This window comes from Mesoplodon mirus (genome assembly GCF_964341445.2).
Source record: "Mesoplodon mirus genome assembly, chromosome: 2".
In the NCBI taxonomy this organism is placed as follows: domain Eukaryota; kingdom Metazoa; phylum Chordata; class Mammalia; order Artiodactyla; family Ziphiidae; genus Mesoplodon; species Mesoplodon mirus.
The window spans coordinates 170,649,640-170,721,728 of NC_138977.1; positions in this window are offsets into that span (position 1 = coordinate 170,649,640).

The following is a 72,089-nucleotide window of genomic DNA, read 5'->3' on the forward strand; positions in this document are numbered from 1 at the left end:
CATTTTATGACAGATGCTTCAAAATCTTGACAAATAATTTCAACATGTTGCAACATTTGACCGAATCTTTGCCTTGGCCACTGCCCAAATTGTTAAGATACTTCCGCATACCAGGCACTGCATTCTTCCAACTACCACTTTTGATTTTATATGTGTATAACTTTTGACACACCATCCCCATTTCCCTGGCCCTGAACCAAGCATTTGAACCAAAGCAACATGATTTTCATTTTGGCCAGGCCTCAGTCAGGGGTCTATACTTAAGAGATGGGAGTTAAATCAACTTTACTTGAACAATATGGATTAGAGTTGGAGAGAAATTATTCCATCCTGCGTCACCCTCAAAATCAGCAAAAAATATGAAACCAGGAAAACAGGTGGTATGTAATTCTTACCCATTCTTTAGGAACCAAATCAATTTCTGTTTCTTTGTGATACACTTATCTATTCTTTCAGGCTTTATTTTTAGTTCTAAATAATATCTTTCATATCCAGAATTTTTGCCTGCTCCCACTAGAGTTTCATGAGGCTATGAACCCTATCTTATTCAATTTCATATCTCAACACCTAGGACAGTATATTAAAAGTAGTAAATATTGGCTATTTCACTAAATTAAATGAAATTATTCAGCAATGTTCTCTTTCTGAATGGAACATTAATATTGTTTTAATGGGCTTGATTTAATTTTAGGGTTTAACATCTGTCCACAGAAACACATTTCTGAAATTTCATTGAAAATAAATGGGAAAGTTTCTTTTAAAACAAATATTTTCTGTGCACACTGCTTTGAGGAACATGAAGAAAATAATACAACCATAATTCTTTGTGGCAACATGAGGGATACCTCTCCTGAAATTAGTAACACCATGAATTGCAGTTCACATTCAGGAATTAGAAACAACTATTTTACTAAGAAAAAAAAGTCAGTGTTTTTCTCAGGAAAATATGGCTTTATGTGCTACATATGTTTCATCCAAAAACATAACTCCAAATCATGCATCATGGGAAATATATAAGACCTTAACCGTGCCTTTTGCATAATTGAGAATTGAGAACAGTGAAGCTAATCTGAAATCCCATTGACAGATCTGCTGTCCATATAACTAACTAACTCTTGCACCTAACAGAGCAAAGAGGAATCAAGTATTTAGCATATGTTGTAAAGATAATAAACACCTTAGTGTTCAATAAAACCTCCAGAGAGTCATCAGTTTACATAAAGAAAACTTGGAAATGCAAGAGACGTTGCCAGAGGAAGTTCCAAATATATTATTCCTATAATTGCACTGGATTTGTTAACAAGCTTCTGTGTTAATTCACAAGACTGCAAGCTCTTCTTAGGATACCATCTGCCTACAATATTTGTTCAGGAACTTCTATCTTGAAGTGCCCTTAAACACTTTTAAAGCCTTCTTTTATATATGTACACACATAAAATATCTTTTTTTAAGTTATGTTAACAATAAAAGTTTGTATTACTTTCACAGAATGATTCTCCTTATTGCAAAATGTTAGGATATCAGGGATGTTAATTTTGAAGAATTTTAATGTAGGACATGTGATTGAGTGTGTGTGTGTGTGTGTGTGTGTGTGTGTGTGTGTGTGTGACAAATTCATTTACTTGGCTAATGATGAGAGAAGGTTTTGAATGAGATTGTATAAGCATTTATTTCTTTTGGAGTTCAAGCTTTGTAATTATGAGTACCAATCCCTTATGTTTATAAGGGTCACACAAAACCTCTTAAATATGTACCCGTCATACAGTATTACCTAGAGCTGTAGATCTAGGTAATACAATGCATTGGAATTCTATGCGGAGCTTCTTGAAAATTAGTGGTCTCACACAGGAATCCCTGAATCAGAACCTCGGGGTGAAAAGAAGGGAAAAAACAGGATTCCAAGTTTGAGGACCAATCTACCAAGTTCCCTTTCAAACTCTATCAGGGACTATGAGGTGTCTAAGTTAAAACTCTCCAAGCTAACATAAAATTTAATTCAAACTGGATTAAAAAATAAGTGGATGTAGTGGTTGAAATTACTGAAAACCTTAGGACACAGAACAGGATTCGGACATGAAGAGCTATGATTCTCCATAGTCCTGTTCACTCTGACTGTTCTCTCAGACTCTTCCTCACTTATGCAAAAATATATGCAGAAAATTCATACTTCACATCATTCAGAAACATAAGAGTTTCTAAGTCCCGTGTTACCTATCAGGTATTCTGACATTTTGCTGATTTTGACTTAGTGCATTGATGGCTCAGTTCTGCCCTCTCCCTATATCTTCATTTTTCTCCCAATGATCTTGCAGGGTTTTTTTGTTTTTTGTTTTTTTAATTAAGACTACTTCCAGGGCTTCCCTGGTGGTGCAGTGGTTGGGAGTCCGCCTGCCCATGCAGGGGACATGGGTTCGTGCCCCGGTCCGGGAAGATCCCACATGCCACCGAGTGGCGGGGCCGTGAGCCATGGCCACTGAGCCTGCGCGTCCGGAGCCTGTGCTCCACAATGGGAGAGGCCACAGCAATGAGAGGCCCACGTACAAAAAAAAAAAGACTACTTCTATATCCTTGGGGTCATATGACTTGCTTGGACCAATAGGGTTTTAGTAGATTTGACTCGTGCAGAGTCTTGACAAAGCACTTGTGTCTGTCACTTCCTTTCTGTCTTTTCTGTGCTTGCTAAAAGAACATGCCCCAGCTAGTCTCTGAAGTTGCCTGGGGCTATGTGAGAGATACTGAGAGGAAAGCAGAGTCATCCCAGCCAAGGCTATGCTAAAAGAGCCAATAGCCAGTTGACTCTCAAACTTGCAGAAGATCCCAGACAAGATCAGCTGAGATGAGCCTACCTGACCCATAGCTGATGGAAGATGTACAAATGAGTCCAGCTGAGGCCAGAACCTGATTTAAAGCTGACCCTTAATTTTGTGAGCTATTATAAATGGCTTTTAAGCCACTGAGTTTTGAAGTAGTTTATTCACCCCATTATTGGGGCAAGAGAATTGATACAACCATAGTCAAGGCAGCTGCACTAAGCTAAGCTCAGCACAGTAATAAGGGGGAACCTGAACTAGTAGCTGGGACAGTATCCTGGGCCAATTGGCTTAAGGCCAGTTACTTGAAGGAAACAATGTGTTAATGGAAATAAGAAAACTGAAGCCCATCAGGATCTCTGGAATTGGGGTGTTCCAAAATGAGAGAGGGTAGAAAGAGTCCTGGCAGGGCTCTTCGGTGATTCAAAAGAAGTGAAAGGCATGAAAGAACTATGAAAGAACTATCAATCCAGTTGTAAGAGTACACCAACATATGTGGAAAATAATCATAGAATGATAGCATAAGAAATTAGATTGTGGTAAAATTGTACCACATAAACTGTTAATATAGTAGAAGTTCAAAAGTAAAGAAAGAAATAAGAACTGGAAACATCAAGGCAGGATTTATGGGGAAGGTAGAGTTATAGAGGGATGCTTTGAAAAATAAACTAGTCTTGATAAAGGAGGGACAAAGATTCTAGGGAAGATTTTCAAATAAAGAAGGAGATTTATTAGACACTATTAATGTTAAATTGCTGTTTTATTTGAGGTAATTGAACACAGAAAAGATTATTTATGGTTACTACAATTTTAAAATTAATATTTAATTTACTAAAGATGCTTAGGTTGTTTTTTTTTAACAAAACATTTAGATTTAATTTACAAACTTGTGATGTTATTTATAAATCCATTAAATTTAAGTATGATTCTTAAAGGGGATTTTACATCTTAGTTAATTAAATCCCCTTAAATATTTTAAACAGCATTTATGCATTTAATATATTTGCTTTCTTTTATATGCAATTCAATAATCTCAATAACAGGGGCTTCCCTGGTGGCGCGGTGGTTGGGAGTCCACCTGCCGATGCAGGGGACATGGGTTCGTGCCCCGGTCCGGGAGGATCCCACATGACGCGGAGTGGCTGGGCCCATGAGCCATGGCCGCTGAGCCTGCGCGTCCGGAGCCTGTGCTCTGCAACGGGAGAGGCCACAACAGTGAGAGGCCCACGTACTGAAAAAAAAAAATAACAAATAAATAAAAATAATCTCAATAACAAAAAAAAGCTCCCCCAGAACTTAACCAATTTTTATAAACCTAATAAATTACGGACATAAATACAGTAAATCTGAAATTATAGTAAACATTACAATATGATTTGCAAAACCTGGTAGAATTATCTTGTTTCTTTTAACTTAAAATTATAAGTCAATTACTTAGGTATACATATTTAAACTAGAATTAAATAAATTAACTGGTAGATCTGTGATTTTCAAATGTGATTAGTATTACTGCTCCCTGGGGGGACATTTGGAGGTATGAGCAGGTGCTTTGGTTGTCACAATGTCTGGGGACAACTACAGGCAATTTGTGGGTGGCCACCAGTGACACTGAACCTCCTAGAGTAAGTGAGAGCAAAAAGCATGCCCCTTGAGTGCATTAGATAATGTAATTTGGGTTCTTCCAGAAGCTGACTCTGACAGACAATTCAAGTTCAAGTAATTTATTTGGGAGTGAAGGAAACACTGTTAGGTAAGTCAGAAGTGAGATAAGAGAGGAAATAAAGCAATAAAGGGTGCCTTATCAAACTAGCTACAACTGAGGGTAACTCGAGCATAATTCAACTGAGGAAACTCTGGGCACCAATGTACAGCATGGCTCCCTGGGGTATCTTACCATGGGGGTGATAGGGCTGGGTTCTGACACACCAGCTCCACTGCTATTGATTGAGGGCTGCTTCAACATGTGTGAAGTCTCCTGCACTTCAGGCAAAGCAAAGAGGACCCTGGCCACCAGAGAGCACTCCTAAGGGCAAAAACAAAAGCCAGATGCTCTGTACTTGTTTCTGTTTGTTTCTTTGTTTGTTTGTTTGATTCTTCAGATTGCAACACACTGAATACAAACCAAATGAGTTTAAATATAGGGATTTTATAAATTGACTCTTTAACTTTCCTTTGATTAGAGATGAGTCAACTGAAAGAAGGCTGCTAATCCAGGCTTTGAGTCATCAGAGGATCTGATCATCTAGAGTTTGATCCTCATTTGCTTCCTGGAGGTAAACAATGGTGGCTTTGAACAAGTGAGCCCCAGAAAAATTAACAAGGCCTTGGAAGAGAAAGGCAACACTGATCTCAGTTCCCAAGTAGTCATTTCTGCTCATTGGCACCTGCTGTACTGTATATGCTGGTGGATGGTGATAGATGTCACACTTCTAACCTCCAACATCCCTTGGAAAAGGCTCTGAGACTTGAATCCCATGGTAGAGTGCATAAGAGGAAAAATGGAACTGAGCTGAGCTTATAAATGTAAAGCAACCTTTATTAAGGACTAAGCCCTTGGAAATGTTTCATAGGGACCCATGAATTGTCTAAAATTATATGTCAACTTTTGCCAAAGTCTGCATCATTTCCCTGGAGAGAGAGAGTCCATAGCTTTCATTAGCCTCTCTAAGGAGACCATGTCCTTCACACAAGAAAAAGAAGTATTTATTTAAAATAAAAGAAATCCAGTAGCAGAAGAGGAAACAAGAGAAAAGTAGAGGAAGGTAACTGTTACCTACAATTATCAAATATTAATTTTGTCATGACCCTCATAAGAACCCTGTTATTCTGATCAAGAAAAAAAAAAAAAAACAAAACTAAGACTTAGATGAATTAGGGGATTTACAAGCTCAAGGACACAGCAGATGAGTGGTGCAACTGGCAATCCAACTTTGATGCTTTTCTGACTCCAAAGCATATGCCATCCTCACCGTGCTGCCCTGTTATCTCCAGAGGGTCCTGGAGTGAAGCCCTTGACCATGTATTTTCCAAATATTCTTAACAGTCTAGGGAGAAAATGAACTAATTTCACAGACACTGAAATGATCCAAAAGAAACAATAAAGTGCAGAGTATTTTAATATGACCATTCTTTCTAGGACCCACAGAGTTTAGCCCCCATGGCTATGATGACTCTGAGCCTGTACCTGGAACTGTGGATACTGACATTGCCACCTCATTCCACAGTGAAAGAGGGTAAGCATTATATCCATTCCCTAGGCAATTAAATGAAACTCATTTGGCAACCAATTAGAATGATCCTAAATTTATCAACATATTGTAATATTTCAATTTAAATTGGAGTTCATCTCAGCAGGGTAAGAAGTTTTAAAAGTTCCAAATGTTTAAGTGGTAAGCTTAGAATCCTTGCCTCCTAGCAATTTTTTTCCTTCACTATTCCCCTAAAATTTTCCTGGAGGGACACTAGGGACCTCTTCACTGCCAAATCTAATAATTCATATTCTAAATAATTTAACTATTTTTCCCTACATGAAAGATTACATTTTCCTTTTGAGGAATTTAGAAAATACAAACAAAATGAAAATCATACAAATAACGCAAAATCTGAGCTCATAAAATATTAACTGTGAAAAATTTGGTACCTAGCATACCTTAAATATAGATGATAGATAGACACATGTATTTTTAATAAATAGAACAGAGACCAAAATATTCATGTATGGAGAGTCACAAAGTTCCACAGCAGGAAGTTTCCCTGTTCATTCACGGTGTTGTCTCCTTGAGATAATGTGAAAAGAGAGGTAAGAATTAGAGAAGGCAGAAATGAGACTGATTTCCATTAGAAAGGGCAAGACACAAGTGGTGGGGGGAAAAAAAGACTGATTCTTGGAAGGAAGAAAGGCGGAAAGCTGAGGCTCGATCAGGAGAACATTTTTACTGGGCTTTGTAAGGTAGACTAGAGATTATGAGAGTTTGTTTATGCTTTCTGTCATTTGTTGTGCTTTCAACAAATATTTATTATGAATCTAGTCTGAGCAGTGCAGGGTGCCATGGAAACAGAAATGGGAAAGTCCTGCTCTCAGGATGCTTATCGATTAAGGAGAAGACTATATACAAATCAACGAGCAATTCCAAAGAAGTATGATAGATGCCCAGACAAAGACGAGCAAGAGAGATAGAAAAGTAGAAGCATCTAATCCACATTGGGCTGTGAAAGAGAAAACTCTCTAGAGGTGCTAATATTTGTCCAGGAACTGAAGGACAAGTATAATTTAGCCAGATAAGGGGTATAATGAAAGTCTTCTCAGCAGAAGAGATTTTTGTTAACAACAATGTTGCATTAGAAAGAATGGCAAGCCAATGGGCTCTTGTGTACAGAGTGTAGAAGGGTCTAAAGGATACAGAAACTTAGTAGTAAGTTTCTTGCCCCCTCATGGATTTGGACATAATCATTAGCTACAGGATACACACAAGTAGTGTGAGTATATATTACACGTGGTTATGTCCAAGTTGTTATTCTCGATAGCAACATTTGTTTCATCAACAAATACATCCAAATATAATTAAGGCAAAAAGAAGCAAAAAGTTAGAAGGAGACGGGTTTCAGGGTGCACAAAAAGAAGGTCTGTTCTAATGTAACAGCTATCAGGAAAAAATTGAAAGAAAGGAAGAAGAGAGGAAAGGGAGGAAAGGAGGGACAGTGCTTGGAAAAAGCACTTGGAAAAAGAAAGGAAGGACAAGGCTTGGAAAAGCAGTGGGTTCCCCGTCACTGATCATGTGAGGTAAACATAGTTTTCTCTCCCAGCATTTCATTTATGATTCTATAATTTGGAGTTGAACAAATGATAACAATATGTCTGGGATGCAACTATATTTGCTCTTTCTGCATGTTTGCTTAGAAAAAAGACAAAGATTCACATCGAGAGGTTAAATGTATCTATTTCTGGATGATTGGATTGCAGGTCAAATTTCTATCTTAATAGATATCCTGATTCTTAATTTATAATCAGAAAATGCAATAACTATTTAAAGCCTTTCTGCCTCCTGGTCAAACTTTTACAAGCACGTAAGTATAGAATGTATATTCAAATGGGATATGTTTAGAAACTCAAGGGATTACTCTTTTTATATAAATTACTGTCCTTCATTTACTATTTTTGATATATTAGTTTGCATAGAATAGGTCTTGTATAAATCTATGCACAATTGCTCTCTGCACAATAGGCTATCTTTCTTATATAAAAAGTAGCCACATCCATTTTGGTAACTATTTTAAAGTAAAAAACCCCATTTGACAAAACCAAAACATAACATAAAAATGACTACAAGCAAAGGTAAAGAGAAAGTGGCAATTTGGAAAAAAAATTGTCTAATATTCAAAAGAAATGGGATTGGTTTCTAGAAAGTATTAAAACCTTATATAGATTAATGTTTCAAAACAGAAATTTGGGCAAAGAATATAAACAGAAATATAAAAATACAATAATAACAAGAAGCAGCTCCTTTTCACTAATAAGCATGGAAAAGCAAATAACAGCAATGAGACAGCATATTTTTGGCCCTCAGATTGGCAACATTTTAAACATTCCCATAATACAGAGAACTGTGTAGTATATCCTGCAGCTTTTTGGAGATTTTTGACAATTTCTGCTAAATTGTTTAACTATGCATTCTTTATTATTCAACAATTTCACCTGTCAGTTTTTCCCCTTTAGAATTAATTTCATAAATGTGCAAAGAGGACTTCATCAAAATTATTTTCAGAGATAATAATATAAATATCATTCAACAAAATAAAGGTTAAATATGTTATGGTGCATTAATGAGACAAAGCCTATGCAACAGCTTAAAAATATAGTTTTATTATTTTGAAAAGTTTACATTCACATATAATGCATAGAAAATGATCTAGAAGGATACACATTAAAATAAAGATATGATTTCTTCAGAGGTGAGACAGGGCTAGAGAAAGAAAGGGTAGGGTAGAAGAGACTTATGCTTAGTTGCATTGTGTGATTTATTTTACCTCATATTGAGATCATGTCTTATTTGTTAAATTAATCAATTTTTTTAAATAAAAGGAAAAAAGAGATAATTTTATACTGATTCAAAAAAATTTGGATGAGGAAGGGAATAGAGACATCACTTAGTTCAAACATCTAAATTTGAAGACCAAGATCCTGATACCAAAAGATTTGAAATTACTCCGAAAAGAGATATTTCTTGTACCCGAAGCTATAACTCAAGTCTCCTGACTCATATCCAATGTTCTTCCATGCCCCTTGAGTGCATGACAAGTATTCTTTAATTTTGAGCACAGTATCAGTAATTTTTGTGATTTAGATGACAACGATGCTGAGGGTAGTAAGTCTTCACTGAGTGTAAGCAGATGTGTGCATCTCCCGTTATAAGAAACAGAATTGGGTAGAAATTAATTATAACCACACTGCTTCCCCAGATTAATCATAATGAGATGGTAGGAATGCTTCTACATGTACTGCATGATAATAGTCAATTGCAGAGTTTATGGTCCTAATTATTTAGTATTAAAGGCCTCATTTTGAGGTGTGCAGCAACATTCAAATAGAAAAAAAATAGACTAAATGCGTCTGTTTAGACAGGAATTGACAAGGCATTATAGTTGCAGGCATAATGTACACTCCTAAGATCACTTTGAGAATTGGAATTTAGCAGTAAGAAAGCTGCCAGAGTGATAGTACCAGACACTGATTTTGTGAATGCAGACGTGTGTTGCAGCTTCTGAATGGTTCAATTAAAACAAAAAAGTCTAGGGCTTCCCTGGTTGTGCAGTGGTTGAGAGTCCACCTGCCGATGCAGGGGATGTGGGTTCGTGCCCCTGTCCGGGAGGATCCCACATGCCATGGAGCGGCTAGGGCCCATGAGCCATGGCTGCTGAGCCTGCGCGTCCGGAGCCTGTGCTCCGCAACGGGAGAGGCCACAACAGTGAGAGGCCTGCGTACCGCAAAAAAAAAAAAAAAAAAAAAAAAAAAAAAAAAAAAAAAAAAAAAGTCTATTTACAGATAATTCAACATTGTGAAGTGTTGTGGGATCAGCTGCTCTCCCCCCAATATCCTTTCAGCGGAGAATTTTCTGCTGTCCACATTTCCTAAAAGAGACCTGAAGCTTTGATGTTCAACGCCAGGATCAAGTAACAACAAGGGACCATTTCACTGTGGGGAAAACAAATAACATTTGGCCCCATGTCCAGATTCCACTCCATTGTTCATTTACCAAAACTAAAATTATAATAAAAACAAGATTATGGACTTTATATAAGCCTATAAAATAACTCCAGAAAATTACAGATCCAGAAAAAAATAATCAAAAACGTCAATATCAGCTATACAACTTTCTAAAAATGTAACCAAATAATGTAATAAAGAACAGAGGTGGAACTTGGCTCTGAGTTGAGTTGCCCACCTGCAAGTTATTTTTAGGCATCCCCAAGATGGAAAGAAAAACATAAAAAAAATAAAAATAAAAATATTTCCGCAAGTCTGCATAAAAAGAGTGCTCTGTGGTTGAATCTTCAGTCAGATTGGAAACCAAGCCTTGTCTCTGCTATGCATAGCCTTTGAATAAACTAAGGATAGAGGAAAATAAACAAAGGAAGATTAAAGGAAAGACAAACGTGTCTGTATAGAAAGGAAGAAATGAAACTACTTTAGCTAATTATTTTAAAGTTGATATTTTTTCTTCTCATTTATGCTCAAATATAATTATACTCACCGTGTAAACAACCCATGAGACAGGTTACTTGAGGAGAAGCTTTAAAATCTACTTTCTCTCTTTTTCTGGCTTCCAGAAAGTACCAAGATTGGGCAATAGAAAGTTATTTTTCAGATTGGGTAGAAGAAACACAGAGGACAAACTGTGATGAGAAATGCTGTTTGTCTCTTCAAATGAATCTTCTTTACACCCTTGAAATCTATTATTAATGAATGTCAATGAGATCACAAAGTGAGTGCCAACTTATAATCATCCTTTTATTCGGAGGATGATGCATTGTAAAATTATCCAACAACAACAAAGTATATCTTGAAGAACAACATCCCTGGACCTAATTTTTTGGAAGAAAAAATTCTAAATTAGAATTCAGTAAATTCTAAAACTTGCATTTCAGGTTACAAGGCTCACCAATTTCAACACAATACCAACTGAAAGACCAGATTTTGTGGCCAAATAAAGTAAGTATATTTAGAGAAGTGTAGACCAAGTTTAAGTATAATCCAGAGGTTTCAGGTTAATGGTACGATGACATTGGGAGCCTGGGGGTTTTCTCTTCAGTCAGTCTGCTTCCATCACCACCATCACCATGGAAACCTACTTGGAAAATGACCCACAATATTCATTTTTTAAACATAATGGACACTTCACTAGCTCATCTCACTTAGACTTTCAACAGCATTCAGCACAGCTGGCGACTCCCTCCTCTCCATGATCACATTCTCCTCCTATTTCTTCCTCCAACTCAGGCTGCTGCTTTTCTGCCTTCACACTCCTGTCACCTGCTTCCATCTCTCTACCTTCTGTATATAGGCAAGTACCAAGTTTCCATCCTGGGCCTCTTTTCTTCCTTGTCTTCATTCCTTTCCATTTAATCACATCCATTCTCTCTTCTCATTTCAGCTTTAGTCTATGTCTAACTTAGAAACACCCCCTGAGCTTCATTCTCTTAGATGTTGCTGTCTCCTTGACATCTTTCCCAAAGTATCCAATCGTCATTTCAAACTTAATGTGGTCCAAAATCAAACTGTTCCCTTTTCTCTCCAAACCTGTTCTTTTCCCTATCTTTCCTACCTTGTTTCTTTTTAATTTTTTTATTGAAGTGTAGTTGATTTGCAATATTATATTAGTTTCAGTTGTACAATATAGTGATTCAATATTTTTTATAGATTTTACTCCAGTTAAAATTATTATAAAATCTTGGCTCTATTCCCTGTTTTGTACAATATATCCTAATAGCTTATTTCATACATAATAGTTTGTATCTCTTAATCTCCTAGCCCTATTTTGCCCCTCCCCCTTTCCCTGTCCTGACTGGTAACAACAATGAAACACAAGGTCCAATGAGGGAGACAGACATTATTAATTATAATGTGTTAGCATAAGTGGTAAAAAAAAAGAGCACAAAATAAGATAAGAACACAATCTAAACTTAACATTTGGGAAGGAAATGATTAAGAGGGGATGTTTCTGAACTATTGTTTTCAAGGATTCTTATGGCAACAGGATTCGCTTTGATGCCCTTTTTTCTGCCTAAAGTGGTGATTTTTTCCACATTAGCCTCCAATTAGAGAATTTAAAAGGTGCTCTAAAACCCCATTTTCTAAGACACACATTTTCTAGGTCATGGTGGGAACACAGGCACCAGGCAGTGAAGTTAGAGAAATGGAGAACGTCAATAAGTCGGGGTGTGGAAGCAGTAACATCCATAGAAATCAACTGATAACATTTATTAAGACTATTCTTTGTGCACTGGAGTGTGCTGAGTGAGGAAGAGCTTTGTGGCAAGAAGCAAACATTCGGCAAATGCCAAGAACTTTTCACAATTGCATTGCTACCATCACAGCTTAGTAAACCCCTTCCCTTCCTTTATGAACCAGTTCAAATGTCTTCTCCTCTCTGAAGCATTTGCATCTGATCAATCAGCTTCCTCTCCTGAGTACCTATAGGCTTCTATAATGGCGTGCATTACAATGAGTAGTTAGCATGGCATGCACTACAGACGATAGTGATAATTAGTTAGCACACTGTATTAGTCACCTCAAGCTACCATAGGAAAATGCCACATGCTAGGTGGCTTAAACAGCAGAAATTTATTTTCTCACAGTTCAGTTCTGGAGGCTAGAAGTTCAAGATTAAGATGTCATCAAGGTTGGTTTCTGGTGAGCATCTCTCCTTGGCATGTAGCCTTCTAGCTGTGTCCTCACACGTTGGAGAGAGAGAGCTTTGAAGTCTCTTCCTCTTCTTATAAGGGCACCAGCCCTATCAGATTAGGGCCCCACCCTTGTGACATAATTTAACCTTTATCACTTCCTCACAGGCCCTATTTCCAAATGCAGTCACATCAGGAATTAGGTCTCCAACATGTGAATACTGAGGGGACACAACATTTAGTCTGTAACACATGTCTATCTCATTAAGACCATGTCTTGGTCATATTTTAATCGCAGCACTTTTCTCTGAGTCTGGCATAGATTAAGTTCTCAAAAGATAATTTTTTCAATGAAAAGATGGAAGAGTGAATGCCTGCATAGATGAAGAAATCCTAGATGAGGTGAATACTATTTGGGAATGCAATTCAGTTTTTATGTTGTTACATAGTTATTTTATTTGTCCCATGAGAATCAGCAGCTTGTAAAGGAGAAGGTTGAAATGTAAAGTCCCAAGAACCGACATAATGAGATTGGCCTTGTGGCACCCAACTTATCTACCCCATTAGTTTAGTGCTTAAATTAAAGACAAGCTGCATTTCAATATTCTAAGTAATTTGAATTTTATATATTATAGAATAAAATGCATTTTCTAGTATAGGAAAATAAAACAGAACAGTATGAACTTCAGAAAAGGGATTTGCTTGTCTTATTTCTCATTATACACTTTATTCGCCCTGACCATGGTATTTGATTCAGAGCCCATAGAGTATCATAGTGTTCATGAGCTCTATCTTCTTAATTTGATGCTCTCAACAGTTATTATCCTATTGCCTTAGGTTTTTCCTCTTAAGAAACATCATATTTAAAACACATGAAAAACAATGCCCAATTTCACAGTATGGCCTCATTAATTAACATATAGTATTCATAAACCCAAACATCTTGTCAAATTCCATTGGTTAAATAGGGACAAACTGAGAGAGTAACATTGACATATATACACTACCATGTGTAGAATTGATAGCTAGTGGGAAGCTGCTCTATAGCACAAGGAACATAGCTCTGTGCTCTGTGATAACCTAGAGGGGTGGGATAGGGGTAGGGGAGGGAGGCTCAAGACCGAGGGGATATATGTATACATAAAGCTGATTCATTTTGTTGTACAGCAGAAACTAACACAACATTGTAAAGCAATTATACTCCAATAAAAACAATAAAACACAAATAGAAAGTACAAAAAATACATAGAATGCCACTGCCTTCAAAACCTGAATTAAGAAAAAAAAAAGAAAAAAAAAAGAGTCACCCAGCAGACATACCTGAGAAGAAAGTAAAATAATTGTTTTTATTTAAAATACCTATGGACACTATCATGACAACTTCTTTTTCAAACTATAAATAACCTGTACACCTTCCATCTTAGGAAGAAGTAGCTACAAGGAATCAGCTATAAATAAAAATACACATGTAAAATACATATGTCTATGTCTATTATCTGTCTCTTTAACCATTGTTAATTTCATACCTATGCTTCTATAACAGTCCCTCCCCCATTTTACCTTTTACCCCCTTGGTACTCCCACCAAGGTGACCTCCATCACCCTGTTCTACTTCTTTTTTCCCCAAGCGTTTATTGTCTTCTCATATACCCTGTACTTGATTTGTTTTTAGAATTATTCTTTAGTTTATGATTTACTTTATGTGAGAAATTATGCTCCACAAGGGCAAGAGATTTTATGTTGCTCACTGATAATCCAAGCTTCCACAACAGTGCCTGGCACACAGTCAACAATGAATGAATCTTCAAGGAATTAATGAAGTAATTAAAGTGGTTACTATTTTGAAGTGGTAATTATCTCCTTGATTATTCCTGATTCTATCATGCTCTAAATTTCTTGCCGTTGGGACAGTATTTGTAGATGAATACCTATGTTAATGTTTACTGATTCTCGTTTCAGATGTTAGCATGCTCTGTTTTAGTAAGTTCCATCTGAGAAGTCATTTAATGTAAACAAACAAACAGACCAAAAAGTACCTGATGACTCATTTTCAAAAATATTCTGCTTATCCAGGCTATATACATTTATTACCGATCTCTCCTCTTTTGCTTCATTGATTGATACTTCAGGAGAGAACCAGCTTTCCCTCAGAGCACATAGTATTAGGAAGCACAAGACCTGGAGGTAAGCGCTGACTCTAGCACTCACCAGCTATTTGACCTGGGTTAGTTGCTTTTTGTGTTCTAACACTAGTCATGTCTACTTTCGTCAGTAACTGAAAGATATCATGTTTGTGAGAGAGCTATGCAAACTATAAGCTGCTAACCCAGAATTTCCCAAATAATGTTCTAGAGTACACTGAGTTTCTTAAGATGTTAATAAATGTTCTATAAAAGCATGGCTAAATAAATGGGTTTCTGAGCCTTTAATATGCTAATGCGCATAGTGAATCAACAAAAGGGAAATGTAGTATGTTTTACCACCCCCAATTTCTTCTTAAATATAGAATCCTTTTCTCAAGTTTTACCAATTCTTTCTGCAAAAATATTCCATAAGTTCTGGGCTCTAGAAGTTTTATTTTATTAGTTTATTTTCATACTACACAGGTAACTAATTAACTACTTAACCTACTTAAAAGACTTCTCTACAGAAAATTTCAGATTATTTGTTATGCATAGTGTTCTTCATTTAGTTAAATACAACTTCATATTTCAAAAATTTTGAGTACTAATACTTTATGAAAAGTATATTTATTCTACAATTCCTTTCATAATAGTGACAAAAAAGAAAAAAAAACTTAGATAAGTTTAATGAAAGAAGTGTAAGAATTTTATAATGGAAATGACAAAATATTGTTCAATGAAATTAAAGAAGATCTAGGCTTCCCTGGTGGCACAGTGGTTGAGAATCCGCCTGCTGATGCAGGGGACACGGGTTCATGCCCTGGTCTGGGAAGATCCCACATGCTGTGGAGTGGCTGGGCCCATGAGCCATGTCCGCTGAGTCTGCACATCCGGAGCCTGTGCTCTGCAATGGGAGAGGCCACAGCAGTGAGAGGCCCGTGTACAGCAAAAAAAAAAAAAAAAAAAAAAAAAAAAGGAAGAAGATCTAAAGCATTCCATGTTCATTTATTCAAGGATTCAGTGTTGTTAAGATGACAATTATTCTCAATAGACCCATAGATTCAACATAAACTCTATCAAAATTCCAGCAGGTTTTTTGCATAAATTAAAAATTAGTCCAGAAATTTATAAGGGATTGCAAAGACTTAATGTAGTTGAAACAATTTTGAAAAAAAATTGAGTAAAACTAGAAGACTTTAACTTTCCAATTTCAAACTCACTGTAAAGCTATTGTTATGAAGACAGTGGTACTGACAGAGGATGGACATGTATATCAATGGGACAGAATTGAGAGTCTAGAAATAAAGCCTTGCCTTTACAGTTAATTGATTTTTGGCAAAGACACTAAGCAATTAAATACGGAAAAAGTTAACTCTTAAAAGATGGTGATGGGACAATTGTACATCCAATATGAACTTAGACTCATCTCACACTGCACATAAAAATTAACTCAAAATTTAGAAAAAATCTAACAAAAATTAACTCAAAATTTATTATAGACAAATATATGGGCTAAAATAGTAAAACTTTTGGAAGAAAATGTAGGAAAATATCTTCTGGACTTTGGTTAGGCAACTGTTTCTTAGATGTGACACCAAAAGTATAGTTTATGTGGTCTTCAGGATAATGACCCCTCAAAGACGCCCATAACCTAATTCCAAGAACCTATAAATATGCTCAGGTATGCGGCCAAGGGGAATTAAGTTTGCATATGGAATCAAAGTTGCTAATCAGCTATCCTTAAAATAGAAATATGTCTTTGGCTATATAGGAAGGCTCAATGGAACCACAAGGGATTAAAAGTAGAAGAGAAAGGGAGGTGGAGGAGTCAGAGTTGGAACTTCACTCACTCTTTTGGCTTTGAAGATTGAAGAAGAGCATCACAAGCAATGAAATAGAGGCAACCTCTAGAAGGTGTAAATGGCAAGGTAGTATATTCTCCCCTAGAATCTTCAGAAAGGGATACCTGCCAACACCTTGATTTTAGCTCACTGAGACCCTTTTCAGAGTTCTGAATTACCAGAATTCCTTATGATAAATTTGTGTTGTTTTAAGACACTAACTTTGTGATAATTTGTTATGGCACTCATCTAGTACAGGAGAAAAACTTCAAGGCCTTGGATAAAGCAAAGATTTCTTAGATATGATACCAAAAGCACAGAACATTAAATTTTTAAAATGATAAATTCGACCTCATCAAAATTCACTACATCTGGGCTTCAGAAAACATTATTTTTTTAATTTCAATATATATTTATCCAATGTGTTCAACATATCATACTTTCCAGTGATTCAATATAAATAACAAAACAATCTAAAAATTGTTCCTGGGACTCTACATTTTTTATTTTAATAGACTAAAATCAAAAATGTAGAATCATTTTTGTAATCATATGGTAGAATCATTATCTTTCAAACTTCCACTTTGTATAAGCAGGTTTTAAGTCCGAGATATTGTTTTTTTTTTTTAATTTTTGAATTTTATTTTTTTTTAACAGCAGGTCCTTATTAGTCATCAATTTTTTTAACATCTTTATTGCAGTATAATTGCTTTACAAAGGTGTGTTCATTTCTGTTTATAACAAAGTGAATCAGCTATATATATACATATTTACCCATATCTCTTCCCTCTTGCATCTCCTCCCTCCCACCCTCCCTATCCCACACTTCTAGGTGGTCACAAAGCACCGAGCTGATCTCGCTGTGCCATGCAGCTGCTTCTCACTAGCTATCTATTTTACATTTGGTAGTGTATATATGTCCATGCTACTTTCTCACGTTGTCACAGCTTAACCTTCCCATTCCTCATATCCTCAAGTCCATTCTCTAGTAGGTCTGTGTCTTTATTCCCATCTTATCCTAGGTTCTTCATGACCTTTTTCTTTTTTCTCTTAGATTCCATATATACGTGTTAGCATATAGTATTTGTTTTGGTCTTTCTGACTTACTTCACTCTGTATGACAGACTGTATGTCCATCCACCTCACTACAAATATCTCAATTTCGTTTCTTTTTATGGCTGAGTAATATTCCATTGTATATATGTGCCACTGCTCTTTATCTATACATCCAATGATGGACACTTAGGTTGCTTCCATGTCCTGGCTACTGTAAATAGAGCTGCAATGAAGAGTTTGGTACATGACTCTTTTTGAATTATGTCTTTCTCAGGGTATGTGTCCAGTAGTGGGATTCTGGGTCATATGGTAGTTCTATTTTTAGTTTTTTTAAGGAACATGCATACTGTTCTCCATAGTGGCTGTATCAATTTACATTCCCACCAACAGTGCGAGACGTTCCCTTTTCTCCACACCCTCCCCAGAATCAATTGTTTGTAGATTTTTTGATGATGGCCATTCTGACCGGTGTGAGATGATATCTCATTGTAGTTTTGATTTGCACTTCTCTATTAATGATGTTGAGCATTCTTTCATGTGTTTGTTGGCAATCTGTATATCTTCTTTGGAGAAATGTCTATTTAGGTCTTCTGCCCATTTATGGATTGGGTTGTTTGTTTTTTTGTTATTGAGCTGCATGACCTGCTTATAAATTTTGGAGATTATACATTGTCAGTTGTTTCATTTGCAAATATTTTCTCCCAATCTGGGGGTTGTCTTTTGGTTTTGTTTATGGTTTCCTTTGCTGTGTAAAAGCTTTGAAGTTTCATTAGGTCCCATTTGTTTATTTTTGTTTTTATTTGCATTTCTCTAGGAGGTGGGTCAAAAAGGATCTTGCTGTGATTTATGTCATAGAGTGTTCTGCCTATGTTTATCTCTAAGAGTTTGATAGTGTCTGGCCTTATATTTAGGTCTTTAATCCATTTTGAGTTTATTGTTATGTATGGTGTTAGGGAGTCTTCTAATTTCATTCTTTTACATGTAACCCTCCAGTTGTCCCAGCACCACTTATTGAAGAGGCTGTCTTTTCTCCACTGTATATTCATGCCTCCTTTACCAAAGATAAGTTGACCATATGTGCGTGGGTTTATCTCTGGGCTTTCTATCCTGTTCCATTGATCTATATTTCTATTTTTGTGCCAGTACCATGCTGTATTGATTACTGTAGCTTTTTAGTATAACATGAAGTCAGGGACCCTGATTCCTCCAGCTACATTTTTCGTTCTCAAGATTGCTTTGGCTATTTGGTGTCTTTAGTGTTTCCATACAAATTGGGCAAATTTTTGTTTTAGTTCTGTGAAAAATGCTAGTGGTAGATTGATAGGGATGGCATTGAATCTATAAATTGCTTTGGGTAGTAGTCATTTTCAAAATGTTGATTCTTCCAATCCAAGAACATGGTATATCTCTCCATCTATTTGTATCATCTTTAATTTCTTTCATCAGTGTCATAATTTTCTGCATACAGGTCTTTATTCTCCTTAGGTAGGTTTACTTCTAGATATTTTATTCTTTTTGTTGCAGTGGTAAATGGGAGTGTTTTCTTAATTTCATTTTCAGATTTTTCATCATTAGTGTATAAGAATGCCAGAGATTTATGTGCATTAATTTTGTATCCTGCTACTTTACCAAATTCATTGGTTAGCTCTAGTAGTTTTCTGGTAACATCTTTAGTATTCTCTATGTATAGTATCACGTCATCTGCAAACAGTAACAGTTTTACTTCTTTTCCATCTTGGATTCCTTTTATTTCTTTTTCTTCTATGATTACTGTGGTTAAAACTTCCAGAACTATGTCGAATAAGAGTGGTGAGAGTGGGCAACCTTGTCTTGTTCCGATCTTCGTGGAAACGGTTTCAGTTTTTCACCACTGAGGACGATGTTGGCTGTGGGTTTTTCATATATGGCCTTTATTATGTTGAGGAAAGTTCCCTCTATGCCTACTTTCTGCAGGGTTTTTATCATAAATGGGTGTTGAATTTTGTCGAAAGCTTTCTCTACATCTATTGAGATGATCATATGGTTTTTCTCCTTCAATTTGTTAATATGGTGTATCGCATTGATTGATTTGCGTATATTGAAGAATCCTTGCATTCCTGGAATAAACCCCACTTGATCATGGTGTATGATCCTTTTAATGTGCTGTTGGATTCTGTTTGCTAGTATTTTGTTGAGGATTTTTGCATCTATGTTCATCAGTGATATTGGCCTGTAGTTTTCTTTCTTTGTGACATCTTTGTCTGGTTTTGGTATCAGGGTGATGGTGGCTTCATAGAATGAGTTTCGGAGTGTTCCTCCCTCTGCTATATTTTGGAAGAGTTCGAGAAGGATAGGTGCTAGCTCTTCTCTAAATGTTTGATAGAATTCGCCTGTGAAGCCATCTGGTCCTGGGCTTTTGTTTTTTGGAAGATTTTTAATCACAGTTTCCATTTCAGTGCTTGTGATTGGTCTGTTCATATTTTCTATTTTTTCCTGGTTTAATCTCGGCAGGTTGTGCATTTGTAAGAATTTGTCCATTTCTTCCAGGTTGTCCAATTTACTGGCATAGAGTTGCTTGTAGTAGTCTCTCATGATCCTTTGTATTTCTGCAGTGTCAGTTGTTTTTAATTCTATTGATTTGAGTCTTCTCCCCTTTTTTCTTGACGAGTCTGGCTAATGGTTTATCGGTTTTGTTTATCTTGTCAAAGTCCAGCTTTTACTTTACTGATCTTTGCTATCATTTCCTTCATTTCTTTTTCCTTTATTTCTGATCTGATCTATATGATTTCTTTCCCTCTGCTAACTTTGCGGGTTTTTTGTTCTTCTTTCTCTCATTGCATTAGGTGCAAGGTTAGGTTGTTTACTCGAAATGTTTCCTGTTTCTTAAGGTAGGATTGTATTGCTATAAACTTCCCTCTTAGAACTGTTTTTGCTGCATCCCATAGGTTTTGGGTCATTGTGTCTCCATTGTCATTTGTTTCTAGGTATTTTTTGATTTCCTATTGATTTCTTCAGTGATCACTTCGTTATTAAGTAGTGTATTGTTTAGACTCCATGTGTTTGTATTTTATTCAGATCTTTTCCTGTAATTGATATCTAGTCTCATAGCATTGTGGTCAGAAAAATTACTTGATACAATTTCAATTTTCTTAAATTTACCAAGGCTTGATTTGTGACCCAAGATATGATCTATCCTGGAGAATGTTCCATGAGCACTGGAGAAAAAATGTGTATTCTGGTGTTTTTGGATGGAATGTCCTATAAATATCAATTAATTCTATCTTGTTTAATGTATCATTTAAAGCTGTGTTTCCTTTTTTATTTTCATTTTGGATGATCTGTCCATTGGTGAGAGTGGGGTGTTAAAGTCCCCTACTATGAATGTGTTACTGTCGATTTCCCCTTTTATGGCTTTTAACATTTGCCGTATGTTTTGAGGTGCTCCTATGTTCGGTGTATAAATATTTACAATTGTTATATCTTCTTCGTGGATCGATCCCTTGATCAGTATGTAGTGTCCTTCTTTGTCTCTTCTAATAGTCTTATTTTAAAGTCTATTTTGTCTGATATGAGAATTGCTACTCCAGTTTTCTTTTGGTTTCCATTTGCATGGAATATCCTTTTCCAACCCCTCACTTTCAGTCTGTATGTGCCTCTAGGTCTGAAGTGGGTCTCTTGTAGACAGCATATATATGGGTCTAGTTTTTGTATCCATTCAGCCAATCTGTGTCTTTTGGTGGGAGCATTTAATCCATTTACATTTAAGGTAATTATCGATATGTATGTTCCTATTCCCATTTTCTTAATTGTTTTGGGTTCATTATTGTAGGTCTTTTCCTTCTCTTGTGTTTCTTGCCTATAGAATTTCCTTTAGCATTTTTTTGTAAAACTGGTTTGGTGGTGCTGAACTCTCTCAGCTTCTGCTTGTCTGTAAATGTTTTAATTTATCCATCAAATCTGAATGAGGGAGACGCAAGAGGGAAGGGATATGGGAACAGATGTATATGTATGACTGATTCACTTTGTTATAAAGCAGAAACTAACAAAAAAAATCTGAATGAGATCCTTGCTGGGTAGAATAATCTTGGTTGTAGGTTTTTCCCCTTCATCACTTTAATTATGTCCGGCCACTCCCTTCTGGCTTGTAGAGTTTCTGCTGAAAGATCAGCTGTTAATCTTATGGGAATTCCCTTTTATGTTATCTGTGGTTTTTCCCTTGCTGCTTTTAATATGTTTTGTTTGTATTTAATTTTTGACAGTTTGATTAATATGTGTCTTGGCGTGTTTCTCCTTGGATTTATACTCTATGGGACTCTCTGTTCTTGCTAGACTTGATTGACTATTTCCTTTCCCATATTAGGGAAGTTTTCAACTATAATCTCTTCAAATATTTTCTCTGTCCGTTTCTTTTTCTCGTCTTCTTCTAGAACGCCTATAATTCGAATGTTGGTGTGTTTAATGTTGTCCCAGAGGCCTCTGACACTGTCCTCAGTTCTTTTCATTCTTTTTTCTTTCTTCTGCTCTGCAGTAGTTATTTCCATTATTTTATCTTCTATGTCACTTATCCGTTCTTCTGCCTCAGTTATTCTGATATTGATCCCTTCTATAGTATTTCTAATTTCATTTTTTTTGTTGTTCATCATTGCTTATTTCCTCTTTAGTTCTTCTAGGTCCTTGTTAACTGTTTCTTGCATTTTGTCTATTCTATTTCCAAGATTTTGGATCATATTTGCTATCATTATTATGAATTCTTTTTTAGGTAAACTGCCTATATCCTCTTCATTTGTTAGGTCTGGTGGGTTTTTATCTTGCTCCTTCATCTGCTGTGTGTTTTTCTGCCTTCTCATTTTGCTTGTCTTACTGTGTTTGGAGTCTCCTTTCTCCAGGCTGCAGGTTCGTAGTTCCCATTGTTTTTGGTGTTTGTCCCCCATGGCTAATGTTTGTTCAGTGGGATGTGTAGGCTTCCTGGTGGAGGAGACTAGTGCCTGTGTTCTGGTGGATGAGGCTGGATCTTTTCTTTCTGGTTGGCACATCCACGTCTGTTGGTGTGTTTTGGGGTGTCTGTGGCCTTATTATAATTTTAGGCAGCCTCTCCGCTAATGGGTGGGTTGTGTTCCTCTCTTGTTAGTTGTTTGGCATAGGGTGTCCAGCACTGTAGCTTGCTGGTCGTTGAGTGAACCTGGGTGTTGGTTTTGAGATGGAGATCTCTGGGAGATTTTCACTGTTTGATATTACGTGGAGCTGGGGGGTCTCTTGTTGTCCAGTGTCCTGAAGTTGGTTCTCCCACCTCAGAAGCACAGCACTGACTCCTGTCTGGAGCACCAAAAGCCTTTCATCCACATGGCTCAGAATAAAAGGGAGAAAAAGTAGAAAGAAAGAAAGAAAGAAAGAGGATAAAATAAAATAAAATAAATTAAAATAAAGTTATTAAAATAAAAATAATTATTAAGAAAAAAAATTTTAAGTTAAAAAAAATAGATGGACAGAACGCCAGGACAAATGGTGAAAGCAAAGCTTTACAGACAAAATCTCACACATAAGCATACACATACACACTCACAAAAAGAGGAAAAGGGAAAAAAATAATATATCTTGCTCTCAAAGTCCACCTGCTCAATTTGTGTTGATTCGTTTTCTATTCAGGTATTCCACAGATGCACATTACATCAAGTTGATTGTGGAGATTTATTCTACTGCTCCTGAGGCTCCTGGGAGAGATTTCCCTTTCTCTTCTTTTTTCACACAGCCCCCAGGACTCAGCTTTGGATTTGGCTCCGCCTCTGCATGTAGGTTGCATGAAGGTGTCTGTTCTTCTTCACTCAGACAGGATGGGGTTAAAGGAGCAGCTGATTCAGGGGCTCTGGCTCACTCAGGCCGGGGGAAGGTAGGGGTACAGATGCGGGTCAAGGCTGCGGTGGCAGAGGCCAGAATCACATTGCACCAGCCTGCGGCATGCCGTGCATTCTCCCAGTGAAGTTGTGCCTGGATCACGGGACCCTGGCAGTGGTGGGCTGCACAGGCTCCTGGGTGGTGCGGTGTGGATAGTGACCTGTGCTTGCATACAGGCTTCTTGGTGGTGGCAGCAGCAGCCTTGGCATCTCATGCCCATCTCTGGGATCTGCACTGATAACCGTGGCTTACACCCGTCTCTGGAGCTCCTTTAAGCAGCACTCTTAATCCCCTCTCCTTGCGCACCAGGAAACAAAGAGGGAAGAAAAAGTCTCTTTTCCCAGATATTTTCCTAGATGCCCTCCCGGCTATCTGTGGTGCACTAGCACCCTTAAGGCTGTGTTCACACCGCCAACCCCAGTCCTCTCCCTGTGATCTGACCGAATCCCAAGCCTCAGCTCCCAGCCCCCAAGTGCCCTTGCGTGTTAGCAGACAAGCCTATCAGGCTGGTGAGCACTGGTCGGCACCAATCCTCTGTGCAGGAATCTCTCCACTTTGCCCTCCACCCCCCTGTTGCTGCCTTCTCCTCCACAGCTCCAAAGCTTCCCCCCTCCACCACCCACTGTCTCCACCATCAAAGGGGCTTCCTAGTGTGTGGAAACCTTTCCTCCTTCACAGCTCCATCCCAGAGATGCAGGTCCCATCCCTATTCTTTTGTCTCTGTTTATTCTTTTTTCTTTTGTCTTACACAGGTACGTGGGGAGCTTCTTGCCTTTTGGGATGTCTGAGGTCTTCTGCCAATGATCGGTGGGTGTTCTATAGGAGTTCTTCCACATGTAGATGTATCTCTGATGTATTTGTGGAGAGGAAGGTGATCTCCACGTCTTACTCTTCTGTCATCTTCCTCAACTCCTTCCAGTCATCAATTTTATAAACATCAGTGTGTACATGTCAATCCCAATGGCCCAATTCATCACACCCCCACCCCCACCCCCCACTGCTTTCCCCCTTGGTGTCCAAACGTTTGTTCTCTACATCTGTGTCTCAAGTTCTGCCATGCAAACTGGTTCATCTGTACCATTTTTCTAGGTTCCACATACATGTGTTAATATATGATATTTGTTTTTCTCTTTGTGGCTTACTTCACTCTGTATGACAGTCTCTAGATCCATCCACACCTCAACAAATGACCCAATTTAGTTCCTTTTTATGGATGAGTAATATTCCATTGTATATATGTAACACATCTTCTTTATCCTTTTGTCTGTTGATGGGCATTTAAGTTGTTTCCATGACCTGGCTATTGTAATAGTGCTGCAATGAACATTGGGGTGCATGTGTATTTTTGAATTATGGTTTTCTCTGGGTATATGACCAGTAGTGGGATTGCTGGCTCATATGGTAATGTTATTTTTAGTTCTTTAAGGAACCTCCATACTGTTCTCCATAGTGGCTATATCAATTTACATTCCCACCAACAGTGCAAGGGGGTCCCCTTTTCTCCACACCATCTCAAGCATTTGTTGTTTGTAGATTTTCTGATGATGCTCATTTTAAGAAGTGTGACGTGATACCTCATCATAGTTTAGATTTACATTTCTCTAATAATTAGTGATTTTGAGCAGCTTTTCATGTGCTTCTTGGCCATCTATATGTCTTCTTCAGAGAAATGTCTACTTAGGTCTTCTGCCCATTATTGGATTGGGTTGTTTGTTTTTTTGATATTGAGCTACATGAGCTGTTTATATATTTGGAGATTTATCCTTTGTCCATTGATTCGTTTGCAAATATTTTCTCCCATTCTGAGGGCTGTCTTTTCATCTTGTTTATGGTTTACTTTGCTGTGCAAAACTTTGAAGTTTCATTAGGTCCCATTTGTTTATTTTTGTTTTTATTTCCATTACTCTAGGAGGTGGATCAAAAAAGATCTTGCTGTGATTTATGTCATAGAGTGTTCTGCCTATGTTTTCCTCTAAGAGTTTGATAGTGTCTGGCCTTATATTTAGGTCTTTAATCCATTGTGAGTTTATTTTTGTGTATGGTGCTAGGCAGTGTTCTAATTTCATTCTTTTACATTCCCAGGTTTCCCAGCACCACTTATTGAAGAGACTGTCTTTTCTTCATTGTATATCCTTGCCTCTTTTGTCATAGATTAGTTGACCATAGGTGCATGGGTTTATCTCTGAGCTTTCTATCTTGTTCCATTGATCTATGTTTCTGTTTTTGTGCCAGTACCATATTGTCTTGAATACTGTAGCTTTGTAGTATAGTCTGAAGTCAGGGAGTCTGATTCCTCCAGTTCCATTTTTTTCCCTCAAGACTGCTTTGGCTATTCGGGGTCTTTTTTGTCTCCATACAAATTTTAAGATTTTTTGTTCTAGTTCTGTAAAAAATGCCATTGGTAATTTAATAGGGATTGCATTGAATCTGTAGATTGTTTGGGGTAGTATAGTCATTTCACAATATTGATTCTTCCAATCCAATAACATGGTATATCTCTCCATCTGTTGGTATCATCTTTAATTTATTTCATCAGGATCTTATAGTTTTCTGCATACAGATCTTTTGTCTCCCTAGGTAGGTTTATTCCTAGGTATTTTATTCTTTTTGTTGCAGTGGTAAATGGGAGCGTTTCCTTAAATTCTCTTTCAGATTTTGCATCATTAGTGTATAGGAATGCAAGAGAGTTCTGTGCATTAATTTTGTATCCTGCAACTTTGCCAAATTCACTGATTACCTCTAGTAGTTTCCTGGTGTCATCTTTAGGATTCTCTATGTATAGTATCATGTCATCTGCAAATAGGGACAGTCAGGAAACATTATTAATAAAATGAAAAAATAAGCAACAGATTAGAAAAAAATACTTGTAAAGCATGTATTTGATAAAGAATTTCTATCAATAAACAGAGAATATTTATAGCTAAATAATTAGAAAATTAAAAACCCAACAAAAGTAGTTAAAAGAATTGAATATACATTTGAATAAAGAAGATAGCTAACAAGTATTAGGAAAGATACCCAACATCATTAGTCATTAGGGAATGCAAATCAAAACCACAATTAGAAACCATATCACATCTGTTAGAATGGCTATTAAAAATATGCATACAATGACAAATGTGAGAAAGGAAACCCCTCATACATTGTTAATGGGGATTTACAATTGCGTAGCCACTTTAGAAAACAGTTTGAGAGTTTCTTAAACAGTTAAATATATATTTGCCATAAGACCTAGGATTTCCACTCTTCAGTGTCAGTCCAAAAAAGAATATATGTTCACACAAAGACTTGTACACAAATGTTCCTAGCAGCCTTATATATAAAAAAACAAAAATTAGAAACAGCCTAAATAGCCCTCCATTGATGAATGGATATACAAAGTAGTAGTATATCCATGTGATGGAACACTATTCAGTAATTAAAAGAAACAACTAGTGATGCATGCTACACCATGCACAAACCTCAAAAACGTCATGCTGAGTGAAAGAAGCCAGAAAGAAGAGAACATATATTGTATTATTGCTTTTATGTGAAATGTTCATAAAAGGCAAATCTATAGAGACAGATAATACGTTAATGGTTGCCTGAGGTGGTAGGGGGTGGAGAGTGTGGGAGACAGTTTGACAGTTAGTGGAGATGAGGGATCTTACCAGGGTGATGGAAATGTTCTAAAACAGATTGACTGTGATGCTTACACAACTTGTAAATTTACTAAAAAAAAAATGAATTGTATACTTGCAGTGGGTGAATTATATGATGTATAAAATATGCCTCATTGAAGTTATACATAAAAATGTATTTTTCTGCATTAAAGATGTGATTCTAAAAACTTCCCCAATTCTAATCTGTGATTTTTCTTCTATCCTTGGCTTAACGCATTTCACAAAAGAATAGCTGAGAAATCAATGAAGTCTGGCTTTTGATACCATAAAGCCCAATTGAGGGAGAGGTTTTTAGAAACACTTCTGCTCTAGAAAGTGAGCTATAGCTATGAAGTTATTCCTTTTGAAATCAGTTTATACAATTTACTAACTATATAATGTTGACAACTCCCAACTTATACATTTTCGCTGATTTTAGAATGAATTTTTATGATGAACCTTCTATTTCAAAAGAGAGCTAAATATTAAATAGTACATGAACTTATTATCTGTCTAAGGGAAAATAAAATAAGAAATAGGCTGCAGCTGGAAACTTAATCCCCATGTCTATCTTGTCATTCACTGTGAGGTAGTTTATCAGTAGTGGGGACTAAAAAAAAAAATTAGAGTTTAAAATATAAATTTGGTAAAGTAATTTTTGAAGATGCCTCATTTACCTCTTATTGAATTATAGTCAGTTTCCTGAGTAATTTTTTCAACAAGGTCCCTGCAGTTAGAATTTACAGTAAAATTTGAAGATAACAAAACATGTAATTCCCTAACATTTCATGCAGTGAAACATTAAAAAAGAGACATGTTAGCAAAATCAAAATCTGGATGTATTTTTATTAGCATTTTCAAAGAAAGAATTTCTGGCACACATCCCAGACTCCACATTCAGAACAGAAATTAAAGCAATTAAATTTCATTGAGAATTACTGATAATAATATAACATAAACAGTGAGTCCCACATTCTAACTCTTTAGATAAGCTACCATTATAGAAGAGACTAGAGCAAGTAAAAATTCCAAATCTCTTATTTTTCGGTTACTATTAGCACCATTTGCAAGGAATTAAGCCAAAGTAGGGGATAAGCAAAGAATCAAGGGTCCAGGAAAGAATGGAACCTTAGGACCTTCTTCTCTGCCTCTGGTTTATAAAACTGATTTACAGAGGACATAATAGCTATAGGACACATATTAATGACATTAAATCTAATAATCATGGAAAGAACTGAAACTAAAATCCATTAAAATGAGTTCAGAAAGATTGATTGGTTGAGATTTTGAAATATCCATAGGCAATATAATTTAGTGAATAATTCACTAGATGAACATCCATATGAAAAACAAATGAATAACAGCAACACAGTATCTTTGCCATTATTTTACCATCTTCTGAGAATAAACTGAGTAAAATTATTATTCTATTGTAGATTCTTCAAAATGTCAAATGATTAACAGTAAGTTCTCTAATAAAAATGTTAAGAATTCAAAATATACATTGCATTTTATAGTAACATTATTGTCCATAGGACATTTCCAGAAGCCAGTGCTTTAATTTTTTATTTGTTTGAAAACTCCATAAAATATATACATATTTGGAGGTCCTGCATTGGGGGTGTTATAAAATACCTAATTATCATCCATAAAATTTACTCCACTATTATGAAAATAAGGACATTATTTTAGTTAAATTTCTTATAAAAAACTACTTTCAAATCAGATCACATTACACTATTAGTTAAACATCAAAGGAAAGCTGACTGTTTTATCTGCAGAATCAATATACGTGTTATATCAGTATGCTAGAATTATCACAAATTCCTTTTTGACACATGAGAATTCACAAGTCAGAAATTTTCCATGTTAAATGTATATGCTCCCCCAGAAATGACTAAACTTTTATGAAAATATTGATGATTGAAGAAGAGTAATAGAAATCTCAACCATTCCAGCCACAACTTCAGAAACAGTAGTCTCAGTGAGGTAGACCATCTTAACCTGCCCAGCCTCCTCACTGACTTTCAAAATTCAATCAGATTTCCTGCTTGGTCCAAAATGCTGACTGCTTTGACACAGCATCTAATTTCGTCTTTTGAAGACATGTTACTTTTTCTACCTCTCCTCCATTAAGATAGCCATCAACCCACTGAATAGAAGTTAAAACTAAGAGTGTAAATATGGTCTTGTATGGAAAAGCCATGCTAATGAATAATAATAATAATAACAAAAGTAAACTCTTCTCATACATTATCTCATTGAATCTTTACAAATAGGTGAAGATTAGGTGGCATTAATCCACTTTCAGATAAGAAACCTAGATTTAAGGAAGGTTACTGACACATGATATCTCCAAATTTGGAGAGGAAACAAAGCATTAGACCTCAAATTCCAATAATCCTCAATATATCATCACTTGCCTTGGCACTGAGAATACAACTGTGACTAAGAAAAAAAAAATTCCCTGTTAGCAGTTCTGCCACTAAAATATCTGCCCTATCAGGCAACTATGGATACTGAGAACTTTTCCTTTCATACCACCAAAATGACTCTCCTGTCAATTCTTTTTCTTTCTTTCTTTCTTTCTTTCTTTCTTTCTTTCTTTCTTTCTTTCTTTCTTTCTTTCTTTCTTTCTTTCCTTCTTTTTCTTTCTTCTCTTCCTTTCTTTATTTCTTTTTATTAAAGCATCATTGATTTACAATGTTGTGTTAAATTCTGCCATCAATCTCTGGGGTTTGCAAATGTACTTGGACAGTTAGAAAGGGAATGTATGTGCATTGCTGTTCAAATAGGATTCAGGAAGGACAAAGAGAAAAGAACCTTCTGTAGGAAAATAACCAGACAACAACTCAGGCAGCTATTGATGGAAGACCCTCCACTAAGAGTGATGGGAAAGTCAACTAAATGACTCCTCAGCACAGGAAACATTCAATGCTCACTTCATAAGCAAAGAAACTCAAATGCATCAGCTGGTCTTTTATGAGGTTCCTTGGCACTGGCAACCGAAGATGCTGGGCAGTCCTGCTGCTACTGAATTCACTCTCAGTGGATTTCTCAGGAAGAGTTCCCTGTCCCAGAACAAATAGGACTTCTTAAAGACACACCTCCATCCAAGTCTTCTCTGCCTTCCCCACAGCCCACATGAAGTTCATCTAGCGTCCAGAATATAAGCAATGTAGTCTTTCTTCATCATCATGCTGATCTTTTCTTATAAAATAAGCTTTATATCCTGCATTATTCAGAGCCTTCGTTGGCTGATTCTCAAGAATCTTTCTTCTCCTAACAAAATCCTTCTCTTGCAAATCAAAAGATATATTTTCTGATCTACTGTCTTAATGAACTCAACATTGCTAATCATTAAAGAAATGCAAATCAAAACTACAATGAGGTATCACCTTACACCAGTCAGAATGGCCATCATCACAAAATCTACAAACAATAAATGCTGAAGAGGGTGTGGAGAAAAGGGAACCCTCTTGCACTGTTGGTGGGAATGTAAATTGATACAGCCACTATGGAGAACAGTATGCAGGTTCCTTAAAAAAACTAAAAGCAGAACTACCATATGACCCAGCAATCCCACTACTGGGCATATACCCTGAGAAAACCATAATTCAAAAAGAGTCATGTACCACAATGTTCATTGCAGCTCTATTTACAGTAGCCAGGACATGGAAGCAACCTAAGTGTCCATTGAGAGATGAATGGATAAAGAAGATGTGGCCCATATATACAATGGAATATTACTCAGCCATAAAAAGAAACAAAATTGTGTTATTTGTAGTGAAGTGGATGGACCTAGAGTCTGTCATACATAGTGAAGTAAGTCAGAAAGAGAAAAGCAAATACCATATGCTAACACATATATATTGAATCTAAAAACAAAAAAACAAAACAAAACAAAAAAAAAACAAAAACGTTCTGAAAAACCTAGGGCCAGGACAGGAATAAAGATGCAGACATAGAGGATGGACTTGAGGACACGGGAAGGGGGAAAGGTAAGCTGGGACAAAGTGAGAGAGTGACATGGACGTATATACACTGCCAAATGTAAAATAGATAGCTAGTGGGAAGCAGTCACATAGCACAGGGAGATCAGCTCCGTGCTTTGTGACCACCTAGAGGGGTGGGACAAGGAGGGTGGGAGGGAGATGTAAGCAGGAGGATATTTGGGGATATATGTATATGTATAGCTGATTCACTTTATTATAAGGCAGAAACTAACACACCATTGTAAAGCAATTATATTCCAATACAGATGTTTAAAAAAAAAGAAAGATAACCAGCAAGGACCCACTGTATAGCACAAGGAACTCTACCCAATGCTCTGTAGTGACCTATAAGGGCAAAGAATCTAAGAATGAGCGGATATATGTGTATGTATAACTGATTCGCTTTGCTGTACAACAGAAACTAACACAACACTGTAAGTCAACTATACTCCAATAAAAATTAATTTAAAAAAAGATATCTGTGCCATAACAATTTAAATTATTCCTGAAGCAATATTATGACTCTGTCTGACTAGAGTAAGAATCTCATAGAGGAAGTGCCAAATAGCATGAGACAATGCTTAATTTCCAAAGATAAATTTTAACTCCATGGTTAATATCTATTGACTGCTAACCGTATGCCAAGCAGAGCTCCAAGAAGGCTCACCTGCTTTATCATATGTAAACACCATAAAATAACCCTATATAGTACATATTATTGTTATTCCCATTTTACAAATTTAAAACTGAATCTCTAATATTCCCAAGTTTATATAGCTCAAAGGCATATTCTATTCCTATTGAAGGATATTTAATAGCCTAAAGGATAAGATGAACACCCCAAATGTGACATGTGTGACCCTTCACATCTGGACCAAACTTCGATTTTAGCATCATCTCTTCCACCTTCATGAATACCACCCTAATCCTTATTCTTCCTATCCAGCTGCACAAATTTTTGACTTTCAATAAACTCTATAGTTTTGCACACTTTAACTTCATTTCTCATACCTCAAAGATCTCTCTCTTTCTTCTTCAGTAAGAAATCTTCTTAGACCTGCATCTTAGTTCACATAGCTCTTCCTTGATGAAAGTCTCATCAATTCCCCAAGACAGAGATAGGCATTCCTTCTTAGTGCTTATTTGTACCCATTCCTATCTTCTGGCACTTACCACACTATAATTCTTTATCTCCAACTGGGTTTGTCTCATTAGCTATTGGATTACTTTGGAGGTACAAAAAGAGGACAGGATCAAATATTAACCAAGTACCAAGCATATATCAAGTATAACAGTAGATCCTCTGTCATACTTTTCTCCCTGTATTTTTCCCTGCTATTTAATCCACTATAAGCCTTGGAATATATATAATTTCATATTTAAATAATTTTAAATGATAAAATTATTTTATATAAATTTATAGTAAATGTATAAATACATAAATTTACATAAGTATATATAATTATATAGTACCTATATGAAAATAAATACATAAAACATAAATATTATATAATATATAATGTATATGTTAAAATATATAAATATATGAAATATTTATATCCATATATATTATGTAAATATATATATATATATATAAATAAAGCTATAGGAACTAACTAGTAAGATAAATCAAAGATATAGACCCATGTCCGTCATGTGTCCTTTTTCTATGTCCTCTTTTCTTCAGATTGACACCTTTAGGCCATTGAACAATACTTAAAATATAGCCAATGCTTAATAAATATTTAGCAAGTGAATGAATCCCATTTATAAACTTACCAAGCATCTTCATAACAATCATCATATTGTGCTCCATAATAGGTCTGAATAAGGAAGATGATATTTACCTAAATAATAATGATTAATCTCAAAATTAGCAAGTTACTTAAGATGTCTCTTAAAAATAGATGCTAATATTTTGTTTATATAAAGTTGAATTATATAAGAGTTTCTTAATACAAGCCTATAGATCTTTACAGTCTAGAGATGAAATTACTGAAGTTTGTTAACTCCTTGTATTTTGTATGGATCTTGTATATTTTTCTACATAAAAGGCCCATAGATTTTTTTAAAATAACAGTTTCAAACATACCATCACTCCAAAATGATTAAGAACCACAAGACTATATTATTTCTATAATCACTCTAAGATTATACAATTAAGAAAGAATAAGATATGTAGTATGTTTACATCAGAGCCCTCAAATTTTATAAAACAGTAATGGAAATGGAACTGGAGATGCAGCATACTGAAACTAATTATACATTTTATTTCACATTTGCTGTAATCCACCAATCCCAGCAAGTCACCTTTATTTATAGCCAAACTATATTGAACAGCTGACTTTTACTGACTTGTTGATTTGTTGTTTTGGAAGGAGATGTGGGTGCAGGGGATTCTTTTTCTTTTTCTTTTTTTTTTAACATCTTTATTGGAGTATAATTACTTTACAATGGTGTGTTAGTTTCTGCTTTATAACAAAGTGAATCAGCTATAAGAATACATATATCCCCATATCTCCTCCCTCTTTCATCTCCCTCTCACCCTCCCTATCCCACCCCTCTAGGTGATCACAAAGCACCACTCACATTTGTTAGTATATATAAGTCCATGCCACTCTCTTTGTCCCGGCTTGCCCTTACCCTCCCCTCATGCTCAAGTCCATTCTCTACATCTGTGTCTTTATTCCTATTTTTCTTCTTCAATTTCTGAGAGCTGCCCTCTTGGAACAAACTGACAGGTATGCATGAAACATATATACTTCAAGCAAAACATCTGTTTCTTTCATCACTTTCAAGTCAACTTGATGTGCTTATGTTCTAAATATTAATAAGCAACTCCAGGCTTTGGTACTTCTTAGCTCCCATTTAGTAAGAATGTATATACACAACACATACCCTGTAGAAAGCACTCACTCTTCTAATAATGTTCTCATTTCCAAACAGATGTATGTCAAAACCAGTATTGGCTTATATATCTGAAAAAATGTACATTGGATATATATCAAAATAAACAAATTTGTTTTGACTTGTTTTAATGTTAACATTTTAAATGTTTTTATGTCAATAAAAAATATAATGCTATTCATCAGATTACACAATAATATGAAGTTTTGATGTTCTGTTTATGTGGTGAGTAAACTTTAAAATGATGGCAACTTTTATTTCACATCATTTGGACAATCTCTTTCCCTTTATTGAAGCATTCATATCCTCTACATTAAATCTTCAATTCCTAAATAAAACTAGAACATGAGAAAACTCGTTAGACATATTTTATATATAATAAAATAGAGACATACATATTTTAAGATAAAAAATAGTATTTTCTTCTTAGAAAAGTAAGAATGTCATCGAATTATCCTGATTTTTTTAAATTAGAAGACGATTAATCCAAAGATAAACAAAAAGAAAAGAAAATATTGAGCATCAAGTCTTGCCTTCTAATAGCAATTATAAGTTAGCTTCAAACAATTCCAGTAAAGTATAGCACAAAAATAAATAAATAATAATTAAAGAAAAAAAAAGTTGCAGTTTGAGTTTCAATACTGCATGAATTCCAAATCAGGCTTGGCTAGAGATAATCTGTAAGTTCCGAAGGGAAAGCAATACTCTTTAGAAAATAAAAGGGGGAATAAAAGCAAGCATTTTTCTTTTCTTTTTTTTAAAACAAAAACTGCACCCAAATCTTGCTTCTAGAAGCTTATAAGACTCACAGTCTCAGAGGGACTTCCGATAACTGCACAGAAACAAAGGCACAAAAAGAGTCTGGGAGGGGCTTCCCTGGTGGTGCAGTGGTTGAGAGTCCACCTACCAATGCAGGGGACACAGGTTCGTGCCCCGGTCCAGGGAGATCCCACATGCCGCGGAGTGGCTGGGGCCATGAGCCATGGCCGCTGAGCCTGCGCGTCTGGAACCTGTGTTCCGTAACGGGAGAGGCCACAACAGTGAGAGGCCCGTGTATTGCAAAAAAATATAATAATAAAAAAAAATAAGTCAGGGAAGTTGCCAGAAGCTAACTATATTCCCACTTGAAAGGGAAGGAAAATGAAACTTTCTGCTTTTTCTGAATTTCTAGTGGAGTTCAATTTTATTATTCCTCTCCCTTCTCTGAAAGCAGATGTATCTATCTTGAAGTTTTACTGATTGTTTATGAAAGGAACACATTTCAATCAACAGAATGAGACACAGACATCACTTTACCTGTGGAATATACTTTGATGATCTTGAATGGTTTTTCCTTTTAACTTAGAACAGTTTTTAACAGTAAATAAATTTTAGCTGCAAATATTGAAAGAAATTGCAAATGCATTTACATCAATAAGTACAATGATTTTCTTACTTTCCTATGTGAATTCTGGACAGGGCCATATCTAAAGGTACTCAAGGTCCCTGTCAACCTATGGTCTGGTCTGCTATGGGCATTGTCATCCTTATATGATCAAGTTAAAATGAACATTTGGAAGTCTGAAAGGAAAATAAAGATACAAAAGGAGCAGCTTCCATACTTAGGGGTCTTTCTAGATAGAACAGAAGAAAAAGTTTTCCCAACCATGTAGTGGTTTTTGTCTGTTTGTTTTAGTTTCATAGTAATCGGCAGGTTTTAATATTCAAGAAAAATTAAGTTCGTCATAGACATAATAGAGAAAATTTCATGCAAACATGAAGCTTCCATGTCAGGCTTTGTGGCAACTTTCAGAATGAAAGTTACATACAAATAAAATACCTTTTACAGTTCCCAAACTTTATAATTTTATACTGTGATTTATATCAGGGAGATGGGTAGCATGAGGAACAAAGATAGTTATTAACTATGTGTTTATGAGTTTAAATCACTTTTAACTGCAGCTAACAGAGATGCTCAAATTTTCCTTCTTTTCTTTTCGATCAGTTTAATTCACTTTGTAGGGGTCATTGTCAGTGACTTGTTAATGTTCTAAGAATCTTGCCATTCTGACTTCTTTTGTCTGAGTGCCAAATGCGAAATCAGCATCTCTTTACTGAAGGTTTTTCCCAAAATCTCAGAGAGCTGCTCTATGTGGGTTGCAGAATGAATATGGTGAAAAATTATACCCCCCAGGGTCTGAATGACAGGAGTTGGTATATAAATATTCCAATTCTCTTAACCCTCAGTTAGGATAACTCTAAGATGTATATTTTCCACTACTTCCAGAATTTCCCATGAAGATCAATTTCTAGTTACCTACAGGTGGTGGCTGGTCAAAAGCACCCTTTTTTCTTTTATTTAAATCACTTTCTCATTTGCTTACAAGTATTTCCTTCACATCTTAAAGAAACTCTTTGAATTTTAATCCTAGTCTGTGGGTCTGCTTCTGGGAGAACCTAAACTAAGACACACTTCAATTCTAAACAAGTCAACTCATTTATTGAGAGTCTACTGTATTTCTTTTGCTTAGCTAGGCCCAAGAACAAGGGTCATCCACTCAAATACACTTACGGGGAGAAGATGAAACAAATTTAAGAAGCAGAACAGATGGAAACCTGATGTACAAGACAGTGCATGCCCTAGCTAAGGAAGGCATTCACTATTCAGCTTCTGAGAATTTTGCCATGCAGGAATGCCAACCCATATCTGCCAGCTCTTCTAGGTTTTCAAGCAAAGATATACGTTTTCAAATTTTGATATTGTCAACTAATTCAAAAAGAATTTATTATTTTTCTAATACTCTTCAGGCCAAAAAACCTTGTCTGAGAGCTGGGTATGACCCACAGACTTTCAGTTAGTAAACGCCACAATAAGTGGATGATGCCTGGTCCATATACATTAAAGAAACTTGCAACTTAGATGGGGTAATAGACATTCAAGCCACTATCCATGAAAATGAATTTAAGTGATAAATGAGAGAGAAGTAGTAATCAAATAATAATTTAATGAGGGGAAAACACATTTTGTTCTGTAATGATGGGGAAGGAGGGTTGGCATGAGTACACATCAGAAAAAGCTTTATGGGGAAGTGGTGTACCCCATAAAGAACTTCACATGGGCTAGTTTCTGAAACTAGGATAGCTACAAAAGTTCAAAACTTGAAAACAAGACCTGATCCATTACACCCAAGGGTGGCATTTCCCAATCCTAATCTAATTTGGGGAAATATGACATGCCATGTCTGTCTCTAGAAGGTTTGCAATACCCATCAGTATGTACAGGCTCTGAGAGTCCCTCAGTATTGGATCCTTCCTGCCTTTATTTCCCCAGCATCTTCTCACTATTTTGAGTCCAGAACACTTCTCTTCTATGTAGGAACACCATTTGAGAACACTCTAAATAAATGATGTTGTAGGGCTATCACTGACTCTAAGAGAAGCAACTAAGAAGAAGCGGGGATATAATAACAATCTACTTCAAGTATAACCCCAAATAACAAGTATATCCAGGAAACTTTATAAACCCCCATTTCTACAAAGTTGGGCATACCAGAGCTGGGTCAGGACAGACTTGTATAGGATAAGCTTGGATGCATGAGTATGTGGATCTGAAGACGTGTGTTTAAAACTTCCCTGAATTCCCTTACCCACAGTGTTCCTCAATCTCCTACAATAGCATCTAGAAGTTGGTTCCTGTGGCCTTTTGAGAAAGGTACCCAGCTTGTTAGTATAAGACTCTGAAGCCTTGAACATTGGGTAGGCAGTTGAGAAGGAAATTCATCTGTGGGACACCTCTGAACACAACACTTCAAGGTCACTATTAACAAGAAAAAGAGTTGGCTATATCTCAGAACATAAATCAATTTCAGAGCAAGTTCATCCACCAGGATCAATGCCTGAACAAAACCAGAGGATTGCTTGGGCCCAAAGGCAGAAATGCATGACAAAATCTTCTAATAATCAGGGAGAGGGCAACTTCTTGCTATGAAAATTAACATCTTTCTTTCTCTACATGCTCATATGGCCATAGTGGTCTTGGAGAATAGATATGAAGGTAGAGAATTCCCTACACTGTGCCTATAGTGGCTACTGTCATCACAGCTGTCCCAGGATAGTTGACAGGATATTTACCAGCTCACAATTTCAGGTAAGACACCATCCTAGTGAATCAATCTGCTCACAAGTAGCTGTCTCTACTGGTCTTCTACAATACAAGGCAGACAATAGTTTGTTCTCACTGTGTGTATATTATACACATACACGTACATTATATACAAAATTAAGGATGTGTTATACATAATTATATAATTATTAGTTATATTTATGTCAATGATTCTGAGTTTTACTGCATTCTCTTTGACCATCAGGCTTCTATCAGTGCTTCAACTTATAAACAACTAAATGCTTTCTGTCATCATTTCTCATAAACATTGCTTCTGACAAGAACTCATTTCCAATCAAAATGTGTGATTTGAAGTTAATCTATCCAATGTCATGTTTATTTGAAATCCTCAGAGGTGATTTTATATCAAGATGGCAATTTAAAAGTTGCTTGCTTTCAGAAATAGAGACACAGACGTAGAGAACAAAGGTATGGACACGAAGGGAAAAAGGCGGGGGGCATGGTGAGATGAACTGGGAGATTGGGACTGACATATATACACTAATATGTATAAAATAGATAACTAATGAGAACCTACTGTATAGCACAGGGAACTCTACTCGATGTTCTGTGGTGACCTAAGTGGGAAGGAAATCCAAAAAAGGGGATATATGTATATGTATAGCTGATTCATTTTGCTGTGAAGCAGACTAATATGACATTGTAAAACAACTATACACCAATAAAAATTAATCAAAAAAAATAAATAAAAGTTGCTTGTGTTTTCATTCTTTTTAATGGCTGAGTAATATTCCATTGTATATGTGTACCATATGTTCTTTACCCATTCCTCTGTCAATGGACATTTAGGTTGCTTCCATGTCTTGGCTATTGTAAACAATGCTGCAGTGAACATTGGGGTGCATGTATCTTTTTGAACCATGTTTTTCTCCAGATATATGCTCAAGAGTGAGATTGCTTGATCATATGGTAGCTGTATTCTTAGTTTTTTAAAGAAGCTCCATACTGTTCTCCATAGTGGTGATACCAATTTACATTCCCACCAACAGTGTAGAAGGGTTCCCTTTTCTGCACAACTTCTCCAGCATTTATTGTTTGCAGATTTTTTGATGATGGACATTCTGACTGGTGTGAGGTGATAGCTAATTGTAGTTTATATTTACATTTGTCTAAAAATTAGCAACATTGAGCATCTTTTCATGTACCTCTTGGCCATCTGTATGTCTTCTTTGGAGAAATGTCTATTTAGATCTTCTGCCCATTTCTTGATTTGATTGTTTGTTTTCTTGATATTGAGCTACATGAGCTGTTTGTAAATTTTGAAGACTAATCCATTGTTGGTCACATCATTTGCAAATATTTTCTCCCATTCTGTGGGTTGTCTTTTTATTTTGTTTATGGTTTCCTTTGCTGTGTAAAAGCTTTTGAGGTAAGTCAGACAAAGAAATACAAATATCATATGATATCACTGTATATGCAGAATCTAAAAATAAATGATGCAAATAAATTTATTTACAAAATAAAAATAGACTCACAGACTTAGAAAACAAACTTATGTTTACCAGTGGGGAAGGGAGGGGGGGAGGAATAGATTGAGAGTTTGGGATTGACACGTACACACTGCTATATTTAAAATAAAGTGCTTTTCCATAAAAAAAAAATAAGTGGGAAAATAATGATTGTTCAATGGCCTTTAAATTTTCTTGTCAAAACATTAATGACATTCTTGCTGTCAGTTATAAATGTGTAGGAAAATTTAAAAATAGGAAAAACTATATTTCTTTTGTAAATTAGTTGAAAACATTTGAAACATTGAAAAAAAATAAAAGTTGCTTGTAGAGATCAATCAAGATGTCAGAGTTAGAGGATGTGGAGCTCACCTCTCCCCACAAACACATCAAAATTACATCTACACATGGAACAATTCTCACTGAAAACTAAATGGAAAGTAGCAGAGGTACATGTGTACAACCAAGGGTATAAGAAAGATACACACATAATTAGGTAGGAAGGGAAGAAAAGCAGTCTACTTGGGACCTGTGCCCCTAGGAGGTGACTCAGAGAAACAGGGAGACTACAAGGGTGAACACTGGCCCTGGGGAGTAAGTAGTTTGAGCCACAGATTGGGCACCTCAATCCTGTGTTTCTACTCAGGAGAAATGAAACCCTTGGTTGGTTGAAGGAACACTGAAACTAAAAGGAGGGTTCTGTGGAGGCTGGACTCAGCTCTTGAGGACTGCACATGCACTGGCTTGCCCTCAAAGCAGGGTGGAGAGGGCAGAGAGAGGTATGCTCCAGCATCTGCCCTGGACCCTTAGAACTACCTCAGTACATGCCCTAACCAGAGCACAGAGAACACGCCAGCCATGCTCTCTCCACCTCACAGTGCAGCACTGGAATTGGAGCACTTCCAACTGGGGAGAAGACTTGACCATGGCACACAGAAGAAACCTCCCAGTCCACTCTCACCACATCTATTTAACATAGTACTGGAAGTCTTAGCCACAGCAATCAGACAAGAAAAAGAAATAAAAGGCTTCCAAATTGGAAGAGAAGAAGTAAAACTGTCACTTTTTGCAGATGACATGATACTTTATGTAGAAAACATTGAAATCTCCACCTCAAAACTATTAGAACTAATAAATGAATTCAGCAAAGTTGCAGGCTACATGTTTAATATACAGAAATCTGTTGTTTTTCTTTTCACTAAGAATGAACTATCAGAAAAAGAAAGTTTAAAAAAATCCCATTTAAAATTGCATCAAAAAGAGTAAAATACCTAGGAGTAAACTTAACCAAGGAGATGAATGATTTATACTCTGAAAACTATAAAACACTGAAGAAGGAAACTAAAGATAATACCAAAAAAATGGAAAGATATCCCATGCTCTTGAATTGAAAGAATTAATATTGTTAAAATGGCCCTATTACCCAAAGCAATCTATAGATTTAATGCAACCTCTATCAAAATACCCATAACATTTTTCACAGAACAAGTACAAATAATCTTAAAATTCATATGGAACCATAAAAGAACACAAATTGCCAAAGCAATCTTGAGAAAAAAGAACAAAACTGGAGGTATCACCCTCCCTGACTTCAGACTATAGTACACAGCTACAGTAATCAAAACAGCATGGTACTGGCACAAAACAAACACATAGATCAATGGAACAGAGTAGAATGCCAGAAATAAACCCACACACCTATGGTCAATTAATCTACTGCAAAGAAGGAAAGAATATAAAATAAGAAAAGATAGTCTCTTTAACAAGAGGTGCTGGGGAAACAGAACAGCTACAGGTAATAGAATAAGACTAGAACATTTCCTCACACCATCTACAAAAATAAACTCAAAATGGTTCAAAGACCTAAGTGTAAGACCTGAAACCATAAACCTCCTAGAAGAGGACATAAATCATAGCAATATTTTTTGGATCTATCTCCTAAGGCAAAAGAAATAAAAGCAAAAAATAAACAAATGGTACCTAATTAAACTTAAAAGCTTGTGTACAGGAAAGGAAACCATCTGCACAATGAGAAAATAACCTAAAAAGTGGGAGAAGATATTTGCAAATGATTTAACTGATGAGGAGTTAATATTCAGAATACATAAACAGCCCATAAAACTCAATACCATAAAACAAACAACCCAATCAAAAAGGGGCAGAAATCCTGTACAGACATGTTTCCCAAAAAAAATCTACAGATGGCTAACAGGCACATGAAAAGATGATCACCATCACTAATTATTAGAGAAATGCAAATCAAAATGACAATGAGATATCACCTCACACATGTCAGAATGGCCATCATCAATGTGGTATACATGCAATGAAATATTACTCACCCATAAAAAAGAATGGAATCTTACCATGTGCATTGACATGGATGGACCTTAAAGTGTATTATGCTAAGTGAAACAAGTCAGAGGGAGAAAGACAAATACCATATGACTTCACTCATCTATAGAATCTAAAAAACAAAAATAAAAACAATGAACAAACAAAATAAAACAAACTCATAACAGATTAGTGGTTACCAGAGGGGAAGGTGGTTGTGGGGTGGGTGAAATGACTGGAAAACATCAATTGTATGGTGTTGGATGGTAACTAGACTTGTGGTGGTGATCACTCTCTAGTGTATACAGATTTTGAACTATAATGCTATACACTTGAAACTTGTATAATAAGAATGTGTACAATTCAAAAAAGGTCTACAAAAAACAAATGCTGTCTAGGATGTGGAGAAAAGGGAACACTTGTATACTGTTGGTAGGAATGTAAGTTGGTGCAGTATGGAGCTTCTTCAAAAAACTCAAAATAGAACTACCATATGATCCAGCAATTACACTCCTGGGCAAATATCTGTAAAAAATGAAAACACTAATTTGAAAAGATATATGCAACCCAATATAACATCACTATTTACAATAGTCAAGATACTGAAGCAACCCAAGTGTCCCTCAACAGATGATTTGGTAAAGAAGATGTGATATAAATATATGATTATTACTCAATCACAAAAAGAATGAAATGTTGTCATTTGCAGCAACATGGATGGACCTAAAGAACATTATGCTTAGTGAAATAAGTCAGACAGAGAAAGACAAGTACCATGTCATATCGCTTATATGTGGAATCTAAAAAATAAAACAAATGAATGTATGTTGCAAAACAGAAACAGACTCACAGATATAGAAAACAAACTGGTAATTACCAGTAGGAAGAGGGAGGGGGCTAGGGAAAAGTTAGGGGTATGGGATTAAGAGATATAAACTACTATGTATAAAATGAGTAAGCAACAAGGATACATTATAGAGCACAGGGAATTATAGTCATTATCTTGTTATAACTTTTAATAGAGTATAATTATAAAAATACCGAAATGCTATGCTGTAACCTAAAACTAATATAATATTGTAAGTAAAGTAAACTTCAATTAAAATTTCTTTTTCTCCCAGAAACTATTATAAATTGAAGAAAAATGCTGAATGGACATATCCATTTTTTGTTTGTGATATTTATGGCTGTAAAGTTACTTTATTAAATAAGAAATAAAATACATTGTGTATCTGTAAAAAAAAAATTTTTTTGTTACTTATCTAGGAATGGCAGCCTATTGAATAGAAGAAAATATTTGCAAATAGTGTATCTGTTAAGGGGTTAATATCCAAAATATACAAAGAACTCATACAACTCAATAGAGAGAGACCAGGCTATTAGTTTGAAAAAATAGGAAGAAGGTCTGAATAGACATTTTTCCAAAGAAGACTTACAGAAGGTCAACAGGTACATGAAAAGATGCTCTACATCATTAGTCATCAGAGAAATGCAAATAAAACCACAGTGAGATATCACCTCACACTTATTAGAATGGCTATTCAGAAAGACTACAAATAACAAGTGTTTGGCAAGAATGTGGAGAAAAGGGAACCTGTTGGTGGGAATGTAAATTGGTGTAGCCACCATGGAAAACAATATGGAGTTTCCTTTAAAATTTTTAAATAGAACTACCATATGATCCAGAAACTCCACTTCTGAATTCCACAGCTGAAGAAAACTAAAATACTAATTTGAAATAATGCATCTACACGTTCACTGCAGCATTATTTATAATAACCAAGATATGTAAAAAAACTAAGTGTCCATCAATGGATGAATGGATAAAGGAAATGGAGTATTACTCAGCCATAGAAAATAATGAAATTTTGACACATGCAAAAACATGGATGGACCTCAAGTACATTATGCTAAGTGAACAGAGAAAGACAGAGAAAGACATATACCTCTTACATGTGAAATCAAAAAAAAAAAATTTTTAACTGAGCTCATAGATTCAGAAAACAGATTGATGGTTGCTGGGCACGGGTGGGGTTGGGCGTGAGGTTAGTAGAAATGGGTGAGCTGTTTTGCTTTTAGTTTAAATAAATTGAATTAAAATTTATTTTAAAAAAGGAGACATGGTAAATTAAATATTTGTAACAAACAATATTATTTCAAATAACCAATGAATAAAATAAATAAAATAAAGTAAAATAAATAAAATAAAGTAAAATAAAATAAAATGGAAAGAAAAGATATGAAATGGAGAATCTCATACATGAGTCCTCAGGAAAACAAAACCTAAGGACTGAGAGACTGATTTCCTGAAAATGCCTGATGTACAAACCAAGATGTATCCCTGAACAATTGAATGTCCTAAAAGAACCTCTCCCCATCCTCAAGCTAATGAACTTGCTGCTTGGACACCAGCTAAACTCCTCCCTCTTTATGCTCCTTGCCCATAAAACGGCTCACACCAAACCCTCAATGGACTCTCCTGTAGCTTGCCACAGTTTGTGTTCCCTGAACTGCAATTCCTTTGTTATTCCTAAATAAACTCAATTTCTGGTAATTCAAGCTTGCCTTAGTTTACTTTATGGAAGTTGACACATGCAGTGATATAGATAGTACATGGCACCACCCATGAATTATTCTGGCCATATCCCTGCTGAAGAAGAATAAAATCAACCCTCTACATCTAGCTAGTAATTTTATAGTAAATTAGGAAAATAAAGAAACATTTTTCAAATGCCACATGGTGCAATCTACCAAATCTAGTAATTAGTAAATTCTATAGGTCAAAAGACTCAGGATTCTCAACAACAACAAAAAAATGGCTCAGAGAAATTCAGAACACTGACAACACCAAATACAAGTGAGGATGTAAAGCAATAGGAATTCTCATTCATTGCTTTAGGAATTCAAAATGGTACCACCACTTGGGAAGTCAGTTTGGCGGTTTGTTACAAAACTAAACATACTCTTACCATAGGGTCAGCAATCACACTCCTTGATATTTACCCAAAGAAGCTGAAGACTTATGGCCACACATTTCTGTCCCATTAAACCCATTACTCTGCTTCACTCTGCCTTTTAGTGGATTGTTTCCTTTAGTATGGTGAATTTCTTTAAAATTACCCACCATAAAATATAAACCTACTTGATCCCTTGCACCTTCTTCCATAGAACCATTACACATGTCCTTTATACAAAAACTCCTTGGAAAAATTGTCTGCACTGGTTGTCCCACACTCGGTTGAACCTGTTACAAGTCTTGTCCAATGTCATACAGATAATCAGGGGTGGACTAAATTAGAACACAAGTCCACTTACAGTCCAACATACCTTCCATCCTGGGTTATGAGCAAATTTCACCTCTATACCTGTTTTTACTTTTTATGTTGTATGAACTGAGATACTATTTTCTTAGCTCTCAGGGGTGAGATGCACATGAGGATTTGAAATAGTAATAGCTTACTGACTCTAAAATGAAAAACATACACTGACACACCCAATTTAGAGCAGTCCCTAACTATATTAACTTTATAATTAGTTTATGGACTTTAGGCATTTCATCACAGTTAGGAGGTGATGGCCTTAATGAGAGACCATGGGATCAAGAGAAGGGACAGCAAAAGAAGAATATTCTTTACTGAGGAGAGGATCAGAGTAATTTCACTTTGGACAAAAGTAGATAAAATTTTTCATAAAAAATACTATGTTTCTCAAATAACAATATTTTTAAAAATAGGTCTTTGTAATTTTTTACAGTTATAACTGGACTTTTTCTTAGTCTGGATATCAGCACTTTTGCTTAATAAATGCAAAGTTTGGTAATGTTTATTCTTATGAAAATTTGACCAGAAATAGCTTTTTCAGAATAATGTTTAAAATATAAGATTTTCAAAAATATGTGTCTTTCCTTTGTAAAATTAATCTACCATTATATGTGAGAGCCAATGTGGAAGGTAATTTTTTTCACTTTTGACGTTAGAAGTAAAAAGGTTCCACTGTAAACTTACAAACAAACAAAAACCCTTCATTGGGCTGTAAATACTTTATGATTGATGGCATGCTGATGTAAAATCATGTAGCAAAATATCTTAACAAATGGTATTCTGGTTCCATTCCCTGCTTTAGAGATGATGGAATTCATATCCTGAGAGGTTAAGGGATTTGATATCCCACTGTCAAGTGGCTTCCCAATTCCCAGTTCTCCAGTCCTTCCATCAAATCAGTATTAACCTGGACTTTATAAATGTTTTCCAAAAAAAAAAAAAAAAAAAGGAGGCAACTTCCTGAAATAGGTAGGTTGGGCTTCGGAAGGAATAAAGAATTGTTATGTATTTGTCTTTTTCTTATCAAAAAAGATTGACACCAGAAACCATTGCCAGTGACGTTAAAATTGTGGGATGGAGACCTTTATTCTCTCATTCAACAAGTGTTTTTTGGTTGCCTCCTGTTTACCAGACACTGCTTAAAAGGCACTATGATTGTGGCAGTGAGTAAAAACAAGCAAATAAACAAAAACTAATGATTCACTCTCTCACTTTATGGATTTTCAATTTAGAATAAAATGTAAATAATATACTATTCAAACAGAACTTTTTTTTAATCTATGGTATACATACAGAACACTCTTCTAGCTGATCTTTTTCATAAATAAACTATTTAGTAAAAGTGAGTTATGTTTGTTTTGAAGACAATAGTCAATACAGATAGGTATAAAGAAAAAAATTTTTTTTAATTTACTCAAAATCCAAGTGCCTGGAAGTAACCATAGAATACAGAATGAATGTCATTCCATATAGATATATAGACAAAGCTGTTTTTATAAAAATGGAAATATGCAATACTAACTATGTTTTTTCTTTTTTAATTGTAAGTAAATCTTCCTTGAAATGTAGCCTGCATGTAGAAAAGTGTGAAAATTCTAAAGATACACCTTAATGAACTTTTGCAGCATAGACATAAACAGAAACACCATATTGTTCAAGAAATAGAAGCCCAGAAAACCTGTGACTTCTCTCATATCAATGTGGTTTTGTCAATTTTAAAATTTAGATAACTGGAGTCATACAGTATGTACTTCTTTGTGCTTGACATTTGTTTAACTTTATGATTGAGATTCTTCTGTGTATTACATGTAACAAAATTTTGTTCATTATTATTGCTGTATATTACATTATTGAATGTCTATACCACAATTTATCTGGCTTTTTTGCAGTTTGGTGCTATTACAAATAAACCTACCATAAACATTCTAATTCATGCCTTTTAGTAAACCTGTATTTCTGTTGGATATCTGTCTAATCTCTCTATCTATCTATCTATATATATATATATATATATATATATATATATATATATATCCACATCCCCATTTATGTATAAATCTTTATATGTCTATACATAGGCATATTTTACAAGGTTATAGAATATGATTTTATTCAGCTTTAGAAATGGATTGTAAAATATACACTTCTACCAGCAATGTATAAGAGTTATTGTTGCTCAATATCCTGGTGAAACTTTGTTATTGTTAGTTAACTGGGAATGAGTATAGTTCCCAGGTAATGGGAACGTCTGGAAAAGCTTAAGATTGCTGCTCTCACTAACGAAATTTTTGGTAGTCACTGTCATTGGAAAAGGGTTCGTTACAGATTTTGACAAGGTATGAAGTTTCCTGTGCTCCTCATATATGCATGTCTCTTATACTTTTCCATTGCTGTGAGAGGCTCAAGGAGAGAGGGATGAGTTTGAATGCATATTACATCCCACAATATCCCAGTCATGAGTATCACTGTCAGTCTTATCCACAGCTATGTTGAAATGTTTCACCAACTGAGTCCTTTTCCATAGCACCTTATGAAGATGAAATAATAATCTATCATAATAATTAAGATAACACTCATTAAGTGAAGCAAAATGAGATTTTTCCGTACATATTTATTTGCAAAGAATTGCAAGGAACAAACACTGTAATTCTGATTTCAGTGTGTAGTTCCAATCCAATGGGAAACTGATGTAAAATCTTAACTGATCTAGTTGAATTATTCCCATGATGAGATGGTCTTCACCCTCTTCATTTTTTTTTTTTTGTAAATTCAAAGAGGGTTTTCTCACTTTTAAGGAAATCATAATAAACTTTTACATAAACATGTTCTAAAATTACATTTAAAAAATTTATTGGAGTATAGCTGATTTACAATGCTGTGTTAGTTTTAGGTGTACAGCAAATCAGTGAATCAGTTATATATATACATATATCCACTCTCACCCTCTTCTTAATGTTCAAGTTATTCTGATTGGTCCAGAAATTCTTCTTTCTTCTGTTTCTTTGTCACTAGGATGACCAGACACCTAGTTTGTCTGACACTGTCCCAGTTGAGACCCAGGGTTCTGGTGCAATTATTAATAACTCCCCTTTTTACCCTAAAAAATGTCCTGGTTTAGAAATGATCGTGTGGTCACTTGGCTTATAACTAATAGGCTTCTTGTTTTCTCAATTTATCCCAGGAAAGACGGCCTGATGCTACTACTCTAACTGAAGGCTAGCATCTATGTTTTCTGTTTCAAGAGTCAGCGTTCTCACCTCAATGGCTACTCCCTCCCTGAGGGATCAGAGTTCTGAATGCCCTGATATCAGGAGGAGGGTTTTAAACCACTTCCAACTTGATGAACTGAATCATAACCACCATGAACATAAATGGTGGTGATCCTGAGATGGGGGTAAAGCACACACACCTTCCAGCCTCCATACCTTTATGTACACTCTTCCCTTTGCCTGGGAATGTCCTTATGGTCTTTTTTTTCACTCAGCCTTCAAAGCTCCTTTGAAAACATCAAAGTATATATTACCTTCTCTGATCCTTCCTTAAGTATCCAGAGAGGAATAATCACACTGTCCATCTATTCTCCAATCATCTTCCACCCCTACCTATTAATAATATGCACCATATTGTACTGTGTTTTTTGTGACTATGACAGTTTTCCCAAGTAAACTGTAAGAAACTTGAGAGTATCTCTTTTTTTCCCTTCATCTCTGCATTTCTAATGCCAAACACTAGGTAGAATGTTCAACAAATTTTTCTTGCCATGAGTGAATGAATACAACTGGTTCAATGCAGCCAAAACATACTGATTTTAATTCCATTGGTTTTAAATTGTCGTTTTGTGGTCATAAAATCCCAGAAGCTATAACAATCAAGATTCCCAACTCGTTTCTAATGAAACAAGATTCCCATGAACTTGCCTTGAGCCTTGTCTTGGTACAGTTGTTGGGAGTGAACTCATATTCTTCAATGTTCACCCTTATCTGTGAATGGTTCCCCTCCCCTCCCTTCTTCTGCATTCATAACAGGAAATCATGCAAAATAAACCCCAGCTGCCCATGAAGCATCCTTTTCTCTATGCTCTCTCTCCAGTGCATCCCTTCAAAAGTGTTTTGGCACAGATTTCATCATTTCACCAGTAGAAGAAATCCGCTATAATCATCAAAAGTCAGAAAGCACTGGACAATAGAGGAATCTTTGGCAGTAAATGTCTTCTAATACCAGCTTCATTCTGAATGCTGCTCAATTTAGCTTGCCAGTAAACTCAAGTAATCTAACCAAAAAACTATTATCTAGTTATTCTGTAACATTATTAAACTATTATACACAATGCAGACAATTCATTTTTCTCTAACATAATAATCAAAGTACAATGTCCAATCCATAGTATGGATATCTATGTAATAACTCTTTTCAGATTTAGTTTGTATCAGTGAATACAAGCCATGCCTCCCAAGGAAGTTCTAAGAACAGTTTGTGATTTGCTGAGTGTTGTTAGAACTGGAGTTGAGGAGGGAGAGGAGGAAAGAGTATAGATCTGAAGACAAGAGATATCATTTTATGATCCTGACTATGATCTCCTTTGGTATATCTGGCTCTATCTGTACTCCATCCATCCATTGTTCCTTTAACATATATTTGGGGAAATCCTACCCTGTTCTATGTATTGGCCTAAGGACTTGGGAATGACGCAGTTGAACAAGACATGAACTCTGCCTTCAATGATCTTGTAATTAAGGAAGGTAAAAATTATATATTAAAAATTATTTTAACATAGTGCAGGAAATGTTATAATAGAGGTAAACATTGGTTACTGTAAGGCTGCAAATAACCGGTGACCTCGATTTGGGTTAAACAGAAAAGACCTGACATAATAATAAGTTTGGGGTTTGGATCTTTGACAGTGAGTAGAATTTTATTAGTTACAGAGAGCAAAAAATGAAATTCCTGGCAGGGACAATATGCTTAAGGCACAGGAAAGTGCAAGGGAATGGCACATTCTGTGAAAGTAACTGGTTCTATATAGCCAGAATCAAGGATACATATAGGAAATAACAGAAAAATTAAGCTGAAAAGTGAGAATTCAATTAATTTATTGCCTATATGTCATGCTGAATAGACCTTCAACTTTCTACTGCTGTTATTAAGATTAGTTTTATCTGAGGATTATCATGAACAGATTACATATCTGCTAATATGACTCCATATTTCTTTTTCAGTTATCAACCTTCTTTTTACTCCTTTAGGAAACATAGTAAGTTTGGAACATGTCCCCAAAAAGCCTAACTTTAGATTAAGAGAGAACAAGGATTGTGGTGAGTAAATAACGTTTCCCAGCCCTACACATTAGTGCAGATATAATCAGTAACTCAACTCCATCTCTAGCTAGGTCCAACCTGGAAACCTTGGAAGGCAATAAATGTCTAAGTGAATGAAATAAATTACTCATTAGAAAACCCCACATAAGAGAATCAGCACAAGTAATTAAAAAACCCAGGGCTGGACCTCAGAAGATGGGAATTCTGGATCTAGTTCTGAAGACGTTTTCTATAGTTTTAAAAAATGAGGAATCCACTTGAGTTCCAGTGCATATTGTTGCTCTAAACAATTCTATCCTCCCTAAATGTTTTGATGAGCTATGGATGAAAGATGGCAGCAGCTGGTAGGCTCTCCTGGGTCAGGAATAATTACCAAATTCCAGAAAACCACAGGCTGACTCATCAACGCGATCATGTGGAGGTGTGAACACAAATTATTGGAGAAAATGTTACCTTTCCCACAGTTTATGAAGATCTACCTTATGCATTAAAGCATATCATTTTAACCACTAAATCAGAGTATCACATATTTTTAAATTAAGGTTATTAGAGTCAACTTTCAAGATGAAAATCATTTCCATTCCTCGGATAAAGAGATGGAGACAGATAGACGTTAAGTAACTTGCTATATTAGTTTCCTATAGCTGTCTAACAAGGTACAGGAAACAAGGTGGCTTAAAACAATGTCTCACAATTCTAGAAGCAAGAACTCTGAAATCAAAATATCCACAGACTGTGCTTTCTCTGATGGCTCTATGTGTACAGAATTGTTCCTTTCCTCTTCTAGATTCTGGTATTTGCCAGCAATTCTTGGCTTTCCTTGGCTCTTAGATATATCACTCCTCTCACAAGGCCATTTTTCCTTGTGTGTCCTCAAATCATTTTCCCTCTGTGTAGGTTTGTTTCTATGTCCAAATTTCACCTTTTTATAAAGACACCTGTCACATTTGATTAAGGCCAACACTAATGACCTCATTTTAACTTGATTACCTCTGTAAAGACCATATTTCCAAATAAGGTCACCTTCTGATAACCTCTTTGTAGGAAACAATCCAATCCATAACACATAGTTTAGCTTATGGTTTTTCTACTTTATTATGGTACAAAAGTGATATGCATTCAGTATAAATTGTACTCTGAATTTTGAATTTTGATCTTTTCACAGGCTAGCGATATACAGTATGGTACGCTCTTGTGATGATGGGCATTGAAAGCGAGCCACCGCTCCCAGTCAGCCAAGCGGTCACTAGGGTAAACAACTCATATACTTAACTACCATTCTGTATCCATTCTGTTTTTCACTTTCAGTACAGTATTCTGTAAGTTACATGAGGTATTCGACACTTTAATTATACATAAAATAGACTTTGTGTTACATGATTTTGCCCAACTGTAGGCTAATGTAAGTGCTCTGAGCACATTTAAGGTAGTCTCAGCTAAGCTATGATATTTGGTAAGTTAGGTGTATTAAATGCATTTTCAGCTTACAGTATTTTCAATTTATGATGGATTGATTGCGATATAACCCCATCATAAGTCAAGGAAGATCTGTAAAGCTACCAAGTATTAGACCAAGAGTCTAATCCAATCTGTCTCACCTGGACAGATGCGTGAAAATTGTTAACATTTGGAATGCTCATGCTTATATTAACAAGCTACACTACAGAGCTGGAAGGAAAGGGTCAGGCATTGATTCGTTGGTCAGTAGTTCTCACTCATTCCAGATTCCTTGGACCTCAATGACTTTTCTCGTACTTCTCATGTTTCATAACTGAAGGGTAGATATGAGATGCTATCTCCCCTTGATTGTCTCTAAACTGTATCCTGGGTTCTTTGAAAGAAACTTACCCCATAAATCTGATTCATAGGAAAAATGTAAGTACAAGATGGTCAAGGTTCATACCCCCAGACAGATCTGACCTAGGTGATGAGTGGTACTAATGGATATACTCAGAATGAAGCACAGTCCATGGAATACCAGGGTGGTAGTAGAGCACGGTGGTTAAAATTAAGCTTTGGGGTGGGGTTGCCTGGGTTTATATCCCTACTAGGCCACATAGTGGATATGTAAGATTAGCCAATTTATTAACCAATAGCCTTACTTTTCTCACCTGCAACATATTGGTGACAATAGTACTTAATTTAGAGGTCTTGTAAAGATTAAGTAAAATAATTTATTAAAAAAACATATATTGCCTTCTGCATGGTAGTATCACAAAAAATTTTAGCTCTTACTATTACTCTGAGGGTGAAGAGCCAAAATATGACATGCTTATGCTTGTTCTCTTTCATCCCCTTTCTAGCTACCTCCATCCTTACCATAACAATACACACACAATCTTGTATATAAAACCATCTTGCCTTAGCTACAAAGACTTTCTTAAAGTTTCTTGAAGAGTCTGAACATGCTTCTACCTCAGGAACTTTGCATCTGTCCATTCTCTTGACTGGAATATTCTTTCCACAAATAATTTTATGGTTAACCTCTGTACGCCCTTTGGGATTTGGGCCAAATTCCAATGCCTCAGAGAAGTCTCCCTTGATGACATTCTTTTAAAAAGCCAGCCCAATCACTTTCTATCCTCTGACCTGCTTCATTTTTTTAGCACTATTTGTTGCTTCACTTGTATTTTACAGCCATTTGTGGCTAAATATCTGTCTCACAATGTCAAGAACTGCTAGTTGCCAAGCACTAGCTATCCTCCCATTCTTCCTTAGGTATAGTATCTCTATTTAATCAGCCCAGCAGTACTTCTAAGTAAAGGTTCCATTTCCCAGTATGTTTTGCAGCTGATTATGGCCATGACCAAGTCCTGGCCATTTAGATGTAAGCAAAATCTGGTGCTGGATTCCTGGGAAAGTTGCTAGGAAAAAAAAAAAAACTGACTCTCGACAAAGTGAGTTTTTATTGTTCTTTTACCCTTTTGATATCCCTGGAATATGGACATCCTAGCTGGAGTTCAAACAGCAATCAGGGATTATAAGGTGATTCTAAGGATGGAAGCCATGTGCTCCAATGGAGAAGCAGATGGCATAAAAGAACCAAGTAAGTGAGTTCTGGTCTACATAAATCCTTTGCTTTTATGTGAAATGACAAGTCCTTGTGAATTAGTCAAACCCCTGCTACTAGAAGCTGAACACAAATCCCTCATTAATTAATTCTTCCATTGATATGTAGGGTCTATGAAGACCAGCTATGAATTATTTCTCCTTTTCAATATGTGGCTTTAATACCTAGAATAGTCCTTGGCACCTTGTACATGATCAGTAAGCATTTTTAAAATAAATGAACAAAAAATATCCAAATATCCACTATCTGTCTATTCATTAAAAAAGAAGTAAAGGATGTAAGTGTACATGGCTTTATATTTGATTTAAGTGTCTGCCCTGATAGATAGAAAAAAATGGCAGGTGATTAGGCATGTTTCTATTGTCACTTTATTAATTTTATTGTATTTATTGAGTAGAGTTTCGTTCAAGATATGTGTTAGGAGTTATAACGAAATAATTTTTGTCTTAGTGTCAGCATCTTGCAGCCTGGATTAAATTGATGGTCATTTTTAATACTACCTATGAATCTGAAATTGGGCTAGGAGTTTTAAGCATATAGTGGATATGAATGTCAGTTTATAAACTTGGCTGAACTGGAAATATCATATTTCTTTTCTCTTATTCAATTTAAATATGATCTGAGCCTAGCATATGTAGCTAACTAAATTTTCAATAAGAGTTATAAGTAGAATTCCCTTCCACCCTAAATTTGACCAAGATCTCAGGCTCTGATGCATATCCAAAGGATTTTGAAGTCTTTCTGCTCAAAATCCTTTTGCCCACCCATTTTTCTGTTATGACATCCCTGTCTCATAGCTCATGATTCCTTAGGTTCAGCAAACCACAGTTATTAGAATCCTTGAAAAGGCACAGGTTCTTAGATCAGGGTGATTTAAAGGTACTGCTATACCCACTGTGGTTCTTCCTACTAACCCTTCCCCCTCCCACCCACTGGGAATCTCTCTTCCCATATTTCTCTTGTCCACAATACTGTTCCCTTTCCTAATTTCAGCACACCAGAAATTTCACATTTTTTTGCAAAAGATAGGAAAATACATTGTTAACTTCAAACAGCTTCTGCTTTCTGCCCTGTAAATATTACAGGGAAAAAAACTTAAAAAGAAAGAGCCTGCATGAAAGCAGAGGAGGGAACAACACAGAGAGGAAAATAGAAATAAATCTCTCAAAACAATTTTGTACCACATGAAGATCATTTTTAATTCCCCCATTAATTTAACAAGGTGAAATAGTTTTTCCCACTATCAGATTTTTAAAAAAATCAAAGCTCATAAGTCTAAATGAGAGTGTGCTTGGAACGTGCTTGAACATGTATTTCAACCCAAGCAACTCTATGTTTAGAAATTCTGTCCCTCTTTCCACTAAGGCAGTAGTTTTCAGCTGCATTTTATAGCATTCTAGTGTTCCATGGGATTTTTCAGGGGAAACCAAGATTCTCAGGAGAATTTTGAATGGACATAGTTCCCTGGTGGATTCCCTCTCTCAGTCAGAATAGTTCTTCATTTACATTCTTAGCAGTTGTCCATAAAATTTGGTAAGACCATAGGTTCCCATTGCTTGAGACAATGCTTCAACTTTTGTGGCATTACTTTTTTTTCCCCATTTGCCTTTGCAGCTGCATCATTTGTGTACAAATATCACAAATAGCTCAGAACTCTTCGGCAGTCTACTTTAGCACTGTGTAAGGAATATATATCGTTTCTAATATTAGAACGCCAAAGTTTGAATCTAATATAATTTTATTTAAAGGTTTGAGCTGATTAAAAGTCACCCAGTGTTCTCTCACTCATGTTTTATCTGCATAAGAATATTTGAGTGAGAGAGAGCATCTATTGTGTCTGTTCCCGGGAATTCAGCATCACCAGTAGGAGCAGGCATACTGTATAATTCACACATGTCAGTGTCTTTGATCATATAAATCACTGTTGAAAAATTGTTGCTACCTGCTACTTGGAATCCAGGATCACAGAAAGAAGAAAGTTCTGTTTCTGTAGTTTCAGTATCTTGGGTTTCTCTAGCTAGCTGTACTGTCCAAAGAAGTTGGAACTCTAAACCCATATTCTTCTGTTCCACCATGGTTCTAAAATCATGAAATATGATATTCTTGGAAAATAAAGATGTACCTAAGAACATTTCCATTTATTAGCAATTTTAAAATGCTATGAAATTAAAGACTTCCTATAGAAAAATTATCCTCCTAATCTTAGAGGAAAGAGAAATGGTTGAGTTGGCCACATGTAGGAAAAATCTTCTCAGATGATAACAAATCTTCAAATCAGAGAACATCAAATAGTGGCATTGAAGAATCAGTTCTTATCTTAATGTCAATGCTTCTCAAATACACTATGCCCTGGGCTTAGGAGGAGTACTGACAGTTTCTTTATACATGTGCTTGGCTTGTGTTCAGAATAAAATTAGTAGAATCCATTTTCTTTCCATCCCCCTCAACTCCCTCGTCTAAAATTAGGCTTTTACTTGAATAGAGTCTTTGATTTTACCTATTTATTTTAACAATTAAATACCAAGGACTATAAAATCCAAGCAGGCCTCATTTTCTTATATGGTCTGGAAATAATCATGCCCAGAAAGACTAATAGGTTGACCAATGATATATCACATAGCATCGGAGCCTAAATTCAAACTCAGCCTTGACTCCTAATCAATGCCCTCAGCTCCTATGCCATTTTGTCTCTCTAAGACGGCAAAACAGCAATAGATTCCATAGACTATCAACTGGATTTAGGCAATTTGAATAACCTCTCCAAACGACACACATATATTCTATACAACAAGAATGTTATCTGAAAATAAATGCATTTGCCTTCCCTATTCTGGTGGCTATCTTTAAGGTATATATAGAAAACATGCAATATACACTTCATTGATTAATTATTTTAAACAATATTTATCATGAATTCCTTTGCTTTTTAAATATTCATCCACTCACTAGGCCTTGGGGATGCAAAGAGAAATTGTAAGAAGACCATGGTGTCAATGTACTGTGCAAAGGCAGTTGTTAGGGGGAGGAAGAAGTTGAAATACAGCCTAGGCACTACTACCAACAGTGCACCCAGGAGACTCAAGTCACCAGAGGGTATTGTCATGGTCTGAATGCGGGTTGGAAAAGAATTTCCAGACACAAGGCAGAATGTAAAGAAGAGAGAATTTATTAGAGGGAAGTGTTGCTGCCAGAACAGCAGGCCAACTTCCTAGTAGTCTGGGAGACTCAAGCCCAAACATGTGCTATTTATCAGTTTTTATAGCCAGAAAACAAAGGAATGGTCTGAGGTGAAAATTTCATTTACTGATTGGTCGAGGCACATATACCTTCCTTCTGTAGGGTGGGAGCGGGACAGGGCATATGCCTTTCCTTATTTGGGACAGGTTCCATTACCCAGGTGGGCATCACCCAGGTGGGCTCAGGAATTTCATAACCATTGCAGCATGGGGAGAAGGGCACAAACTTAACAAGGAGGTTAAAAATACATGGTCTGAAGATTAGTAGAAGTAAACGGCTGCTATAGGACCTAGGAAAGGGGCTGGCTAAGAGAACCAGGACCAGATATCAGTCTTGAAGTCCCAAAAGTTAAATCCCCCTGAGACTCCTTCCTTGTAGAATCCATTAGTTCTTTCAATAATGGCTCGAAGATTAGTCGGGACCTGGCCTGTTTGGTTGCCAAAAATAAAACAGCAATCCTCCTTTAAAATTACACAGGTCCCTCCTTGATTAGCTGTTAGGAAGACCAGAGCTCTTCTATTTCGTAAAACCACCCCTGCCAGCAAATTTATTTGTTTTGTAGCATGTTAATTTGAGCTGCTAGGTAGGCAATCTGTTGTGTGAGTTCAAGAGAGAGCTGTTGGGCAGTGAAAATAGAGTTTGAGTCCTGCTGAGCCTGTTCCCATCCCTGTTAGGAGGATTGAGGAACGGCAAGTGGGACCAGAGAAAAAGATCAGGGCTAAATAAGTAACCCCTGTGTCGATTAGAAAGGTTATAGTAGCCCCTGCCACATCCAGTGTTACCTGGGGCTCCTCCAGTCTTATGGGGAACATAGGGACCTGTAGATTGAACCCCAGGCACCTTCAGTCATCTACATCCAGGAGCCCCAGATCTAGAGCTCAATCTGGTTCTTTTTTTTTTTTTTTTTTTTTTTTTTTTCCGTACGCGGGCCTCTCACTGTTGTGGCCTCTCCCGTTGCGGAGCACAGGCTCCGGATGCGCAGGCTCAGCGGCCATGGCTCACGGGCCCAGCCGCTCCACGGCATATGGGATCCTCCCAGACCGGGGCACGAACCCGTATCCCCTGCATCGGCAGGCGGACTCTCAACCACTGCGCCACCAGGGAGGCCCTCAATCTGGTTCTTGATCCTGATGGTCAATTACCACTCACAGGGGCAATTGACCTTGACTTCGGCCCAGGGGGTGGGACCAGAAATACCCTGGGTGTTGGCCTCCCCACTTGAGGGCGGAAGGCACAACCCCTCTTCTAATAGCCCTTTTGATGACAGTAAGTGCATGGGGTATCTGGTGGTGGGGTGCAGCAGTTCCTGACAGTGTGCCCCTTCTGACCACACTGGTAGTAGGTCAGCAGTGGTTTCTGAGATGGGAGAGGGGCTCCCTTGGGTCCCTGTTGTGGGAGGGACTGAGAAATGGAAAGAGCCATATGTTGAGCACGTCATTTTAATTTTTCCTCCTCTCTTAGTTCTCGTCTATTCCTCGAAGCCTCCTGCCTATTGTTAAAAACATTAAAGGCTGTGTGAAGTAGGACAGAAAATGGAGTCTGTGGCCCTTGCTCTAGTTTCTGTAATTTTTTTCTTATGTCTGGGGATGCCTGGCTTATTAATTGAACTGCAAGTATAGCCTGACCTTCAGGGTCTCAGGGTCTAGGCTGGTGTATTTCCTCATAGCCTATACTAATCGAGCCTGAAAAAGGTCAGGATTCTCAGAGGGTTCCTGTGTAACTTCTCTGAGTTTTTTATAATTGACAGGTTTGATGAGTGCCTTTTTCATACCTTCTAGTAGACAGGTCATCATGTACTTTCTCCTAGTGAGCCCTCCTGCTGCCCCATTTTCATTTGTCTGGTATCTCCATCCTGGGTCTGCCCAGGTCTGCAGTGGGACTGCCTGTGCCCCTGCTCGGTTCTCATTAGGATTTCGGGTGTGTGCCTCATCTGCACAGGCCCAAGCCAAGGCCCAGATCCTGGTCTTTTCTTCATGATGCAGCAGGTAGTTAAGACCACAGGAGTGTCTTGCCAGGTCAGATCAAAGGCTGTATGGGAGTGGGACAGGGCAGATGCCTTTCTTTATTTGGGGCAGGTCCCATTGCCCAGATGGGCATCACCCAGGTAGGCTCAGGAATTTCATAACCATGGAAACATGGTGAGGAGGGCGATAAAGTGTCCGGTAGGGGGTGTAACGCTGAAACTTTTTTAAGGAAGGGTCGTCCTTTGTCCTTGAAGCACCATTGTCCTTGGAGCACCACAGGTATGTCTTTTCCTAATTTGCCATTTTTCTAATTCCTTCTGATGAAGAGCCTGCTGCAAAGGGTCTTAGACTAGTAGTTTCTTCCCTGCCAACAATCCTTACAAGCCAAGACCTCTCCAACAATCTCACCTTTACATGAAACCTTACCAAACACCACTCTACAAATACTAACACCCCCCATCCCCCCACCAAGGTTGGTCACCCCACTTCTCACCCCGAAAATTGAAATGGTTATATTTCTGATTCCACATCTGCCAACTCTCTCACCTGGTATGTCTTTCCTTATCCTCTCGTTCTAATTAAATCCTAACCATTCATTGTTCAGAATCTAGTTGAACCACTACTCATTCCAAACTCTTTACCCCATCCCATAATGATCATTCATTTCCTTAGTTTCTTTGTTATTATAATTTATTTTAGCAATTAATTATTGGCAGGAGATTCATCTCTGCAACCATGTAGTTTCCTCAAGTATGCAGTGTTTATCACCTCAGCTAGATAAGAAGTTCACATCATATATTCAGATAAATCTATTAACTTATTTGTATATCTAAAAAGTTTTATTAAACATGTATTCAATTGCATTGTGCCTGGCAATAGAGGTATTTTTCCAGGCACTAAGAATGCACATAAAACTATAATAGCAAGGAATGCTGTACATTTAATGAGAACTTCATAAATTTTTTTTAGATTCATAAAATACTGGTTGAATAAATGAATTAATGAACAGTGGTTAGTCAACAGGTCACCCTGAAAATATCCTTCCATCACAATTGAATATGGTTATTCTAATCAAAATTCCATAAAAGTGAAATAATAAGAAGAGTTAAATAAAAAGTAAAGTACTCCCAAAACTAAAAAATGGAATTAAATATATTTTTCAATTAGTCACTAGCACCTTTCTTTCTTCAATAAGGAAGACATATGTTGGAGCTATCTCAAGGTCCATTGTTTCTCTCTTTGCTACGGAAATCACTCATATTTGAGTACCATAATATGTAAACTACTTCTGTTAAGCATTAAAAAGGTTTTGTTGTAATTAAAAACATTCTTGTTTACCCAAGTAATATTGGCCTTTTAAATTTTCAATATCTGGTGTGTTCTATCCTGTATCTATGGCTTTTTCAAATCACCAATCCTTCCTAGTTATTCTGCTCTCCATATTTATTCTCCCCTACAAATATCAGTGTTATAGTCTTTAGAAAGATTTCACTCCATCTTTAAGCACACTGAAGCTATGAGGAGTACAGCACTGATAAATTGCTTCTTTTATAAGGAAAAGCAAGAGTGCAATATTAAGGAATTTAATTTCTTTAGTAATCTCTTCTTTTTATTCAGGAAATAGAATCAGTTATGGTCAAGGTGGAAAGTGTTTAGAAAGGGAGTCAAGTTTGGGCAATTGCGAAAGGAGAGAGTAGAAAGTATGAAGTTGTATAGCCATTTTCACTTGTTTCATTCATTTTGTTTATCTGTAATATATTCATCCTTAATATACTCTATTCCTCAAAAAAAGTACTACCTTAAGAATCCACCAGTTGCCCATCAAACAGGAAAGAAGGCTAACACTGAGTTCTCCTTTTGTATCGATACTACTTGGGAAGTTTTATCTAATATGTTAGAACTCCTTCTGTGGAAAGATACTCCCACCCAGCTCAGATTGATTTAAATATAAGAGAAAATCATTTGGGTCATGAAAGTAAATGTCCATTTTCTTGTTTCACTGTTGCACAATGTATTTAGGAATCTGTCTCTTTGTGTCTCTCAGCTTTATTTTTCTCTGTGCTAGATTTGTGTTAAGACATGATCTCATTATGGTAACACCAAGATGTTTCAGGCTAATATTTTATTCTCTACGGCAGAGTTCAGCAAACTATAGCCCATGGGCCAAATCTGTTCAGTTACCTGTTTTTATAAATAGAGTTTACCAGAATACAGCCAGACTTATTGGTTTATGTGTTGGTTAAGGTTGCTTTTGCACTACAAAGGCAGAGTGAGTACTTACACTGGAGACCAAATGACTCACAAAATCTAAAGTTTTTTTTTCTTTAATATGGCTCTTTACAGATACAGTGAGCTGACCCATGAGCTATAACAACACAAAATGAATTCTCTTTTATAGCAGGTCCTCATAAACATCTTGGACTTATGTCTCACTTGTGTTATGTGTCAATTTCTGTATCAGAAACAATGACCAAAGGTTTGGGCTTCTGTAATAGGCCAGTCTAGGGTCATGCCCATGGATAGAGCTGGGATAGAGCCAGCCTCACTTGAACCACATAAATTGATGGTGAGTAAGAGGTTACTCCCAGAAGGTACAGTCATCACATGAAGAAAGAGTAGATTCTGGGTGTATTAGTTTGGTAGGGCTGCCAAAAAAAAAAAAGCCCCACAAACTAAGTGGCTCAAACAGCAGAAATTTATTGTCCTGTGGTTTTGACCCCAGAAGCAAAGGGTCAGCAGAGTTGGTCCATTCTGAGGGCCATGAAGTAAGGGTCTGTTCCAGGTCTGTCTCTTTGGTTTGTAGATGGCCATCTTCTCTCTGTATCTCTTTGCATGGCATTCTCCCTGTGTCCAAATTTCCCTTTTTTTTCCCCAGATAAATTTCTTTTTTAATTTAATTTTTATTTTATATTAGAGTATAGTTCATTTACAATGTTGTGTTAGCTTCAAGTGTACAGCAAAGTGATTCAGTTATACATATACATATATCCATTCTTTTTCAGATTCTTTTCCCATATAGGTTATTACAGAATACTGAGTAGAGTTCCCTGTGCTATACAGTAGGTCCTTGTTGATTATCTATTGTATATATAGTAGTGTGTATATGTTAATCCCAAACTCCTAATTCATCCCTCCCCCCCCCAAGTTTCCCCTTTGGTAACCATAAGTTTGTTTTTGAGGTCCATGAGTCTGTTTCTGTTTTGTAAATAAGTTTATTTGTATCTTATTTTTTTAGATTCCACATATAAGTGATATCATGTGATATTTATCTTTCTCTGCCTTACTTCACTTAGTATGATAATCTCTAGGTCCATCCATGTTGCTGCAAATGGCATTATTTCATTCTTTTTTATGGCTGAAATCAAACAAGAAATCAAAACATACCTAGAGACAAGTAACAATGAAAACATGACAAATTTCCCTTTTTTATGAGGACACCAGTCATATTATGTTAGGACCTATCCTAATGAACTTATCTTACCTAATTGTATCTGCAACCACCCTATTTCCAAATAATTCTAAGATAATGCTAGGACTTCAACATATGAATTTTAGGGGGACAAAATGCATCCCATAACACTGGACCAGCAAAGATTAACTTAACCCTACAACTCTGTTATCTCCTTCCAGAATATCTACCCAAGCTCCCTTAGTATTTTTGCTCCAGTATTATGGCTTCATATTAAAGAATGCAAGAAGTCATTAAAACATACCTGAAGACTCAAATTAAGTGAGGAATAGTTCGAAAATTAAAAAGCTTTGGATTAGTATTTTAATATTATTTAAAAGGATAATGACTCTCTTTCAATAATATTTAGGTTCTACACACTATACTGTGAGGTCACCATACATTATTTCACTTCATCTTTGCATTAATCATATGATATTGACATTACTGTTTTTATTTATGGATGAGGAAAGAAATCTCAGAGAATTTGGGGAAATTAGATTTGCAGAATTTGTGATTCTACCAAATCACAGAGCAGTTAAGAGGTAGAGTAAGAATTAGAAGTCAAGTCTATGTGAGCCCAAATCCATATTCTTGGCACTCTCCTGAGGTATTGCAAATAAATAAGATATGGACCCCAAATGCTCAGACCTTAGGGAAAGAGAACAGTGGCATGGAAACAGCAGGAATTATAAAAAGACTAGAGACTTTATGGCCAGACTTCCTGTTTCTAATGATTGGCTAATTTTCTGCTTTAGGGGAGTAAACCTATCAAATCTCAATTTTCTGTTATATAAAATGAAGATGATGAAACCTACCTCATAGGGTGGTTGTGAAGATTAACTGAGAGGGACTTCCCTGGTGGCACAGTGGTTAAGAATCCACCTGCCAATGCAGGGGACAGGGGTCAGGGAAGATCCCATATTCCGCGGAGCAACTAAGCCCATGCACCACAACTACTGGGCCTGCGCTCTAGAGCCCGAGAGCCACAACTACTGAGCCCATGTGCTACAACTACTGAACCCCGTGTGCCTAGAGCCTGTGCTCCGCAACAAAAGAAGCCACCACAATGAGAAGCCCTCGCATTGCAGCGAAGAGTAGCCCCCGCTCTCCTCAACTAGAGAAAGCCCGTGTGCAGCAACGAAGACCCAACACAGCCAAAAATAAATAAATTAATGAACTAATTTAAAAAAAAAAAGATGAACTGAGATAACACATGTAAAATGCTTTGAACAGTGCCTGGCAAAAAAGTGCTAGATATAGTTGTGGTCATTATAACGAGTGTTGTGATTTTCAATGTCATTAATATTCTTTCCTCAACTGGGTATTATGTTGAATTTAATAAATTCACATGTAAAAAATGTTATTTCATTTAAGATTTCTATGTTGCTCCCCTTATATGATTTGAAACCCTTTCCAAAAATCAATATATACATTTATAGAACTTTTGAAAATATATGGTGAGTATTGTCTCTTTAACCCTACAAATGAGAACAATTATGTATTAACATTTACAAGAAGTCCTGATTGTAATGACACAAGTAGTGTGCTAGAATACTCCTGACTTCTCTCAGAATGAAGCAAGTCATTTTTCACACTTTCATACTGAACAAGCTTAATATCATGAAACTACAGCAAAAATAAAGCTGGAAATACTGTTTTTCTTTAACATACAACCAGATATTTTAAAAAATCCTTAACTTTAGGATCTTTTAAAAATTCTAATCTAAATAAGTAGTTATAAATGACAAGGACAAGAACAATTTGGTAGTGATGTTTCCATAAATGGGTTATTTGAAATTGGCAAGAGATAAGGGGTAAATAAGTCACTGTGCTATATACTGAGATACATACATACGATTTCTTAGTCCACTGTGTATTGGTTTTGAGATTACCAAGGTTTATGTTTTTCTATAAGAAAAATACAGTGAATTTGTGCTATTTCGGGTTCTGAAAGATGATTAGATTGTCCTGCACATCTTACTCCACTCAGCAACTGGGTCTTGGCCAGAATTTACTTAAAAGAGCAAGAGTAGTGTGGTTCAGTAGGAAAAAAAAATGTTCCATCATTTTAAGTGGAGGAAAAAGCAAAGGAATTAGTATGGCCATTTGGATATGCTTTTTCTCAAGGGACGTCTTGGATATTAAGAGGAGATCAAGAGAAAGATGTAAGTACCATTGACCAATTTGTGCCAATGATCAAATGAAGTTGACATTCTCTTGCATGTATTATTTTATCCAACGAGTTCCAAACAAGATCCACTGGACTGTCAGCTTTGATTAAGAAGGAACTCTTGTACAAACAATTATTTAATGTCAAATGACCCTCTGAGTAGACGGTGTGTCCCTATAATCTCTCCCCAACCCCAGAATCTTTTATCTAAATTGGTTGCATATGTACATACATCTATTTTTATTATTTGAGACAATACCTTAATTCTAGGTGAAATATAGTAATCTACTATGTAAAAAAACAAGAGAAGAAAAAAAAAAGGTATGTGGCTACTACCAAAGCATTACTGATATTTATTGAGGATATAAGACATATGAAAACTTTTGCATTTACAAGTTATGAACTACATACCCTTTTACATACTTCATTGATGAAAACCACGATTTTTTTTAACATCTTTATTAGAGTATAATTGCTTTACAATGGTGTGTTAGTTTCTGCTTTATAACAAACTGAATCAGTTATACATATACATATGTTCCCATATCTCTTCCCTCTTGCATCTCCCTCTCTCCCACCCTCCCTATCCCACCCGTCTAGGTAGTCACAAAGCACCAAGCTGATCTCCCTGTGCCATGTGGCTGCTTCCCACTAGCTATCTGTTTTACGTTTGGTAGTGTTTATATGTCCATGCCACTCTCTCACTTTGTCACAGTTTACCTTTCCCCCTCCCCATATCCTCAAGTCCATTCTCTAGTAGGTCTGTGTCTTTATTCCCATCTTACCCCTAGGTTCTTCAAGACCTTTTTTTTTTTCTCCTTAGATTCCATATATATGTGTTAGCATACAGTGTTTGTTTTTCTCTTTCTGACTTACTTCACTCTGTATGACAGACTGTGGGTCCATCCACCTCACTACAAATAACTCAATTTCATTTCTTTTTATGGCTGAGTAATATTCCATTGTATATATGTGCCACATCTTCTTTATCCGTTCATCTGATGATGGACACTTAGTTTGCTTCCATCTCCTGGCTATTGTAAATAGAGCTGCAATGAACATTTTGGTACATGACTCTTTGAATTATGGAAAACCACGATTAATTGGAAAGCTTGCTGCAACATTTCCCTCTAGTAATGGATAGATGATGCTGATTTTGCTAAGCCCCTAGCTCATTCTCCTTAAAATATGATTCTGAGGCAATACTTGTGTTCTTGGCTCCCTTATGAACTCATTAGGTAAGTTCAGACACAAACCCACAAGTTTACTATTATGCAATTCATTCCTTCCCTTCCCCTATACTTGGCATATGCTCTTGCATTAGTAATCTGACTTTCTGAATGCATGGTGGAAAAAAACTCAGAATTGGAAGTCCAGGAACCTGGTTTCTAGTTCCATTTCCACTGAACCCCTTTTCTACCTTTTCTTTGCTTTAGCTCTATATTAAAACTTTCCAAATCGACTTTTACAAAATAGCATGGCCCCATCTAAATTCTACATTCCAGGACCCAAAGGGAGTAAAAGGAAGGGATCAACAACTTTGATTGTCAGTTGGAATACGTAGCAGAAAAGAACCACTTCCAAATGAGAAAAATGGTCCTTAGTCGTCCACAGACCAGCATTGCTCAGCTCGCTTCCCACCCCAACGATCTAGGAAAATATCTATATATCGAAATCAAAGAAGTTAAGTTGTTTTTTGAGTTAAGCTTTCTTTTAAATTCTGTACGTTAAGTACGTTCAAAATGCAATTTACATTTTTGTGTTCAGAATGTTACCCAAGGAGACTGGAGGCAGAGAATAGTTTCTATTACCATAGACTGTGTAGTCTTAATCAGCACTTAAATGTTGGTTAACTGTCTCCAAGATTAAGGCCCCCTTTAAATTGGGATATTATTTTTTGTGTCATTTCAGGCATTTTGGAATCAAGCAGAAAGCAAATAACCATAATTGTTTTTATGACATTTATGAGGTGAACAGTCTTATTTATTGCCCCCTCAAAAAATTATACCCCAAATAAACAGACAACTTTGTATTTTTTCCCTGGCCTGCTTTACATGAGTATTACAGTCTTACCAACATTCTTTTTTTTCTTTTTTTTTTGTGGTACGCAGGCCTCTCACTGTTGTGGCCTCTCCCTATGCAGAGCACAGGCTCCGGATGTGCAGGCTCAGCAGCCATGGTTCATAGGCCTAGCCCCTCCACGGCATGTGGGATCCTCCTGGACCGGGGTACGAACCCATGTCCCCTGCATCGGCAGGTGGACTCTCAACCACTGAGCCACCAAGGAAGACCCTACCAGCATTCTTAATCCAAATAATTGTTACGTGACTGCTATTCACATATACAGTGCTAAAATTCTAGTTTCCATCCAACAGAAACATAGTAGCATGATCATATTTCAAATCAGATCTGTAAAATTTCCAAGATACAAAAGTACAGCAGCGATTGAGATGTACTCTCAAAACTCTTTTTAAAATAATGTTTCAAGGAGCACAGTTGAATGGCAGCTTTCAGCTATGGTGCATTTGGATTTCTTGGAGATAACACCTGCAAATGATAAAGGGAGAGGAAGGGAAAATGAGCAGGTAGAGCCTTCAGACTGTGATATGGGTATGATACTTGGAAAAGGAGATAGAAGGAAGAATTATTGGGTAGGAAGTTCCTCGATGGACTTATAGTTCTGTATACTTTATTCACTATGAAGCCACACCTCTCCTGGGCTGCTCCCAGCCAATGACTAAGAGTACCTGGGCCACTGGTCCCTGTCCATTTATTCCTGAAGTGAAAACATTGGCAACATTGGCTCAGGGACTCTCCATCAGATTCTTGGAGATGGTCTCAGGACTGCCTATTCAATATATACAACATCGTACACAACAAAAGTATATAGTCTGTTCCAGTGTTTTCCCTCAAGGAAAGCATCAAGAAGAAAAATTTATGTTCATTTATTCATTAATTTATTCATCCATTCATTCAACCAACCAATAAATATTTGTTAGAACACTTATATAGGCCTGACACCAGAGATTGAATACTATATCAGAATAACATGGTCTCAGTCATTGTGGAGCTTACAGCCAAATGTAGTAAATCTTAAATATATTTAATAATAATAAATAATAAATAAATCTTAAATCATGGCCCCCTGAATGTGATAAATGCTGCAGGCACTGTCTCCAGAGAAATGTCACAGGCACATGTGCATGTAAGGAAATTCTGCATAAACATGGGAGGTTTCATGAACATAATTGAGGTCCTTTCATAAACAGCTTGAGTTCTTGCCTTTCTCCTGAGTCCATTAGCTCACATGGTAACCTAGTTCCAGTAACTAGACTCCCATCATATCCCTCTACACCAAAATTTCTGCTGTTGATAACTTTTCTACAATCCAGATTTTCTCAGTTTCCTTTTATTTCTTTTCTTAGGGATTACAGTCCAATCTCTGAAATGGAGTCTGGTTCCTCCTGAATTACTACACTGCTTTCTGAGATTTCCCTTCATGACTGCCAATTATTATTTCTGACCTGCATAATTCCAGTAACGTCCGAACTCATGCCCTTGTCCCCAGTGCCTCTCTATTCCATCTGGTCACATCTGAATGTGAGATGTACACTCCTGAAGCATAGATTGTGTAACTTAACTCCAGCATTGTCCCTGCCCTTCATGCCCACTGTAGTAGTCCTAGGAAAGTACACAATGCCTCACACACAACAAGTCCATTTCCAACTCTATTCCCGCACAATTCTTCTACATGAAATCCATGCCCAGAGAAACTCAAGTCTTCGCTTGTCATAGGAAACAGTGTTCATTTTCTTGCCTTAATGCTTTTTCTCACCTAAAATGTCCTTCTGTCACATTTTCTGCTGATCTCTGCCCATAGGTCAAAGGCTAAATCAAATGTCCACTCCTTTATGACATATAAGGAAGACAAATTATTATTCAGGTGGAAAGCTAACTGGTTATGTGGGAATGGAAAGTTAAACAATTAATGTAAGAATTATTTTAAAAGTAAAAGTAACCATAATTAGTTCCTTATTTTGATCATGAGGATTAATTTTAAGTATCAATAAAATAAACCACCATTGTTTAGCACCTGCACTGTATCCAACTCAGCTTACAAATGAGAAAAGAGATGCTTATAGATGTTAGTAAACTATTCAAGGCCTCATAGCTTTTTTAGTAAAGTTAACATTTGAATGCAGGTTTGTCTAATAGCTTATAACATAGTCTTAACCATGACTAAATGACTTGGAGGTTTGTAGCCTAAGGGAATTAGTTGCTTTGTGAGAGAAAGAAACAACAAGAATTTCATCTTTGAAATGTTTAATTTTGAAACATTTAAACAATGCCTAAGAGGAGACATCCACCAGTTAATTGCAAACATGGGAATAGAACTTGCGAAAGAAATCATTAATACAGATATTGATTTGAGTCATTTATATGATGGTAAGAGATAAATTCCTATGAGTAAATGCATTACCAAATGAGAGAACATGTACAGAAAAGAGAAGGAGACCCAAAGCCAATATTTTTGAAAACTTTCCATGAATTATAATGAGGAAGAAATCGAAAGAGAGAAGCCAGAGGAATTTCAAGACATTCTAGGGATCCAAGAGTATCATAATGTTGTAAAATAGAAAATAACTTGGTGGTCTATGCTTAGGAGATCTTGGAGATACCTGAACAAGAAGTTGTAGCATATAAAATGGAAAGAGCTTAGGGGGTAACTCATATTGATGTTTTTGACTTTTACCAAAGAAGGAAGTTGGCTCTGGGTCTGGATGGTTTATAGGAAAAGCTCTTGTTTAAGTACTCCTCTAAGAACTGTGCTCCCCATTCTGAGGGACTTTCCAGGTAATGTGATCCATCCAAGTCCTCAAAACTACCCTTCACGTTCACTGAGTAAGACAGCACATTCTTTTTAGACAGTTTTTCTTTCTTCAGTTGAATTGTACAAGCTTGAGGACATCACCACTTAGTTTCCAAATGACAATTATTCAACTGAAAATGTTGACCAACTACTGTAATTTGGTGATTCCAGTATTTGAAGGGCATTGTGATTATATATTACACTAGACTGCAAAGTTTTTCAGAGCAGAGTCAATGTAATATTATTTCAATACCCATTGACTAGAACACCCCTCACAAACACACACGCCCACACACACACATGCACACACGCCCACACACACTCACACTCACTTACTTGACTCCAGCACCAAACATAACACATGTACTAGGCATTCAAAAGGGGTTGTTGAATGAATTAATAAATGAATGAAAGAGAAGATAAATGAATAAATGGCTTGCTAAGTGAAAAGAAACAGATAATTGCTTTTGTAGAGACATAAATATAAATCAATAAAAATTATATTCCATGTAGCAATGCTATATAATTAGTACTTAGGCTAAAGGGGTAAAAAAATTAGAAAACCTTTCTAAAGATGAGCGCTCCACAGGGACACATACTACTTCATATGGTAGAGTAAGTATTCAAGTAAAAGTGGATTGGCTGGCAAAGAGATAGCAAAGTATAATCTTACCTTACTGGAATATTGATTCAGACTATCTTAGAAGTACAAATTGTAACATTACATTTTTTAAAAATAGTATTTCCACAGATATAAAAAAGTAACATATCTGGATTGGTAAATGTTCTTGACAATATTCTCTCTTTTGGGTAATAGCTCTTGCACTTCTCATTTATGAGAATGTCTATTTCTTAAACAATTATTGAATTATTGAATCAGTCAGAAAAACTAGGTTAAGCTGTGGTAATCAACTCTAAATCTCAATAGCCTAAAACAAAAAAGGTTTATGTCTCATTCAGATTACAGGTCCATTTTGTCTCGGCTCTGGTGGGCTCTAATTAGAGACCCAGGTTGATGAACTCTATCTGGTACATCACATGTTTCCATTACAGGGGGGAAGAGCACATAGCAAATCATGCAGCAGCTCTAAAAGGCCTTCACCAAGAAATGATATGTGTTACTTCTCTCAAGTTTCTTTGGTTAAAACAAGAGTCGCCTTGTTAGGCAGAAGTTAATTTACTCTTTATTTTATTGTTTTAACAAATTACAATATAATATAGTCCAAGAGTAAGTTTTTGTTCTAATTCAACTACCTCCCTGAATCAACCTCACCATATATGTGACATGTGTGTGTGTTTTACAAACTTTCAAATTTAGAATGCAGAATTAGCAAATCTAGGACTTCAAATCTAGGGACCAAGTATTTATGCACTGTTTACCATATGCCAGTCTCAGCACAAAGCACATAAGATGAAATACGAGGTGAACAAAGCACAGTCCTTGCCTTTGAAGAATACTTGCACTAGTGGAAGAGATAGATAAGTAAATAATTCATAATAAAAGATGTATTTGTTGTCGTGGCAGGGAAATTCATTCTGCATGGAAGGGTCACAGAAGACTACACTGATACTGGAGGAATATTTGAAAGGGCAAATGGGAATTGGTTAAGTGTAAAATGGCAGATAAGATGAAGCGAGGTGGTTGTCATTCCTAGCAGTGGGAATGGATTAGGAAAGACATGGAGGCATTCAAATGCATTGTATCCCATTGAGACAGAAAGTCTTTAACTGTGATTATGAATGGAGCACCCAAAGAAGACAGCCCATGATGAATCCAAAGGCAAGCCAGGGCCAGGATGTAACGTTTCTTGAGCATTACATAATCTTTCCTGAGGATCTAGTTTTCAGAGTGTTCCATGTTGTTCCTCATAAACATCAATGATCTCTAGTCCTTAAAGATAAAAATTATAAAATTATAAAAATATTTTATAGTACATTCAAAAAACATAATTTTCACATGTTCTTATGATGGCTGATATTCAATACATTTGAGATATTGCCAAAATATGTGGAAAATTAAAATAGGCTATATTTATATACCACATAAAAATATTTAAAATATAAGCTATTTTCCTCAAACAAAGAGATCTCTATTTTACTTAAACATAGGGACCACAAAAGATTGAGGGGAAATATATATGTAAACAATGAATTCAACACTTAAATTTCACTCTGTTAAAGTCCAAAGGGAACAGCCTGCCAGGGCCAAACTCAGATGACCCTGAGTTGCACAAGTAAGCCTTTATGTTACAGGGACCTGAAAATCTCCACAAGGAGTTTACAAAGTAGAAAATAAATCTGAAACTAAACCCCAACTCCAAATCATCCTCTCCAAATTCCATGTCCTCTGACCACATTCACCACTGAGTTACCATTGAGTCCAGCCCTGTTTCGGTTGCTAAGGCTATTCTGTCTGGCTCCTAAAATATTAACTCAATCTTTCAAAAGAAATAGCAATGATAAAAATAGCTGACTCTTTCAACTGCTTCATACTAACATATCTATATTGGATTTTCTACTAAGAAAACCCAAAATAGATATGATAAATTTATTAAAATAGTAGAAAACTTGAGAGAACTCTTGGATGATGTCGGTTAGCAAAAGGAACAG